Source organism: Elaeis guineensis, chromosome 3 (assembly GCF_000442705.2).
Source record: "Elaeis guineensis isolate ETL-2024a chromosome 3, EG11, whole genome shotgun sequence".
Classification (NCBI taxonomy): domain Eukaryota; kingdom Viridiplantae; phylum Streptophyta; class Magnoliopsida; order Arecales; family Arecaceae; genus Elaeis; species Elaeis guineensis.
This window is the reverse complement of record NC_025995.2, coordinates 104,224,614-104,294,989: the sequence shown is the minus strand read 5'-3', so window position 1 is coordinate 104,294,989 and position 70,376 is coordinate 104,224,614. Positions and strand designations below refer to the sequence as shown.

At 44.7% G+C, this 70,376-nt stretch overlaps 5 protein-coding genes across 12 annotated transcripts; 3 read left to right on the top strand and 2 right to left on the bottom strand.

The window, feature by feature from the left end:
- Positions 1 to 19,648: 19,648 nt before the first annotated feature.
- Positions 19,649 to 21,972, top strand: LOC105041268 (reticulon-like protein B1). The gene is made up of 5 exons (XM_010918156.4): positions 19,649 to 19,763; positions 20,605 to 20,785; positions 21,180 to 21,315; positions 21,418 to 21,487; positions 21,581 to 21,972. Exons 1-5 carry the CDS (start codon positions 19,670 to 19,672, stop codon positions 21,748 to 21,750), a joined length of 651 nt encoding a protein of 216 aa, XP_010916458.1. The 5' UTR covers positions 19,649 to 19,669; the 3' UTR covers positions 21,751 to 21,972.
- A 675-nt stretch (positions 21,973 to 22,647) lies between these two features.
- On the top strand, positions 22,648 to 25,235 carry LOC105041269 (uncharacterized). 8 transcript variants are annotated; one of them, XM_073254207.1, is made up of 8 exons: positions 22,652 to 23,279; positions 23,413 to 23,490; positions 23,594 to 23,659; positions 24,024 to 24,089; positions 24,186 to 24,620; positions 24,723 to 24,753; positions 24,846 to 24,943; positions 25,049 to 25,235. In XM_073254207.1, the coding sequence occupies exons 1-7, from the start codon at positions 22,980 to 22,982 to the stop codon at positions 24,866 to 24,868; spliced, it is 999 nt and encodes a 332-aa protein (XP_073110308.1). In that variant the 5' UTR covers positions 22,652 to 22,979; the 3' UTR covers positions 24,869 to 24,943; positions 25,049 to 25,235. The 8 variants fall into 8 exon arrangements, with proteins under 8 accessions (XP_073110312.1, XP_073110306.1, XP_073110305.1 ...); XM_073254206.1 differs by having other exon boundaries at positions 25,023 to 25,235; XM_073254210.1 differs by having other exon boundaries at positions 22,653 to 23,279; positions 24,720 to 24,753.
- Positions 25,236 to 32,477: 7,242 nt separating this feature from the next.
- On the top strand, positions 32,478 to 35,868 carry LOC105041270 (receptor protein kinase-like protein ZAR1). Its single transcript, XM_019848891.2, has 3 exons — positions 32,478 to 32,774; positions 32,948 to 34,383; positions 34,841 to 35,868. The coding sequence occupies exons 1-3, from the start codon at positions 32,644 to 32,646 to the stop codon at positions 35,476 to 35,478; spliced, it is 2,205 nt and encodes a 734-aa protein (XP_019704450.1). The 5' UTR covers positions 32,478 to 32,643; the 3' UTR covers positions 35,479 to 35,868.
- A 15,980-nt stretch (positions 35,869 to 51,848) lies between these two features.
- On the bottom strand, positions 51,849 to 58,776 carry LOC105049066 (uncharacterized). Its single transcript, XM_073254203.1, is given in 9 exon segments — positions 51,849 to 52,133; positions 52,281 to 52,422; positions 52,893 to 54,124; positions 54,127 to 54,162; positions 54,165 to 54,256; positions 54,258 to 54,429; positions 57,757 to 58,155; positions 58,241 to 58,450; positions 58,453 to 58,776. Coding segments are annotated over 7 exon segments (1,074 nt in total). The 5' UTR covers positions 58,484 to 58,776; the 3' UTR covers positions 51,849 to 52,133; positions 52,281 to 52,422; positions 52,893 to 53,990.
- Positions 58,777 to 59,971: 1,195 nt separating this feature from the next.
- LOC105041272 (uncharacterized) lies at positions 59,972 to 65,990 on the bottom strand. The gene is made up of 4 exons (XM_010918165.2): positions 65,077 to 65,990; positions 63,535 to 63,643; positions 61,857 to 61,992; positions 59,972 to 60,359 (listed from the first exon to the last, which is right to left on the bottom strand). The coding sequence occupies exons 1-4, from the start codon at positions 65,988 to 65,990 to the stop codon at positions 60,235 to 60,237; spliced, it is 1,284 nt and encodes a 427-aa protein (XP_010916467.2). The 3' UTR covers positions 59,972 to 60,234.
- Positions 65,991 to 70,376: the final 4,386 nt, after the last annotated feature.

Below are 70,376 nucleotides of genomic sequence, written 5' to 3'. Positions count from 1 at the left end.
TGGGTCTAGAGACTTAAGCCATCATCGAAATATAATGCGGTCATCCATCAGAGATCCTAAAGCTATAACCAACATGCCCCTTTGATAATCTTGGAGGGTGCTTGGTTGGGGAGAGTGGAGGTCTAGAATCAGAATGGGAATAGATGACTCCCATTCCAATCATTTGGTTGGAAGGAGTCTCATTCCGATTTCAATTTCAAGATGAAATAAGAATGATCCAATCTACATAGAATTCAATCCCTACTATCCTCTATAAATTTAAATTTTCATTCCGATTTTAATTCCTTCAACAAACCAAACATTTTGTTGAAGTCATCCCACACAAAGATGCAAGGTCACATCCACGCCACTTAGTATATGTGCTCTAGATATGAGATCTACCGTTATCCGGACAAAGAAAAATTCTTTGTAAATACACCGTCCCATTTGATTGGACTATATAGCCACCGCTTTTCAATATATATTTTTACTTTTTCGCTTGAAATTTTGAATAATAAAAATATCCCTCCTCTTCTGAAAAAATTATAATATCCTAGGGCCATATTATGATATTTTGCACTCAAATTATGACTTGCAGGATGAAATATTATAAAAAAAAAGGTGCATTTTTGTCATTTAAAAATTTTATAAATTTTCAGTGATGAAAATGTACTTCTCTCTTCATGACTTCTGAAATAAAAATTATAACATCCTATGCAGTAAATCATAATTTGAATATAGGATATCATAATATTGACATAGAATATCATAATTTTTTTAATAAAAGAGAAGTATTTTTGTCATTTAAAATTTTAAATAAAAAAATAGAACTGCAGGCATTAAATGTGTGTTAGAAAACGATGATTATATAGCTCAATTAGGTGAGACTATGTTTTTTATACATTGGATGCGGTGTATAAAGAATTTTTCTCCGGACAAGACCAATAGCCATACCAAGAACCAACTCTAGCTAAACTCATTACCCACTCATAATCTAGTTGGGATATTTACCCATATTCTATCCTGTCTACTTCATTCCATGAGTTCTATAGTTAACTTAGTTCCCATGGTCCTAAAAATTAGACAGATTTCTTTCATGGCAACACAGAGGATGTCAGCGAATCATCACTTTTAGCATCAGCACTGCACTCTCGCTTCTTCATTTTATCAAACAGCCACTTTATACGATCAGTAAACATTTGTAGAATTGCCTCATCCTTTCATTGTTTCAAAGAGAGGATAAAGCATGTGAATTCAAACTGTTGCGGCCAAATCCCTGGCGCGCCTAGCTCCGCTTGAAAGTAACTTACAAAATAATATCTACATTGATAGAAAATGTTTCTGACGAAAATCCTCCAATGCTAGAGTTGGTCGAACAGTAATAAATTCAAATTGATAGAGTTTCTATCTTTAGAATTGACTTACCATCTCCATTCATTTACCTTCCTTTTATAGGCAAGCGATCGGTAACCGTCTATGACGGTTATACACGTGAGATCCCGCTTATTCCGACATTGTGATATCGCGGAGTGGACAGTTAATGCCTACTTAGTAGAAGTAACAGTTATGCATTTATTATGCTGACGGTTTCTGATAAGCTGATTGAGGATCAGTAACACCAACTGGTAGTCGGTGTTACTCATTGTTGGGTATAAAATATCTCCCAGCCGAAGTTCGTGACAGGAGTGACCCTCCGGGGATCCAACCGACTTTCGACCTTCGACAACGTCTCTTCAAACCTCCCAAGCGGCCGAGCCTCCGCAACACTCCCAAGTTTTGCTGATGGATAAGCCCCCACCAGCGTCGACCGGATTCTTCGCGACGGACGGACTCCACTCGAATTTTCACGATGATCGACCATCTTCTAGACTTCGTCCGGACTCCTACGGGAGCCGGACTCCGCCCACGACTTCAATCACAGGTAGACTTCGTCCGGAATCCTACGGGAGCCGGACTTCGCCCCCAACTCCAATTGCAGGTAGGCCTCGTCCGGACTCCTACGGGAGCCGGACCGCGTCCCCAACTCCGGCTGCAAGAAGGCCTCGTCCGGACTCCTACGGGAGCCGGACCTCATCCCCAACTCCGGCTACAGGAAGGCCTTGTCCGGACTCCTACAAGAGCCGGACCTCGTCTCTGACTTCGGCTGCAGGTAGACTTCGTCCGGACTCCGCCCACGACTTCAGTCATAGGTAAGCTTCATCCGGACTCCTACGGGAGCCGGACTTCACCCTCCGACTTCAATTACAGGTAGACTTCGTCCGAACTCCTATGGGAGTAGGACTTCATCCCCGACTTCGACCGCAGGAAGACTTCGTTCGGACTCCTATGGGAGTCGGACTTCGAGCTCCTGCTGCAAGCGACCCACTCTGAGTTACCGCTGCAAACGAACTACTTCAAGTTCCTACCACGAGCGGCCTTGGCCGAGACTCCTCGACAAATGATCTCCGTCCGGACTTCTACGGAGACCGGACTCAAACCGAACTTCGGCCGACAGGCCTGGACCCCCTGGCAGGCCGCAGTAACGGCCACGACTCTGCTCCACTTCCTACGACGGATACCGCGAGGATCCTCCATCCTCTGGCAAGTCGCGACAACGGACGCCGCTCCACTCCCCGCAACAGACTCCACGTGACATGTCCCGATGATAGCCACTATTTCACTCCACTACTCTTCGCAACAAACTCCTCCTGACCCTGGGCAGCCCACTGCCAGACGGCTACAAACGTTGCTATCAGTCTGTTGCCCCCTCTGCCTATAAAAAGGAGACCCCAGATACGTTATTCTCTAAGCTCTCATTTCTTACCAAAAAACTCTGCTAAAATTTTCGTTCGAGCACTCCATTCTTGTTGAGACAGAGAACTAACTTGAGCGTCGGAGGGTCTTGCCGGAGCAACCCCACCTTCGGTTTAGACTTCTTTTGCAGGTCCCGACGGCGACCGTGACTCCCTCGACTCCAGCTTCTCCGACGCAGGTGAATTTTTACACCAACAGGATTGGCGCTAGAGGAAGGGGCCTGTGTCTTTGCAGTACCCTTGTTCTTAAAGGAGCGCTCAACGGGACCGTCTTCGGTCATCTTTTCCGACATCCACTCCTCCTTCCCCCACTAGGTCTTTACCCGATGCCTCCCCGCAAAGCATCCACGCGACGATCCACAGCCTCCACGGTCAGATCTCAGGCTCCGACCTCACCTCCAGTTTTCCAGCCTCCTCCGCCTCCTCCGGCAACGGCGGTTGGCGCGGAGCAATTCGACCTGCTGGTGCAGCAGGTCAGAGGCCTCACTGAAGCTATGCAGGCCATGCAACAGTAGCAGCAGCCACAGGCATCAGTACGACTGGAAGAGCATCATCGAAACCCCAAAATCCGATGGTGGGACGGGCAACTTGGGCCAGCCGCCCCGTCTTTCCCGGAAAGACGAATCCAAGGGTGGAGAGCCCTCAATCAGACCATGATTCCACCCCTGGAAGATCTCTACCTCCATTCTACCAGAAGACCCTCGAGACCTACAGTCGAGAGGATTTCCTGGACCGGAGGCTCCAGGAGATGAACAGACGGATCGAAGAGCTCCGCCATGCTCCCCCCACTTATGGTGAGGATATTTGTACTGACCCTCCTTTTTCTCAAATGATCATGCAGGAATCGATCCCGTCGAACTTCAAACTCCCTCAATTCGAAAGCTACGACGAGACTTCGGACCCGGTTGACCACCTGGAGGCCTTCCGGATAATGATGCTACTTCATGGCACGCCCGACGCCATTCTATGCTAAGCCTTCCCATCCACCTTGAAGGGAGTGGTGAGAAACTGATACTCGACGCTGAAGTCGGGTACCATCTTTTTCTTTGATCAGATGAGCCACCAATTTGTGGCCCATTTTGTTAGCAGCCGGCATCCCCGAAAGGGTTCGGAGTCCCTCATCAACATCAAGCAGAGGGAGGGGGAGTCCATTCGGGCCTACATCAACCGTTTCAATGTCGCCGCACTGGAGGTCCAAAATTTGGACCAATCGGTAGTGATGGCCGCCCTAAAAGGCGGCCTTCAGAAGAACGACCTTTTATTCTCTCTGAAAAAGAAGTACCCCAGAAATTTTGCTGACCTGTTGGCTCAGACCGAAGGGTACGCCCGAGTGGAAGAAGCCTTCAAAATGAAGGACGAGGAGACCGCGAGAGAGCGACAGGCGAGAGACCCGAATAAGCCCGCAGTCGAAAAAGGGCCGAGAGAAGCTCGGCCACGTTCTCGAACTCCTCCCGGGCACAAGCACGTCCAGACTCCTCCTCAAGCACGCAGGCAGGGAAGCCCGGATCGTCGGGCTCGGCGGGGTTCTCCCCCAAGAAGATTCCGCAACTATGCCCCCCTCAACGCATCGAAAATCCAGGTGCTGATGGAGGTCAGAGAGCAGCTCCCTAGGCCAGAGAGGATGCGCACGCACCCGGGGAAGTGCAATCCGAACAAGTTCTGTCTCTACCATCGTGACCACGGCCACGACACGGAGGAATGCATCCAGCTCCGAGATGAGATCGAGGAGCTCATCCGATGAGGTCGGCTCGATAGATTCATTCGACGCCGGCTTGAGGGTAGAGAAGATCAGCCAAGGGCACTGCCACAGCCTGAGCCGCCAAGGAGGAAAGAGCAACCCAGAGATCGGCCTCCAATCGGGATCATCAACACCGTCTTCGGAGGACCTCGACAGGAAGCAGACCTTCCACAGCGCTAGGATTTGAAAACTTGTAAATATACAACGAACGACTCTATTTCAATTCAAGATTCCTTTCAGATCTGTACATCTTTTCCTTTTGGTACGGACTTGTAACGACAGAGGACGACCCCTTCGGACAACAAAAATAAACCCTAATATGGGCAAAGTCGAAGGCCAGGTTCCCCTTAGACCGGATGGGGGGAGAGGCCAAACAACGCCCATATGTGCCCCCACAGCCATGTTAGGGACAGGAGGAGAACCTCGCCCTAACATGAGCAAAGTCGAAGGCCCGATTCCCCTTAGATCGGATGGGGGGAAAGGCCAAACAGCACCCATATGCGCCCCCACAGCCATGTTAGGGACATGAGGAGAACCTCGCCCTAACATGAGCAAAGCCGAAGGCCTGGTTACCCTTAGATCGGATGGAGGGAGAGGCCAAACAGCGCCCATATACACCCCCACAGCCGTGTCAGGGACAGGAGGAGAACCTCGCCCTAACATGAGCAAAGTCGAAGGCCCGGTTCCCCTTAGACCGGATGGGGGGAGAGGCCAAACAGATCCCATATGCGCCCCCACAGCCATGTTAAGGACAGGAGGAGAACCTCGCCCTAACATGAGCAAAGTCGAAGGCTCGGTTCCTCTTAGACCGGATGGGGGGAGAGGCCAAACAGCGCCCACATGCGCCCCCACAGCCATGTTAGGGACAGGAGGAGAACCTCGCCCTAACATGAGCAAAGTCGAAGGCCCGGTTCCTCTTAGACCGGATGGGGGGAGAGGCCAAACAGCGCCCATATGTGCCTCCACAGCCATGTTAGGGACAGGAGGAGAACCTCGCCCTAACATGAGCAAAGTCGAAGGCCCGGCTACACCCAGACTGGGTGGGAGGAGAGGCCATACAGCGCCCATATGTGCCCCAACAGCCCCGTTAGGAACAGAAGGAGAACCTCATCCTAACCTGAGCTGAAACCGATAACATCAGAAATAAGGGAAGAACCTCGTCGTGATGCCGACTAAGGTCCGACCGTTCGAGACCCGGCAAGAAAAAGAAAACTTTCATGACGACCCCTCTACGCCATCGTGACCCTCTACCCCAACAAAAAATGGAGGCCGAACTACATTAAAAGTACAAAGGACCTCATCTCTATGAAGAGGGAGGAAGAGAAAGTAAGATCTACGGTCGCAAACGAAAGGCAAACCGACACGGTGATAACCAGGAACCTCCAAGCGGCATCAACGTCGAACCAGAAACTCGGCAATGACGACCTAATGCACAAATGAACGAGGAATCCTCGAACAACATCGACATCACGCGGGACAAAAATGAAAGAAGTCCGGCACACGACAGTTCAACACGACATACGGGTAAGATAGTAAAGACCTTTTCATTTCATTAGCAAAACATGCGTTACAGAGCCTGAAAGTCTGAAGAAGAAAAAACAACAAAAACAACAATGACAGCGACAACGGCGATGACAAACAGACAAGCGACAAAAGAGGACACTTAGAGGAACAAAGGATAAAAAGAGCCTTAAGGGGGCCCGACTTCCTCCGACCTCGAACTTTCGGCTTCGACCCTCGTCAGGGAACGCCTTAAACTTTCGACTTCTGCTTTCAATTCCCTCTCTCTCATTAGTATCTCCATGTATCTTCGGTGAAATCGCGAGCTTTCGTTCTTCGTCTCTCGACGTCGTTTTCTCAGGACCTCGAATTCTGCCTCCGCGTCCTTGACAGCCTGCTGCTCGCATACCAGCTGGATCTTCAATTGCTGCAGCTCGGCCTTCCCCTCCCCAAGGGCGATAGATAGCTCTTCTACGGTTCTTCTTAGGGATTGGAGTTCGCTGGAATCCCGAGCGGAAGCAAGCTGAGCCCCTCCAGCTAGCTGCCTTTGAAGGCGGGCAACCTCGTCGGTCGCCATCCTGAGCCTCCCCTTGTATTCGTCCACCTGCTTGCGCCAGCCGGCCCGTTACGCATCATAGCTCGCCTCGGCATCCTGGAGCTGTTGCTGAAGGTCGGAGACCTTCTTCGACCATTCCCAATCGCTGTCGGCTCGAGTCAAAAGCCGGGATGAACTTCCTTCCAACTGGCTAATCCTCTCCTGTGCAGCTGACAGCTTCACTCTAAGAGAACTGATCTTGGCAGCTTGAGCCCAAGATCGATCGCTGGCGCGCTTCTTGTGTTCCTCGAGCTCCTTCTCGAAGTTTGCCTTCCTCCGGCTGTACTCCATGATCCTCTTCACGTGGAGGTTCCGAAAGTGGGTGGCCTCCGCGGTGGCTTCAGAGTGGCTCTCCCTCAACCTGCGAAGCTCGCCATCCATCTTCTTCGACCTTTTTGTCAAATAAAAAACTTTCTTCTTCAGATGCTGGATCGTGGACTTCAGCAGAATCCCCTATGGCAGGGGAAGCGTTTCGGCAGGACACTGCCATCGGGAGACAAAAGCATCAAGGCACGTCCCATTACAGAAAGAAAAACAAAAAAGGAGGAGGAAGGGAGAGTGGAGAAGCCCTCCATAGGGAGAAATTCAACTTTATTGATTAAATATTTCTTAAAGACAAAAGGAAAAAAAAAATTACAGTAAAAAAAAATACAAAGTCAGAGGTCTCAGACCTCCGAAGTAGGGGCTGGAGAGCTCGGTGTCCCCGGAAGAGGAGCTGCGGTGGCAGTAGCAGTGGGAGAGGGACCGACTTCGTCTTCAGATGCCTCGCCCAAGAAGCTGAGGTCGAGCTCGAGAAATCTCTGAACCACCTTCTCCTGGCAGAGCTCGAATCCTTTAATGAAGGCCTCTTGGCCGAACTTGACGTTCAGGTCCCTCATCTCCGCAGAGGCCTTGAACTCCTCCACCGTCAGAATCCTGGCCTCCGAGACCAGGACCGGGATCTACTCCGCCAAATTGGCGACCTCGGCCTCCGCCTTCCTCGTCGTCTCCTCCGAGGTCTGCTTCTCTTGCTCCAGGGCCTGTTTCTCTTTCTCCAGGACCTCTTGGAGGTTGGCTACCTCAGCAACCTTTTCTTAGAGGCGGGCGACTTCGGTCCGATGATGCTCCTCCACCTGGATGGTATCCCTTCTCATCCGGTTCGTCACCTCGATGTTGGCGAGGAGCTGGTGCCCGATCTGCAAGGGCGGCCAGGAGGTCAGAATAAGAGTTGGAGAATTAATTAAACAAAGGTGCGAAAGGAAGGAGGGAGGTGAATCTGTTTATCTTGAGAAAGGATCCAAGGGAGTCCCAAACCCGCTGTTCGGGATCGACGCGATCGATCCTCTCGACGACCTCGGACAGGATGCAGCCGTCAATCAACCGCTTTATCAAATCTCTGTCATTGAAGGGATTCTTTCCCGGCTCTTCTTCGGAACCGTGGGATTCTTCGATGGCGGTCCGGTGGCTACTCACCCTGCGGGCCACCAACTTTCTTCTCCTCCCCCTCTCGACCCCGGGCGCCTCCGCGGAACGGACCCCCAGAACGGGAACCTCAGTGGGGGGACTCCTGGAAGAAGCCCGAGGGGCCGGAGGTTCAGCGTCCGAAGGAACTTCGATTGCGAAGGCCACCTGGGCAGGTGTGGCCAAGCTCGTCTCCTCCGTTCTAGCCTTCTTTGCCGATCCAGAGGCCGCGGCGCCTTTTCTTTTGTGGGTCTTGAGACCCCTGGCGAGCATCCGTGCTGCTTCGGCGTCCATCCTTAAAAAAAAAACAGAAAAAAAAAGAGAGAAAAAAGAAGAAAAATTAGTGACGGGGTAAAAAAGGAAGAAGTGGCGCGCAAAAAAAAAAAAAAAAGAAGAAGAAAGAAAGAGGAAAGGAAAGATGGGATACTCGCAGGATCCAGGAGACTCAGGCCGATGTTGAACAAAAACTGCTCCTTCAGAAGGTTGGGATGGGAAGGAGCCGAATAACCAAGAAGCCTCAGGGCGGCCTGAAGGTCGTCCTCCCCCAGGCTAGGAGCCCGACGGACAGAGTCCCTTAGGGAGCCCCAAGGGGGCAATCCCAGCCTCAAGGTTGGGCAATGGACGAAGAGGTACTTCCCCTTCCAGTTATGGATTGAAGAGGGAGCACCTTTCAGCAACCCCTTCTTGCCAAACTGGGGAGAGAAATACCACCAGCCCTTTGCCGAGGGGTGACGCTTGAAGGTGTAAAAGTGTCTAAACAAAGAAAGAGATGGCTGAACTTTGACTACATGACAAAGGGAGAGGAACCCTATCAAAAACCTAAAGAAATTCGGCGCTACTGAAGCTAAAGAAATATCTAAGAAATGGAAGAAGGCGACAACGAAAGGCGGAAGCGAAAGCCGGAGTCCGGGACGGAAGGCCTCCTGATACAGGCAGAAGCGGCCAGACGGGGGGTGCTAGCCTGGTTGGCGAGACTGGAGAGCTCCAGATCGTACTCCGGAGGAACTCCATACTGAACCCTTATCAGTAGGAGTTCATCCGGAGACAGAGAACAGGGAATGGCACCCGACGTAAAAATTGGATGAGGCCCAGCCCCAGATGTGGGTTCGTCTACAGTGTGGGGGTCCTGGGAGGCTGACGAGGATGAACTCCTGGAACCACTAGAGGCAGAGGTGCCAGAAGACATTTCAAACGAAGACCCTAAAGATCCCGGAGAAATCAGGCGGGACAAGGGGCGAAGGGTTGCGGGAGGCCAAACCAGAGGAATGCGGCAGAAGAAAAATGGAGGAGAAAAGGCCCCTAAATGGCAAGAAGAAAAATGAAGGTTCCGGGACTAACCTAGATCGCTCTGAAGGATGCAGAGGGGTGAGGACAGGGACGACTCGAAGAACGCTTGGGGCCAAGGCGGACGCCAAAGGGGGTCAGAGCTTTCGGAGAGAAGGCAGACACCAACGATACTTTCAGGCGGAATGAGGCCTCTAAAGGCGAAAAGGTGGGTTTAAATAGACCCTAGGATCCGACGCTATAATGATTGCGGATCTCCCCAGGCCGACCCACGCTCGCCACGTGTCCCACTCGCCACGGCAAGCGGCTAAAAGTGGCTGACAGCTAACAGAGCTATTACTGCACCATACCTGGGCCAACGTACCAGCAAAAATTTCGAAAGAATCCTTCGAATCGCCCTGATTCGAAAAGACTCCAGCACGCGAGTATTTAATGCCAAAATATCTAGGGACGATCGTGCACAGGATAAAAAGGGGATAACTTCGGCTGTGAAAATTTCTCTGTACTTCTTTCATTCGAAATTCAAATTTGAAAGTAGGGGGACTGGTGTTGGGTATAAAATACCCTCCAGTCGAAGTTCGTGACAGGAGTGACCCTCCGGGGATCCAACCGACTTCCGACCTCCGACAACGTCTCTTCAAACCTTTCAGGCGGTCGAGCCTCCGCAACACTTTCAAGTTTTGCTGACGGATAAGCCCCCACCAGCATCGATCGGATTCTTCGTGACGGACGAACTCCACCCAAATTTTCACGATGATCGACCATCTTCTAGACTTCGTCTGGACTCCTACGGGAGCCGGACTCCACCCATGACTTCAATCACAGGTAGACTTCGTCCGGACTCCTACGGGAGCCGGACTTCGCCCCCAACTCCAATTGCAAGTAGGCCTCATCCGGACTCCTACGGGAGCCGGACCTCGTCCCCAACTCCGACTGCAGGAAGGCCTCGTCCGGACTCCTACGGGAGCTAGACCTCGTCCCTAACTCCGACTGCAGGAAGGCCTTGTCCGAACTCCTACGAGAGCCGGACCTCGTCTCTGACTCCGGCTGCAGGTAGACTTCGTTCGGACTCCTACGGGAGCCGGACTCCGCCCATGACTTCAGTCACAGGTAAGCTTCATCCGGACTCCTACGAGAGTCGGACTTCACCCCCCGACTTCAATTGCATGTAGACTTCGTCCGGACTCCTACGGGAGCCGGACTTCATCCCCGACTTCGACCGCAGGAAGACTTCGTCCAGACTCCTATGGGAGTCGGACTTCGAGCTCCTGTTGCAAGTGACCCACTCTGAGTTACCGCTGCAAACGAACTACTTCAAGTTCCTACCACGAGCGGCCTTGTCGAGACTCCTCGATAAATGATCCCCGTCCAGGTTTCTACGGAGACCGGACTCAAATCAAACTTCGATCGACAGGCCTGGATCCCCTGACAGGCTGCAGTAACGGCCACGACTCTGCTCCACTTCCTACGATGGATACAGCGTGGATCCTCCATCCTCTGGCAAGTCGCGACAACGGACGTCGCTCCACTCCCCGCAACAGACTCCACGTGACATGTCCCGGTGATACCCACGATTCCACTCCACTACTCTTCGTAACAAACTCCTCCTGACCCCGGGCAGCCCACTGTCAGACGGCTACAAACGTTGCTATCAGTCTGTTGCCCCCTTCGCCTATAAAAAGGAGATCCCAGATACGTTATTCTCTAAGCTCTCATTTCTTACCAAAAAATTCTGCTAAAATTTTTGTTCGAGCACTCCATTCTTGTTGAGGCAGAGAACTAACTTGAGCATCGGAGAGTCTTGCCGGAGCAACCCCACCTCCGATTTAGACTTCTTTTGCAGGTCCCGACGGCGACTGCGACTCCCTCGACTCTAGCTTCTCCGACGCAGGTGGATTTTTGCACCAACACTCATGTTATGTCGAAATCATTGAGTGTGTCTTTGATAACACAAAAGATACTGACTTGAGTATCAATCAGGCCTGCCAATGCTGACTTGATGTCAAGATACGTTGATGGCATCGTGAAAGGTCGATCGAAAGTTACCAATCGGCAATCGACCATTGAACCATCGGTAGTCAGTCATTAGGCAATTGATCTGATCATTGTCAGTTGGTATGAATGGTTAAAAATCGATAGATATTCAGTGTTGGTGTCGCTAAGTAATTGGTGTGTTGAATTGTTGACTTCCTTGACCATTCGATCAGACATCGATCGACGACACGTAGTCGGGTGCCACTATCGAGTCAGAGATATCATTGTCGAGTGTGAGTCGGGATAGCAAAATCAGTTGCCCCCCATTCTCAAGCTAAAGATGACTTGACACATTGGACGATGGAAATATCATTTATTATGATTTGACATCGGATTCTGTGGTCGCTTTGGCTGCTGGTATTTATAATTTCTTTCAAAATTGAACCATCAACCACTTTGTCATTTCAGAGGTCATATAATTATTATTGGAGCGTCACTTTGAGGAGATGGTTATTTAATGTTGCAGACGACTAGACAACGAAAAGATATGACTTGATTTGATTTTAATCGGTCAGATGTTGTTACGCACCGGACGATTGTTAGCTCCTGACGATTCACGCAAATTGTGCCTACTGCTAAGGAAGAGCTGGCTGTCGGGGTCCAAGAGACTAATGCAGTGGCAGCGACTAAAGAGACAGTCGATGGAGTCGACAAAACGAAGTCAGTGTAGCTTAGTCCAATTTTTGTATTTGGATCTTAGCTCGCTTTTTGTAATTCCTTTGACTTTTCACAATAATGAAAGTAAATTTTTCTAAGTGTTGAGTACTTATCTCTTCTTTCCTTACTCAAATAATTGATTAACTGATTAACTTTGACTGTTTGGAGTCAATGCTCAATCGATCGAAATCGGTATTATCAATCGGTGTTATCTGATTTGAGTCGATATTTACCAATCAGAGTCGGTATTTTACCAACCGGAGTCAGTCTTTGATCGATCGAAGAGTGATTTGCCAATCGGAGTCGATCAGAGTCAGGTCGGTAGATAAGTAGCTTGTAGATAGTCAAATATTCAACAAAAATATTGAAAGCTGAATATGTCATTTCAAATATTTGTTGAAGACATATCTATTGATAATACATATGTAGATTGTCAGCATTCCATATTTGGGGGATGGATGTCTTGTCAAGGATTTCGAGCTGATATGCTTTCGGACATAGAGTTTCGATCACTTTATAGAGGCCTTCCCAACTAGGTGAGAGTTTGCCTTAGTCCAGGGGCTTTGAGACTTTCGCTTTTCTGAGAACCAAGTCTTCAGGATGAAAGACTTTCAATCTGACCCTCATGTTATAGCATTAGGTGACTATTCTTCGACACTTGCCCTCCAGTCTCTTAGTCGGTTTGTGATCATGTCAATCACCTGTGCAATCGGTCGATTGGAAATTTCTACAGTCGGTGGTTGGGGTCACTCCACAACAATTTTAGGCCATCGACCTTGGACATATTTTCTGAGATACCCTCTGCAGATGAGGTCCTCAATTTCTTTCTTCAATTGGATGCAATCATCGATGTCATGTCCGTGGTCATGGTGGAACCGACAGTATCTATTCTGATTGCGAGAATGCAGTGGGGCTCGCATCGGTGGGGACCTCCTCATAATTCTTCCTTCTTGATCTCTATGAGGATTTGAGATCGAGGAGCCACGAGCAGAGTATAGCTATTGTACTTGTAGTTTGGGCTTCTCGATCTCGACATCGATTATCATGGAGAAGTGTCTACATCAGATCATCTTTGACCCGAACCTCCCTCAGTCTTGTTCTTTTTCAAAGCTCCTCTACCCTCATCATGATGTCGAGTAGCATAGCTTCTTCGACATGGATGTATTTCTATGCCCAGACAAGAAACTAAGAAAATGACTTGGGGGCTGTCTTATCTAGGGAGTAAGTGAAGCGTGAGCCATACAGTCCCTGAGCAGTGGCCACCATAGCCATATCCTGATTAAGATTGTAGACTTCCAACATGATGGCATTGAAACATGCCATGTAATCTCTCAATGATTCTCCTTTCCATTGCTTGATCGAGAAGAGGCTTGCGGAAGTGTGCGGCAACTTTTTGTTGGTGTGAAAATGCATCGCGAACTACTGACTGAGTTGATCGAAGGAGCTGATGCTCCTTGGACTAAGTCTCGAGTATCAAGCTTGGACTATCTTCCGAAGGGTTGTCGGGAATGGCACATAGAGGAGGGCGTCGGTCGCATCTTGGATCATCATGAGAGCCTTGTAGCTCTTCAGATGGTCGATGGGGTCAGTAGAGCCGTCATATGGCTCCTGTTGGAAATTATATCTCAAAACCAATCGTTAGTCTGTTGATGGTTGAACTTATTATTGTAATTGTATATGAATTATTGAATTAATAAATATTATTTGATTTTCTCATCACTGTGTAAATCTTATTTTAAACTCCTATTATGTGATGAAGTCCTTCAGACTATTTGATTCAATATAGAAGGATATATCATTTAATCCTTAAACCTTAAGTTCACGATCAAATAATGTACTATTATTAGGATGATAGCTATATCAAGTATAAGTCGTTATATGTCATTTATATTGGTTGTCCTCTTAATCAAGAAGTGTGGAGACACTAGCATGGCATACAAGTGAGATGTAGGAGTACATTTCACTGAACGTGACCAACTATTTAGCATTCTGCTATCAAGAGTAGCTCACAAAGGATATGGGTATAAGTATCCCTCTGACTTGAGATCACCACGGTGACTTGCAAGCAACTCACTATGTTTTGATATCGGATTATCTGAATTTTTAATTCAGTAATAAAATTTTTTTGGATATAATCAAGTACTTAAGAAGTCGGTGTATGAGTCAAAATAGAATTGACCCCTTCAAATAAGTAGGAGCTAATGTATCAGTGTGTTTCAATTTAGTAAAATTTCGATCGAGGTAATCCATATGATGAATTTTAAAAATTAAAATATAATATGGATGACCATATCAGGGTTGACAGTTAAATCTTAGGTCATCTTGAATATTTAGATCAAAGAAATGAATTATACGATAACCATATGCCAATAGATTCTTGAATAATGCTTTCCAATCTTTTGACCTATCCGAACGTCGGGTATCATTACTAGATGGTCACTTTGATTGGTGTAGAAAGATTATTCTTATACTATCGACTTAGGTTTGAACCTATGGGGTCATACTTAAAAAAAAATTTTGACTGATCATATGGCTAATCGACGATTAAGAATCATTCCAGTGTAAACCAGTCAATTCGATTGATGATTAACCTTATACAAAAATTATAATAAATTAATTCATTAATTATTGATGAATTGTAAGAAGATTAATTAGTAATTAGATTATTAATTAACTTAATTTGATTGAGCATTGAGGTTTGGATCAAATCTGATTGAATTGGATTCAATTTAGTTTGACCCGATTAGGTTATGAGATAACCTAATCGCTAAGAGTGTTCGATTCCTGATTTGATCAAAATTTAAGCTTGATTAATTTTTGATTTGATTAAAATTTAATTAAAACTATTTACTATCTAATTAGATTAGGTTTAGTGATCTAATTAGGTATAACCTAATTTGGTTGGGTTAAGAATCCAATTGGATGAGAAAATAATTCGAATTCAAATCCCTTGCGCCTCCTTTCTCTGCGTCCTCTTATTCTTCACGCAAAAAAAAAAAATTATATGAATTTTTCTCATATCCAGAAGCTTTTTCATATCTATATTTAAATTTTTTAAATTAAAAATTAGTTAGTTTAAATTTGAGTTCAAATAGATTTGAATTTGAATAAAAACCTAGAATCCAAATTGAGTTGGACTCTTCTCTTCACGCCATCACCTTTCTCCATGCATAAAGTATTCTTACATGAGATTTTTTACACCAATCTAATATTGATCAACCCCTCTCTAAGTTCATAAGATGAGGATAAAGTTTAATTTATAATTTAATTCAAATTTGATTTGAATTGGTGATAAAGATCAACCAACATTTGAAATTGAACTAAAACTACCTTTTTCTTATCATTATCTTTCATAGGATGCCACCCTTAAGAAGAGATCAGTTTTGTGCGAGATTAGAAGTGATTTTTGGCATGAGAAATCTAAAAGTTGGGGCATGAAAAGTTGAGAGTGGGTTAGGCTTCCATGCATGAGAAATAGAGGAAGTGTTTTTCCTCTCAGGCGTGAGGTGTAGAGTCTAGGGTTTCAACTCTAGATTTCGTGAGAAGAAAAATACAAGAGTGAGTCTTGTTCAATCTTCCACACCACCACCTCCTTGTAAAGCTTTATCTTCTGATCCAGAAGAGTCTGAAAGATCTAAAGAAAAAAGCTTGGATCAGCCATCTAGAGCTTTTGACGTGAGCTCGCACTCCTGCGAAGGAAGATCCGATCAGGACTTCAAGTGGATGATCTATAGAAATCAGACGATCTGTGTGGCTGCTTGACATCAGTGAGAGCTTCATACTATACCTACCAATAGCAAAAATCATCGATCCGCAAAAAAGTGATGAGTTCTGAATTCAACCGATGTGATCTAAAGGTTAGATTAGATTTAGGGCATCGATGTGATTGATATAGTTTTTTATTTTATATCAAATTTTATATATAAATTTTTTATATCATAAATCTTTAATTGATAGTTTAGATCTGATCCAAGGAATGTTTAGAAGATTAAAGTGTTTAGTCTTTTATTTTTTGCTATAAAATTTTAAAAATACATGCTTTAAACTATCCATTTTTCCTTCAGCTCCATCTGCGGCATCTTAAAGCGAGCCGAAATGGGCTCAACCAAGATGCACCGGGTGAAGGAAGGCATCGAGTGGATGCCAAGATCATTGGAGAACCCATGGCCATCCACTTGGATTTGTGCGAGTCGACGGTCGAACTCCCTAAGCTTGCACTCGTAGTCGTTGAATCGCTGTCGTTGGGATACTTCCGACGTCGAATCTTCCCAATAAGAACTTGAAGGGGAAGAACTTGGTGATGAGCGAGGGTGGTTCCCTTTTTTTGTACTACGATGGTGAAAGGGAGAAGGAGACCGTCGCTCTTTATGGCTGCACAATGGGAGTGTCAGGATGGTTGAGGCTCAATGCAAGACTGTTGAGCCTATCGTCGTTCAGGGAACGGAGAAGGTGATTGCTATGGAGTGCAGCAATTATGCCTTGATGGCACTTTGTGTGGTGCTGATTCCTTCGACGCCGGTCGCTGCTGTTGCTGTTGTTGTTGTTATTGCTATTGGAGGCTATGCACCACCTCCATCAGTGAAGTAACTTGCAGCACTAGGAGAGCAAATTGCTGGGCATCCACTGTGATGACCGGATGTGAGGTGCTGGGCTCTGTCGATGGTGGCAGACAGTCTTCCCAACGAAAAGATTGCCTGACAGAGCAAGTAGAGAGTTATGCTCTCGTTCTTATCATGATTGATGGCAAAATGATTGTTCGTGCCCCCTACCTAGCGCACTAATCTGTTGCGGCCAAATCTCTAGTACGCCGGGCTTCACTGAGAGTAACCTGCAAAATAACATCCATACTGAATAGAATTATTTTCGGTAGGAACTCTTCGATGCTTAAGTTAGAAGTGAAAAGTTGGTCGAATAGTAGTGAATTCAAATTGGCAAAGTTTTTGCCTTTAGAATTAGCTTACCGTTCCCGTTCATTTACCTCCCTTTTATAGGCAAGCGATCGATAACCATCTGTAGCGGTTATGCATGTGGGATCCCACTTACTCTAGCATTGTGATGTTATAGAGTGGATAGTTAATACCTACTTAGTGGAAGTAACCGCTATGCGCTTATTAAGCTGACGGTTTCTAATAAGCCGACTGAGGGTCGGTTGCCAATGTTATGTCAGAATCATCGAGCGTGTCTCCGATAATATAGTAGATATTCGACCAGATGTCAATCAGGCATGCCAATGCTGACTTGATGTCGGGATATGTTGATGGCATCGTGAAAAGTCGATCGGGAGTTACCAATCAGCAGTCGATCGTTGAACCATCGGTAGTTAATCATTAGGCAATCGGCCTGACCATTGTTAGTCGGTAGAATGGTTAAAAGCCGATAGATATTCGGTGTTGTTGTCGCTAAGTAATTGGTGTGTTGAGTCATTGACTTCCTTGACCATTCGGTTGGACATCGATCGGCGACACGTAGTCGGGTGCCATTGTTGAGTTGGAAATATCATTGCTGAGTATGAGTCGGGGTAGCAAAATCGGTTGCCCTAACACAAACTTGACATTAAATAAAGAGGGGAAGATACTAAAATTTCTATACTACAGATAAAAATTCTAGATGAAGCACAAAATCTTACTTCACGATTGACAGAATAAATATTAGGGACTTGAGTACATTTCTATTGAAAATATCAAGGAGATGTTTGGTTGGAGGAAGTCAGGATCTGAAATCGAAATGAGAATGGATGACTTCCATTCCAACTATTTGGTTGGGAGGAGTTCCATTCTGATTTCAATTCTGAAATGAAATGAAATGACCCAGTCTATTTAAAACTGAATTCCTACTATCCTCTAAAGGTTCAAATTTCTATTTCGATTCCGATTCTAATCACAAACCAAACGCTTCAAGAGATTTAGCCATTCTGATTTTGATTTTCATTTCAATTCTGATTCCGATTGAGAACCAAACATCTCCTAAGTTTCTATTCAAACTCCGATGCAAACAACAAATCCTACGGATAAATCCATTTCTCAAAGTGAATTCCAGCAAATAATCCCGTTATTTTTTTGTACCCCTCAACTAAACACAAGCGGTGCAATCAAAAATTACATCCAAAACTAAAATCCCCACATGCAGTACAAATAAGCGCACCAAACCTATGTACGCCTTGAAAGCAAAATAATCGCACACCTAATTCTCTAAATCCATCAAAAAATAACCTGCTGTACTGAGAAGAAATCTAAGCCAAAGCACCCAAAATGGTGAAAACAAATGTTATCCTTCATGCACCAAGCCCCAGAACCCAAATCACAAAATCCCACAAAACCCCACATCACCAACATCAAACAATCACCCAAAACAATTCAAACAGAAATAATAAACAGAAAACCAACATACGCTACCCATCATCTGTAGCAGCCCAGATCAAAGAACCAGAAATAGAAGAGATTCTATCCAAAAATACAGCTAATGATAGCAAGAAAACAGAGACCACAGAGAGGGTCTCTCTCTACTTCTCGCCTGCTGCCAACCCTCCGACCTACTTCTCGCTTAGTTGGGATATTGAAAGTAACTAACAGAAACGTACTCTAATCGATAAACAACTGACTATAATAATTCTAGTTCAACAAAAGGAAGATGACATCGTGTAAGTTGAGTGCCGTAGACTATGGATTTTAAGCATCAATTTGGACCATAATTAACTAGATCGATGTATGTCGAATACAACTCTTTTTAAGAAGTGTTTAATGGATGCATACGTTATGTACATACATACACACCCACATATACATAGATACATACATACATACATGCATATCAATATGCTTCTCATTTTAGAAGTAGATGTCGGATTTATTATATCTGGAAATAGATGTAGGATACTCGGGTAGGCGTTCTAGGTCACAATCTAATCAGGGAACTACGGCAAACAGTAAATCGGAACATCAATCGGCAAATGATATAAAAAATAATATTAAAAAACATTTGAACATTTTGATTAATTCATAAAGTATTCATGCTAACATTGCACTCGAGAACTGTATATCATTTTATCCATTAAAAAGCCTGACCAGGAGTTGCAGGAGATGTCCATATTTACATACAGGACCATGCAATTCATAATTTTCCATTTTTTATTGCAACGAAGACATCACCTTCGCCGTTACATGGTCCGTGAAAGAGCCATGTACTTGGGCATAATCCCATTTCTTGACGGATTAAAAGGGATAGAAGAAGTCTAATAGCAGACTCGGCCAAAGCAGAAAGTTTCTATACTGCTCGATCTTTTGACAAGTGTAAATCATTTACAACCTTGGTGCAGAAGATTCTACTGAAGGCAGTCGAAACTTGCACTTTTACCGATCGATGGAGCCACCACCATTTTATCAAAGCTTGTGCACAGGGGATTGACGGGGCCCTCGGGACAGCGTTATCCAAGAATCAGAGAAAAAGTTGGCATCAAACTCAAGTTTAGCCTTCCTATTAAACCTCCCATGAAGTAACACATCATACCTCGGATCACGTTTAGGGACTAACCAAATCCAAGCTATCCTTTCCTTCCATCTCTGTCTTCCTTGCGTGCCAAGCATAGGATCCAAGTCCTTATAAAAGCCCACTCTCCCTCCAAGGCTAGCATAAACAGTCCCAGATCTCACAAGCATGTCAAATTCTTCATCATCTGGCACTCATGTCCGATCATCGATCCCCGAAAAGCTCTACGAGCGTCTTCTTGATCTTCTAGGTGGAGAAAAAGGTATCATCTCTTCGCCTCTTCATTCAAGACTTAAAATAATATGCTTACAAGCATCAAATCATGGTTCTTCGTAGCACTGACATCCCTTGATAAGAGAGAATCCCTCCGTAATTAAACATTGTTTGCCATTATTATCGAGCCAGTGGATGCATGCTATTTGCCAAGTCAAGCGTTTGACTGAATTTTTGCAATAAAACAATGACAAAAAAAAAAAAAAAATCTAAGAATTGTGGTAACGTGGCATTTAGTTCATCATGTCTTGAGTACCAAAACGTAACATAATCGATAGCATTGCTATTTTACTGTTTCTCCATGAATTGAAGCTGTTATCATCGCATCCATGCTTTCGGTCTAGAAAATCTATTCTACTTCACAGAATAAAATACTATTTCTGAACTGATATGGACACTCGAGTTAAATAATACCAGTTTTTATCAGATAAATAATGAAAAGAGTAAATCGTGGATCGTATTATAATTTACATTAATTACAGTGATATTAGTCCTGGGTACGTGTGATGCGCATGCATGTCCAGGTAAAGCACTAATAAATGTAAACTTGTAATCTGCTATCTGATAAATGCTCCTCATTGATGGAAGCTCAAGGACTCCTAGGTGATGGTTCAGAATAATTAATTGGCACTATAATATTAGACAGAATAGTTCGTACTGACATTATTGTTATATAAGTATCCATCATGTATCTGTCCAGCATAACGAGATCTTCGAAACCATTAATTATAATGGTTGTTAGAAGGTTTAAACTTCTAACTGCAATTACTTTGAAACATGAAATAATAGCAATGACTTCTCAAATCCTTCTGCTTGGGATGGCTGCACAGGTGCTGACATTGTTCTATGGAGAAAGAAGCCATTATCAGCAGGGCTACTTGTTGGAGCTACCGTGATATGGCTACTCATCGAGGTGGTGGGATACCATTTTCTCACAATCCTTTGCCACATGGCTATTGTAGCTATGCTGGTGATCTTCGCGTGGTCTAATGGAGCTGCTCTGCTTCAAGCGTAATCTCCTTGGCCCCATTCTTCCTCCTTCTTCTTCCCCTATTTTTGATGGAATTTATTTCTGCATATCCACTGCATGCAAGGTAATGTAAGAGTTGTCTTTCTATCAAAGTTAAAATTTTCAGTTATTAATGTATTCTTAATTTACTGCATCTGAGTTTAAAACTACTCTCATTTGTCCAGCAATAGTTTTAATGCTTAATTTAAATAGCCGCGATGCACGGTGAGTTGAACTTCAAAAATCTTGAAGTAGACGTAGTACTTAGCAAACTCGTGCCAGCATGAGCATTTCCTCTGCTGATTTTGCCACTTGAAACTAGTATATATCTTAATAAGATACGCGGTTGCATAGGATCATTGGTACTAAATAACTGCTAGTTTTGATGTGTTCTAGGCCTCCTCCCAATATCCCTGGAGCGAACTTATCACCGGCCTTCAAAGTTGTGCAGACCTTCGAATCCAAGCTCAATCACTTTCTGTCCGTCCTCCGTGGCATTGCACTTGGAGAAGATCTCAAGTTGTTCCTCTTGGTAAATGATTCTATTCCTTCCTGGCGCCTCTTTCCTATGTAATTCTTATAGTGTCCTTTACAAATATGGTGACATTTAATCCTACTTCTAATTCTCCTACAGACAATTGGTTCTCTCTTGACAATATCAGTGATAGGAAGCTATTATAGCTTCCCTAGTCTCTTATATTTTGGTAAGCTGTGCAGAGTACCTCTATACCCAAAGCTTTGTACACACCAGCTAATTTCAGAATGGAGATCTAATTGAGGGCCTTGGCTTTTTGTAGTGTTTCTCTGCACTCTGACGCTGCCTGCTTTATACAAGAAATATAAGACCGAAGTGGACGTTCTAGCGGACAAAGGAAGCATTGAACTCAAAAAACTTGTGGAGAAATATCGTGAGAATTTTCTCACCATGACTCCAAGAAGCCCGGTGAAGGAAGAGAAAGGCCAGTGAACACCTCAGCTTTCCACTGGGCCGACAAGATTCGTCAACAAGTAGTAATAAATACATATTATTTTCTGTACAGAAGATCTCAGATGTGTCAATGTGCCTTATTGAAATTGTGAAGTGACTTCTCACAAAATGTTATATATTTGTAATAAAATGCATGGCAAAATTGATTGCCTTCTCCTTCTCCCAAACAAAGAGAGTAGACCTTCAATTGATGTTGGAAAACCTTCTGATTGGATCAACATGGAAGCGTGGAATCTATTAGTTTGATATGGACAATGTGAAACATCTTTTATCTTAAACTTCATCAACACATCTAGTAGAATTAAAGGGAACTAAAGGGGAATCACTAACTCTTGATCAAAGAAGGATTTGATAGGTGAAAAATGTAGAAGATCTAGCCAGAGTACCTGATTAAATAGCAAACAATAGTGCTCTGATGCAATGTGAGACCCAAGTTTATTGGAATCAGGTATGTCATACATGATAACGAGTGCCGGTGCGTGTGATGTAAAGAGATACATGGATGTGAAGCAATTCCCATGCGTTATTAATGCATCCTCACTTTCAGCAAGTGCACTAATTTTATTGCTCTGTTTCGAGCTGAAGCTGAATTACCCGCAGGAAAAGAGTGAGCTTACAAGTGTTACAATGGGAAAAAGAATGATGGGTTGGGTATAGTCACGCAGACAATAATAGGCTACGAGAGAGAACTTTTATGAGGTTCCTTTTAGGTTGATGATAAAAGAGAAGGATAAATGGAAACTCGGTTTCAGATACAGCGGCCAGATCAGAGCCATGTCATGAGCGGCCAAGTAAGACGGTGATATAAAACGGTGGAAGAGGTGCCGCCAAATAACCTGCTTCGTGTCCGCTCCACAAAATAAGAGAGAGCTGCCATTTCCCCATCCTAAGATCCAACAGTCGTCACCCGGTTGGCTGCCCGCGAGCCATGACATTTCGCCAACTCTCCTTCGCGCGACACATGAGCAAACCCCACCGCCGCCCTCGCCGAATTGCCCACCCTCCCACTGTTACGTTACCCCTCGCCGGCTCTTTAACTCCTCCTCCATTATACACGACTCTACGCGGGGCGTGCCGGAAATGGCGTAGCACCATAACCTTACATTACTACTCCGAGCACCACACGGGCTACCAGTACTTGCTGTAGCCGTCTGTTTCAACTCTCAAAAGTTTTAGCCTTGACTCTTGTTCTACTGTAGAGAAAGGAGATGATGAACCGGAGCTCGTCGCCGTGGGGCCTTTCGGAGGTCGGAGAGGACGATGATGACGCGGCTCCCCGCCAACCGTCGGCTGTGAACGTGTCCTCCGAGATGGACTACTTCGCGGAAATCCTGGGCCCCCTGTCTCCCGTCGGTGACGTTCACCTCTCTCTGCGCACCACCGCCACCTTAGGGGTGGTCGGCGTGGGGGAGGAGGTGGAGAGCTCGGGAGGGTTCGAGAAGGGGAGTTCGAGCAGGACCAAGAGCGACGCCATGGGCTTGGAGGACCCTCGCCGCTGCCCGAGTCAGGTAAAATAACAAACAGTTATTTATTTATTTATTTTTATTTCACAAAGAAACGTATTTCTTTCTTTTTTTGGTAACAAAGAAACATACTTCTCTGACGAAAAGTGGGAGCATATAAAATGTTTTCGAAATATAGGAGGTTGAAAGGAAGCGTGAGGTTTCGAGGAGAAGCAAACGGAATCGGACGTCGGAGATGCACAACCAAACAGAGAGGGTAACAAGCAGCGATTATGATTCTATTTTGCTTGTCTGTGGTGTTAGTATCGTTTTGTTTAGTTGAATGTTTGGGTGGCTCTATGCCTTTGTTCCTGGAGCAGAAGCGGAGGGATAAGATAAAAGCAAAATTGAAGGCATTGCAGGAGCTCATACCCAATTCCCACAAGGTAAGATGTTGTGGTTTTAGGTTTGCTTCTCTAGTTCGAAATAATTATAGTGCAGGCAAGTCTTCGTTCCTTTCTCTCAAAAAGGTTTAAGCCCCGTGGACATTGAATGAATCATATATATTAGAGCAAAAGGAGTTTAAGCTCCGAGCAAAATTTTCAGTTTTAGTAGGTTAACTATTTATATTCATGCTAAAAACTGAATTTTTTTTTTTATCTGCATGTTATCTTTGATATATTCTTTAATTTTGAGAGCTAAAGAACTGGAATATGTCATATGTGGCTAACATTTTGGTTCATGGTTTTTACCCTGCTTCCATGTGCAGTTCTTTTATTTCATGCAGCTAAAGTTGTTCCTAAATTGCAGTTGGACAGAGCATCTATGCTGGACGAGGCTATTGCATATATGAAATCCCTTCAGCAACAAATTCAAGCAAGAAGAACTTACTTTTATTTTTATTGTCATGGTATAATATATTGTCTAATTTCTCATCCCCACCATTGCTCTTATTGATGACTTTGGATCCAGATCATGTCACGAGGCGCCGTGTGTCATGCTCAATCGATGTCACCTGCTGCAGTACGGTGCTTGCGCACACCTCAATTCCCTCCGTTCTCACCTTCGGGACCATATAACGCCATGAGCCTGGGATTCGGAATGGCAATGACTAACATCGCTTGTTCAATTCGGCCCCCTCTTTTGTCTTCCCTTACCCCGTTGGAGGCAACAAGTTTGGTTCCGATGCCCACCTTAAACCCCATTCCACACTACCGTTCACCAAGGCGTGTGCATTACATCCCTTTCACTTCATCACCAGAATTCCCAGCATCTGTGGTCATGCAAGCCACTCGAAACCAAAGTTTACAGGCCGAGTCGTTCGGTTCAATGAATCAAGCAGAAACTGGTTGCCAAGGGATGCAGTCAGTCATTGCAGATAGCCTACAAATTTCAGCGATCACCCAGGTCTAAGTTCAGATGTTCTCTCTTCTCTTTCAAATTGCTTATTTTGACTCTAGCTTTTAGTATTTTCTCTGCTTTCTAAAGTAAATTGAGTTGGGACAGTAGCAAGAGGGCAATGAACCCGATGCTCTAGGAGGTAATTCTCTTCAGGATCGTCATGCAAATGGAGGCTTGCGGTATCTAGTTCAAGTCCATGTATATATCTAATCAGTCTGCACAATGTTTCAGAACTCAGAGCAGTCGAATCTTAACGGATCGCAATCAACAACCTGCTGACAAAATATCTGCTAGTAATTTCCTGTATTGAGATGCACTTGTTATCACTGGTAAGTAATATAATATTACAAATGGAGCTTCAATAAAGGTGGTGGCCGCCATTATAAGCTCATGTGTTTGCCATCTCAGCAACGAAGGGTGTTTGCTGGTGACAGGTTGGGTAGATGGGTTTTGGTTGAAGTCGAACTTATGTCCAGATGTTGCGGTCATAACCAGACATTTCATGTATGCTGCTGAGGTTTGCGGAATGTTAGGGTAACCTGAGATAAATTTGTCATGTGAAGACTCAGGTCTGTTAGCCCACTCTTTCAATGAAATGCTTTATATGGTACTTGTTCTTTATTTATCAAGCATGTCATTCACAATAAGTCAATGAACATACGTTGTATGAGCAACAGCTCGTTTCAGAGGGGCAGAAAGGGAGGTGCTTCATGGTTTACAACTTGAGTGATGTCAGCAAAGCAAAGCAAAGCAAAATTTTGACAATATAAGCCCCTTTTTTTTCTTTTTTTTGAGGGGGAAGGAGGCAATAGCTACCCAGCTTTTATTAGTGAAGGAAAACACTACTTACAACTAGGTGAGCAGCTTTTTTTAAGAGCTGTTCACCATCATAAGGGTCTCAGATTAAACACTGCATACATGACCAGAGAAAAGAACTTAAAACGGAGAAACCAGGTTGATGCTTAGCACAGTAGTGTAAGGCAGAAAACATACTGGATTGGTACAGCTCGAAAACGAGGGCCCAGAGGATCAGGTTCTTCGGACTGCGTGCACTAACTGACACGATTGACTGTGAACTTTGCTGATCAGGTAAGCACAGGTCCTTTCGCATTAACAGAAACTACAGTAGATAAGGCATTGGGCAATTCAGAAAAATCGGCTCCTTAGCCTTCACTTCAACAGATTGATTCGGCTATGGATGTGAAAAAGATAAGGTTGAGACTTAACTTTGCTCCAAATTTTTCTCAAATCAGACAGAAGGTTATGACAGCATAAAGGAAGACCAATCGTTGACAAGAGTAAGACCCTTGGCTACGGTAGAGGCAATAGAATTCTGTTTATTTAGGAAGAGCATCTTTCCTTCCAGCACAACTGTCATACCAGCAAAGAGTATCAGGATAGTTGATTGAGCTGTTTTAGAAAAGACATATCATCAAATGAAGATCGTGGATGTTGAACTCCTAGAGTAGGGAATACAGCCTTCCAAATTGATAAGAAGTAATGGCAATTGGAGAAAAGATGATTCACCGATCCTGACGGCGGATGACTGCAAATAACACACCTTCCCGAATGCCTACAAGTCATCTTCTAAATTGATTGATATAAGGAAAATTATTTAGTTATCTAAAATATTTACTGGAATTATGAAAAAAAATGAAGTTGTTAAACACTTCGGGTATTCACGGTCTTACTTATTCATGTTCTTATTTTATGAAATTATTGAGACCACATGTTCAATCTGTTATAATTGATTTCATATACTAGAGAATGATGCCAAACACAACCAACATTATTATAGCTATCAAAATTGTAGTTAACAATCTAATCTGCACATAGTTAGCTTCATTTTATTTAGCATTCCTAGATCTCATCTAAAAAGGCTATTCACAACATGTTATTTGAATTTCTTAGTCCTGAATGAGTATCCAAGAGTTTTCTAATATACAATTGGTATAGGACCAAATATATGCCTATAAGAATTCTCATATTTTAAAATTACAACAAATTATATTTAGCTCCACTAATTAATATGCCTCTCAAAAAAGGATATTGAAAGAGATGCTAGTTTGTTGCAGCAAGACACAAAACAAAAGAGAAAACAAAGATCAATACAAACATAGAATTTATAAGAAAAACCCTTTAAATCAAGAAAAAACCTACAGACCAGTGTTAATCTAAATATAAGGTATCTCTACATAGTCTATGTTTAAATATGAAAGGCTTTTTATATATTCAGATCACCATCATCAACAACAATAAAATAATAATAAAAATAAATAGAGTAACATTGTTGGATTGCAGTCTAATGCTTGCATCCACCCAACATTTAAAAAAGTGATCAAGTCAGAGAGCACAAATGTAATATTGATTAGCTCAAGTTCCTTGACCAGAGGTCCAGTCTCCTAATCAATCCTTGCGAAGTACAACAATTGCAATTGGGAGAGCTCCACGCACTATCTTTCTTCCTTTTTTGATTATTAAGAAAGCACTGGCTATTGAAGACCTTGTCTTCATTGATTCCATTTCCACTAAAAAAAAACTTTTTAATCAACTGAACTTTGCCATACACGTTGTATTTCAAGCAATTTTAAGGAAGGAATCAATAATTGCACTATGGTGATGCTCCATGTATGCATGCTGATGGACTAGCAGAATATGATTACCAATCAACCATACCTTTGAACTGTTGAATCTGAAAAATGTACCAGAACCTGTCTTATGTTGAAAGTATATAATCAGAATTACCATGATTTGGAACTTTAACCTACTCTGACCCACCTGTCACCTTTCCAAGGAGAAACCCCCCAGAATTGAAGGTTCCGTACTCCAATTAGTTCCTCTCCTATGTTAGATCAAAATGCTTCTATGCAATCATTCCTATATTCTATATCCAACCGCCAAACAGATGCCAAATTCTATAGAAGTATTCCAACTCGAGCAGAAAAGTCTTGCTGGATTCCCCAACAACAATCTCTATTGTCTTGGACAGTTCATGAATTGTCCTGCCACAATAAATTGATGGAGGTGGGGCGGTGGTCTTCAAAGCACTCGGTTATTCAAATCTAAGCCCAACAAGAAGTTTTAAGGATGGAAAGCCGGTCCACCAACATTGGACAATGGGAGGCGCACTTGATGTCTTAAAAATACCTTTGAAAGGTTGGAAAAAGGCTTTCCAACAATGACATCAATTAGTTCCATTGAACGCGAGGCCCATAGTGGTTACACTGGTGGGTAGTGCTGACAAAAAATTATTCTGATGAAATCTCTGCGTAAACACTTGCCAAATTTCAAACCTAGAACATCCTCCAAATGGAAGAGGGGTTCAACCATTAGAGTATATTGCAGTTTGCCACATCATAACCCTCACATTCATGTAATATTATCCTCTTCTGGTTTTGACTATAAGTCTGAATCAGTTTGTTTTGGCAGCCAAAGCCAAGAGGTTCTTACTCTGGGTTTGACAGAAGCGTTTAGAGGGGGGAAAAAAATCTTGTAAAGGAACTTCTTTATGTGGTCTAAAGAAACAATAGAAGGCAAAAGAAACAATATGTGACACCCGGCCCATTTGGGCCTTGGACCAAGCCCATATAAAAGCTCAAAGCCCATACAAAAAAAAAAAAAAAGAAAATAGGAAGAAGACTCTCGATGGGAGTCTTCTTCTCCGATGAATTCCGGATGGAAAAGAGTCCTAAGACTACTGGAGCTCTAGGACCCTCTATAAACAAGCCTCTCCCCTCCCTCAAGAGCCTGCACGGTGATCGTTGAGCTCAATTCCTCCTCTTTTCTCCGTGGAAGCCGCAGCATCCTCTTCTCGTGTTCGTCAGAAATCGGAGGTCGGAAAGGCCACCGGAGCTCAGGTAAGTTTTCAATTTTTCTTCTTCTCCCTCTTTTCCTTCTCCCGATGGCTTTAGACTCTCGTCGACCATCGGGATCGTCAGAAAACCCATGAAAAGAGTGAACCCCTGTTCTGTCAGGCCACCTTCCTCCTCTTTTCCGACCTCCAGTGCCATCATTTGCGGTGTCTTACCCCTAGGATAGGATCCTTATCTCTCTATCCCTCTTCTCCTAGAGGTTTTGGCCGCCGGCGACCGGCCAATGATCGAAAAACTAGAGAGAAAGGGGTGGTACTCTGTTTTTCGATTGTTTCTTGATTTCTCGCCGGTCGAACCTTGCCGCCAGCCTTCCTTACTCTGTTGCCGTCGATCAGACACCGCCGCCCCTCGTAAGAGCCGAGCCACCAAGCCTGTTTCCCTTATGGTCCTCCTCTGTTCAGTCAAAAAAGAGGAAAGAAAGAAGAAAACAGAAAATAGAAAAAAAATAAAAAAAAATAGAAAAAAAAAAAGAAGGAAAGAGAGAAATTTCTCTCTCTTTTCTTTCCTCTCTCTCTATCTTTCTCTCTCCAATTTCTCTCTCTAAATTTTCTCTCTACTTTCTCTCTAAATTTTCTCTCTTTAAGATCTTTTTCTCTCTCTGATTTCATCACGGACCCTAAGATAAACTTGAGATGAAAATAAGATGACTTAAAATTGCTTCAAAATTCATGCAGTAGATTGGATTTCAGCCTGATCCTTATTTGAAATTTATAATATCGATCATGGTTAATCCATATTGAGTCACCCTGATATGACCGCTGATGATCTCGATCATGATTGCTTTATCTGAAGGATACGAAGATTCTCTCTCCACTTTCTTTCTCTACTTTTTCTCTCTAGAATTTTCTCTCTCTTCATGGATTTTCTCTCTCTAAAAGTCTTGTGGACCAGTGGAGGATCCAGATACTTAGACAAATCTCAATTTTGGTTAATCCTAGGAGATGTCCTGGATTTATATTATTAGGATCGATTATCGATAATTTCTTTATATATTATTTTTATTTTTTATCAGGGTCATGAAGAGATACGATTGTCTGCATAAGATAATGAGTGGAATATCTTATTAAAAAAATTCATAAATCAAAGAAGAATATTGATTTCTGTATTTGGATCGGTCATCGATAAAGGTAAGAATCCCTGTACATGATCATCATTATATATGTTATTTTACCATTGGTCTTGCATCATTGATTTTGCATCGTTGGATTTGAAATCGATGAATTTGCTATATCTGAGATACTATTATTTGCTTATACGATGTTTGAGCATGAGTATATTATGTCAATATATATGTATCAATGATTGATGGTATTATTATATGGATATGACATATCTTATTTGATCACAATGTAAATCAGAATTGATTTGGTGAAATCAACATATAATGATTAAATAAAAAAGAGATATGGTTTGGATTAGCTTTGTCATGTGAAACAGCCCGTCAGAAGCTTATGCTTGGGACAGCCCGCCAGAAGCTTATGCCTTGGACAGTCTCCACTGGCTTATATGTGGATCAGCCGGTCAGGAGCTCATACCTGGGACAGCCCACCAGGAGCTTATGCTTAGGACAGCCTCTCACGGACTTTCGTACGTAGGACAGCCGGTCAGGAGCTCATCTTGGGACAGTCTTGAAAGGCTTTTAAGTAAAAATTGATTCGGATGATGACTGAGGTACAGACTTGGTTAGTCCAGAACCAGAAAGAAAAGGTTAAAAATCATGTAATTATGAAAAGAAAAATGAAAGATAAGACATAAAATAATTATCGAACAAAAGTATTTCACTCATTAACATATGATGATGCATCTCTTTTGACAAGACAGATAATTTATAGATGTTTGCATTATTCCGGATATTGAACATGGGATTTTATGTTTTATTACTTATTCTTATTTTCAGATTATATTATTATATCAGTATGATATGAAAATTCTTACTGGACTGTAAAGGTCACACCCCTTTATCTTTCTTTTTCTTCTCAGAGATACAGGACGCTCATGATTGACTATGGTTTGGATTGCGGGTGAGCAGATAAATAGATAGAATGTCATGATATCTGATTAGAGGATTAAAAGAATTTCAATTGTAATTATGCAAGTTTTACAAGTTATTATTGAAATTAGATATTATGGATGTTGAGGTTGTAAGGAATTATTTTTGGCCTTACATATTCTTTAGGGCTTACTTTAAAGAGTGTGCGGCCATCACGTATCCGAATCGAATGTTGGGTTCGGGATGTGACACAGTAACCGTGAAACAAGTGAATTGATCTTGCTTAGTTGGACATTAATTGCTCCAATTGCAACAAATAAAGCAGATAGCCTAGTAGTTTAAAATTTGAGACTTTATTTTCGGATAGGTGAAGCTTTATAATCAGACATGCGTGTTGCAATTTGAACAAAGCATGGATCCTCTTTGGAAAAATCTCGGCGGGCTTTCCTATGCCAATAGCTGGTAGCGCAGCTAGTTCATCCATTTCTCCAAAGGAATAGTTAGGTTCAAACTCGAGTGATGACCACATTCAAAAACAAAAAAAAAAAAAAAAGAAGGGGAAAAAACAAAGACTAACAAGAACTCTTGTTACCTAAAGGCTCTATCTGTCTATCATATAGCAACTTAATTATCAGAGTCCAACTACTTGAAGATGCACCGACTCAATACATTCTACAATGACCTGTAGCATCATACGTACCCCTTAAACTGTGTTTCCCTGCCACAACATGCAGGAGCAATTCTAACAGGGGGCCATCATTGCATTTTTCTTCTGGTTCCAAATATCTCATGATACATATTTTATAGATCAAGTAGATCTTTAGTGAAGTGCCTTTGTAGAAAGCTAGGGAGTGTTCGACTTTCCAATACTTACAACCGATGTCAGCAAGGTATAGAGTGGAAAGCCTGGTTGCTTAGTCTTGAAACTAGATACAGTACTTCTTCCAGGGCATCATAGTGGACGTGTTCCACGCTGTCCTGCTCCAAAGAGAATAAAGGTGGGCATATTCTGTGCCATTGTCAATTGCATTAGAGAGCAAAGTTCCACATAAACTTGATTTCTTTATGCAATTATTCTCGAGATTTCCACCAATTTGTACTTAAAAAATATGGACCTCTCATCTGTTCTGCCATAACACTGTTGTATGAACTATTAAGAACTCTCATGCACCAAACCGGCAACCGAAGCAATGTCTGCTGCCCCTCCGCCCCCACACTCAGCCCAACCCATTGAGGATAATGAACTGAAAGAAGAGAAGTTAGGGGGGAAAAATTCTGTTCACCAAGTCGCGCAAAGTTACTAATGGCTCAAATCGTCGATTCAGTTCAGCTTTGGGATAATAAATCGGCCCCAGCAGTCCCACAAGCTTTGATAGTTATTGCTAGGGATGGTCTCCCGCAGGAAAGTATCAGTCTGTGGTGACTGGAAGTCGAAGAGTATTAAAGGGTGGAATGGAAGTCATATTTGTTTACTTGCGTCCACCTGACCAATTTGAACACTGGAGATATGCAATGCTGCCATTCGGACTCTCTTTCAAACTTGGGCCAATTCAGCCCGCCTAGTTGCTCCATCCCTCCACAATTTGATAATGCCAATGATTGCACCGACAACGCCGACCTTCCAAGCCTAACAAAGAAAGGCATTCACAGTTCTTGATATATCCAAGAGCAAAATTTTAGCGCACAAGATTTGGAGCCCTTATCCAATAGAGGCTTTAGATTTGCTATGAGGGAGCTCATCAACCATCTATCAAGGTACAATGAAAAGATAACTCAGTTCTGTAACTTTTTTTTTTTTTTTACTGAGAGGTAATTACCTTACTTTTCCCGTCGGAGCCCTTGGTGTTCTCAAAACGTTACTCAAAAGGCATGTGGACCAGGACCACCGTGTACGGATGAAACTTGCAAAAGGAAAAGGAAAAGGAGGAGAGTCTTCAAGAAAGAAAGAATTATTTGCAGAGAAAGGGGAAAGATTTCCTTGGATGCGTGCCATGGGAGCCTGTCACTTCCAACGGTCCGGGTTACAGGATTTGGCCCACAGCCCCAATACCCTCCGGTTCGGACGGACCAACCCCCGACCCACCATCACATGCAAACATTGCGCTCAATTTGTCCCAAATATTCCCCCCAACCCCTTGCCACGTTGGAAAATCTCGAGCCATGACTGATGAGACGCAGACGCCTTAAGTGCTTACTGGTATGGTGGGAGGCCGCCCACCCTCCCTTGCTCTTACATCTTCACCCTTTTTCTTATCAAACCTTCTTTCCTCTTCCCTCAGGGCTCTCAGCACAGCAGAGGTAAGCTCAAGAACTAGCTGAAATTTTTTTTATTTTCCCCTTCTTTGTATCCATTTCTAGGCTTTGTAGAGATTAGAGAAGTGTTTTGTTTTCCAACTTTCCCAACGTCTCTCGCCATTCATGGGGTTTCCATCCATACTGACTCCCTTCTGGGTGCTCTCTTTGCTCTCCAGTACCTATATTTTCCCTGTGGGTGCCTTAAATGAAGAGGGTGTTGCCCTTCTCTCATTCAAGGCATCCATAAGCGAGGACCCAGAAGGATCCCTGGCCAACTGGAACTCTTCTAGTCTGGACCCCTGCTCTTGGAATGGGATAACTTGTAAGGAAGGAGCGGTGGTCTCCGTAGCTCTCCCAAAGAACAAACTTTTGGGTTCCCTTCCCTCTTCTCTTGGCTCCCTCCCTTCCCTCAGGCACATCAACCTCAGGAGCAACAGGCTCCAGGGGAGGCTGCCCCCCGGTCTCTTTGCTGCCCGAGGGCTCCAAAGCTTGGTGCTTTCTGGGAATTCCTTGTCTGGGCCTCTCCCTCCCGAGATTGGCAAGCTTTTTTACCTCCAAAACTTGGACCTTTCCGACAACTCGCTCAACGGTTCCATACCAGTTGCTCTCTTCCAGTGCAAGGGGCTGAAGAGCCTTGATATAAGCCACAATAACTTCACAAATTCTCTCCCAATCGGTCTTGGAAGCAACTTGGCTGGGTTGGAAAAGCTTAATCTTTCGTATAATAGATTGAATGGTTCAATTCCTAGTGATATTGGCAACCTCTCAAGCCTTCAGGGCACAGTAGACCTTTCGCACAATGTCTTCTCTGGTGCTATTCCGACGAGCCTCGGGAGTTTGCCGGAGAAGGTCTATATTGATCTCACATACAACAATCTCAGTGGTCCAATACCTCAGAATGGGGCCTTGGTGAACAGAGGACCGACAGCATTTATTGGAAACCCCGGCCTGTGTGGCACACCATTGAAGAATCCTTGTTCTTCCGGCACACCTGGGAGCTCTCCCTCAACCTTACCATCTTTGCCAAAAAATTACCCACCTCCAGCATCAGAAGCGAACAATAGCCAGAAAAGCAACCACAGAGGCTTGAGTAAAAGTGCTGTGATTGCGATTGTCGTGAGTGATGTTGTTGCAATTGGTCTTATGGCGGTGGTGTTCTTTTACTGCTACCAGATGGCAGTTTCTTCTAATGGTGAGGAAGAAGGTGGGAAGTCCAATACGGGTTCGAAGGGAGGCAAGAAATGTGTGTGTTTTAGGAAAGATGAATCAGAGCAGCAGTCAGATAATGTTGAGCAAATTGATCTCATACCATTAGATCATCGGGTGCAGTTTGACCTGGATGAGCTTCTAAAGGCTTCTGCTTTTGTTTTGGGAAAGAGCGGGATTGGCATCGTGTACAAGGTTGTGCTGGAGGAGGGACTTACCTTGGCCGTGAGAAGGTTGGGTGAAGGAGGATCTCAACGGTTCAAAGAATTCCAAACAGAGGTAGAAGCTATAGCGAAGGTCAGGCATCCCAATATTGTTGCTCTAAGAGCATACTATTGGTCGATCGAAGAGAAACTTCTTATATATGATTACATACCGAATGGCACCCTATCTGCTGCAATTCATGGTGAGCACACAGACTATATTGACATCTAATTTGCTTTAAATTCTTATGCTTTGCTTAGTGTAGGAAGTCTACGATTTAATTACTTGCAGATTTATCGTAGTTTTTCTTATTTTATAGCCTTAGTGTATGAGTAAATTGCAAAAATTATACATGATTAATGTTAGAAAAGATTTACTGTAGTAAACTCAATTGTGTTTGAGTTCTTGATTGTCCAACATAGATAGGTAAATAAATAAATTATTTTTGGAAGCTAAGGCTGTAGACATGTTTTACTATGAGAAATTGAAATTTGTTCTTGGGTTACGTGGGTTAAATAGAACTATAATTGATCTTATTTCAGTCATCTGGTTAGTGCACCACCACCACAAACACTAGCACTGTTATGTCTTCTTTATGTACCATGGATGCATATTGAGTGATTATACTGATTATTGTGCTCTTATGCATCTGATTTCAGGAACGGGTGGAAATGTTAATTTTTCACCATTGTCATGGGATGCCAGGCTTAAAATCATGAAGGGGATAGCCAAGGGCTTAGCCTTTTTGCATGAATTCAGCCCAAAGAAGTATGTCCATGGAGATCTCAAACCCAATAATATACTCCTAGATATGAAAATGGAAGCATACATATCTGATTTTGGACTCGGGCACCTTGCAAACATAGCAGGAGAATCCCCCATGATGCAGTCAACAGAAAAGCCACAGAATCAAATCTCTGATGTTGCAGTTAGTCCCATCATGAGTGGTGCACTAAGCTATCAAGCTCCTGAAGCCTTTACTACTCTAAAACCATCACAAAAATGGGATGTTTACTCATATGGAGTGATTTTGCTGGAATTGATATCTGGGAGGTCTCCTGTGGTTTTAATGGATAATTCAGAAATGGATTTGGTTCGATGGGTCCAGTTCTGTATTGATGAGAGGAAACCCCTTCTCGATGTATTAGACCCCTTCTTAGCCAAGGAACCAGAGAAAGAAGATCAGATTATTGCAGTGCTTAAGATAGCTCTGGCTTGTGTTCAATTCAACCCTGAAAAGAGACCAGCAGTGAGGCATGTCAGTGATACTCTGGAAAGGTTATCTACCAGAAGCTGAGAAAATCTGGGAAACAGGTGGATGTATGAGCATCATTCTCTTCAGCTTACATGGAAATTGGTTCTTGTAGAGGTTCAAATACCAAGCTGATAGTTCTTAGTCTGGACTTGCTCCATCATGCAAATATTCCACAAAAATCGAACAGAATGCCAGCTCAGTTTCAGCTTACATGAAAATTTTCATTCGGCTTGCCACTGAAGGTTCTCTCCTAATCTTTGTCAGTATGTTATAGTTACTGCAGTTTGTGTAGAATCTGGGTCCTCTGCAAAAACTTGTGGTACACCTAATGTGCCTGTATGATTGATCCTTGCAAATATGTTGTTGCATAATGTAAAAGCATCAATCTTCAAAATGTATTCCAGTTTCTGTTTTAGCATCTTTGGACCTCAAGTCCTTGTTGATTGTTTTTATGCTCTGGTGGTAAAATTCTGAGGCCTGGAGACTACTTTCTAGTCTTCAGAGATCAGGCGGCTGGTTGACAATGGTTTTGTCTTCGTTAAACTAGGGGCTAGTGTGAACATACTTTTGTGTTTTGTGAGCTGGAGTATAGGAAGCAAGACCGAATAATTAGGTATGTGAGAGAATCTTTGTGTTTAACTAAGGTCATGTCTGCCTTTCTAAAACAGACTTTTGAAATTGTTCTTTTTCTCCTAGGTAATGAGTAACAGGTATAGACTTCTGATGTAGCTTGGTGGTTGGTAACATGGTGTGCTTCGTCTTATTGGAAAATTATGCATTGTTTTTTTTTTTTGGATGTTCCTCTTCAATTCAGAACAAGCAATTTATGTGTAGTTGCTGTTGGATATAAAAATGGACGCACAATAATTCAAAAACTAGAATGTTGAAATGTTTAAGAGAATCTTTGGTCAATGTAATTATCAGTTTTTTACCATATTAATGTAATATGCGGAGAATTCACTAACGGTCCGAAAAGGAGGAGTTTAAATAATTTCTAATAAAAATTAAGAAATATAAATTGGTAAACTTATTAATATATTTATCATTTATTCCGGCAAAAGAAAGCATGAGATGGGAGGCAGCATTGCAGCGTCCCCATAACCACCAGTAGCTAACAGCATAATTAGATTTGCCATCCATGAATACTTCTGGAAGAAAATAGCAAAATTCACAAATCACTAAATCCATCTGTCATTGAATGATTCTCGTATCAGAGAAACTTCTAAGAATCATTTAGCTAATGAAAAAAAAAAAAAGTGAAAAATCAAGATATTTTGTTCATTTGAATAAAATTTTTACTATTAGGAGAATAACCCAATGATGATTGGGATGCATCTCTACCATCCGTGAAACCTTTAATCCCGGCGTTCAATACGTGAGAGTGAAAAAAGTACCAAGGCCAAGAATTTCAGGAATGAGCTGATGAGACGACCTCAGCTCACAATGGAGGTCTCCAGACGGATGGACTTTATTCCGCTCCAGTGGTGCTTCCGTAGGGTTGGTGGGTGGTGGGTCCTCGCAGCATCTTGTCTCGTTTTGCTGCTAGTGCCGCTGCCACCGTGGAGCACCGGAGACCCAGCCCTCGAAAAGTTGACACATTTTGCTTGCTTCCGTGGTAGGAAGATGGAATCCAATGTTTCCTTATACCCTTATCAGAATGGGCAAGGTTAAATGGATACTTAAGTAGAGGAAACTTAGAAAAGATAGTTATTTCTTCCTGCTTAAATTCCTCCAGATTTAAAAGCAGGGATGAATTGGCTACCACTGTGGCCATGCATGCAGTGTAGCAAACCAATGCACCGGCCTGTCTCCTGGAGCATTTTTTTTTTTTTTTCTACGTCCTTTGCGCCCAAAAGGAATGGTCCTTGCTGCTGGGACCGTGCAACATATCAAATGGGGGCAATGAACTAGCCTGCCTCTTTGAGCTTTTCTCTGTTTCAGCAACGTACCAACCACTTCAATCATGCTTGCTTCATTGTAGTAGTTGGCCTGTCATGACCAAGCTCGCCTGGCCAACTGACGTGGCTGGACAAGTTGTTTGCTTCTCGTCACTCCGCAATCTCCGCCACAGCAAATAAGTCAGCTTTTTTGAAACGACTTGGTCTCAGCTCAATGCTTCACTCAAAAGTTTCCGATTAGAAAATGAGCCGAGCACAAAGCAACATCTTATAGCCTCCCTTCTCTAATGGACGAGCCAGTTTCAAACAGTAGTCAGCCTGCCAACAAAAAAAAATACAAATTCCGGCTTGGCACGAGAGCTAGCTCACGTAGCTCAAAAGCCAAGGGAGAAACTGTAATTCTGAACTGGATTGAGTAGAGCTTGAGCAACCCATCAACGTGACACAACCATGACGGCACAAAAAACATGACAGAGCCTAACCCATCAACATGACAGCTCCAACAGTCCAAAGCTCGGCCTTGGCATACAGGCCTCTTGCACATTCCAGTGCCCCCACCATCCATATCCACTCAACCGTGGACATAATTCATATGTCACAGCATGCAGCCATGCATATCTAAAGCTTTTTTTTCCTTCTTTCCCCATGTTTGCTTCAAACAATTTAGTACGCTGCTGCACCTTAACATTTGGGATGCAATGTATAGACTGGAGAATTTTGATTGGATTGCAGTTGCATGTATCTGCAACACTAATATGCTCATAAGATAAGCAGTTCAAGAGCCCAGGCATCTAAACAGCCTATAAATTAACCTTCAATTATTCACTCGCCTGTCAATTCTTCTCTTTGGGAAACTCACTACTTTAACACTCTTTGCTAGGAGTGGTCGACGTATCAGCCACAAAAATCCACCTGAACATTCTGTGTGGCTCACACACCAGAGTTACATGTTGCTTAGAATTGGGCAGAGTCGAGGCTTACCAGTTTCCACCAGTTTGTCATCGTACTTGAGAAACAAATAAGCATTCTATTTAGCTCTGTTCCCCCGATCTCGGAAAGGAGGGACTAAAACTTGTCAGGTTAAGGAATAAAAGAGATTTCCTATAATTCTTGATAGATAAGTAAAATAGATTCTGTTGGTACAAAAATCTACCTGCATCGGAGAAGCTGGAGTCGAGGAAGTCGCGGTCGCCGTCGGGACCTGCAAAAGAAGTCTAAACCGGAGGTGGAGTTGCCCCGGCAAGACCCTCCGACGCTCAAGTCAGTTCTCTACCTCAACAAGAATGGAGTGCTCGAACGAAAATTTTAGCAGAATTTCTAGATAAAAATAAGAGCTTGGAGAATAACGTATCTGGGGTCTCCCTTTTATAGGCGGGGGGGAGCAAAGGATTGATAGCGACTGTTTATGATCGCCTCATCGTGGGCCGTATGGAGCTAGGAGGAAATTTATCATGAAGAGTAATGGGGTGGAGTCGTGGCTGTCACCATGGCTCGCCACGTTTAATCAGTTGCAGGGAGTGGAGTGGCGTCCGTTGTCGCGACTCGCCAGGGAGTGGTGGAACTGCACAGGATCCGTTGCAGGAAGTGAAGCAGAATCGTGGTCGTTGCTGCGGCCTGCCAGAGAGTGATGGAGCTGCGTAGGATCCGCCGCGGGGAGTGGAGTAGAGTTGTGGCCGTTACTACGGCCTGCCAGGGAGTGATGGAGCCGCGTAGGATCCACCGCGGGGAGTGGAGCAGAGTTGTGGCCGAAGTTCAGTTGGAGTCTGATTTTCGCAAAAGCCCGGATGGAGATCATTTGTCGAGGAATCTCGACCGAGACCTTCAGCAGGAGTTCAGGGCAAAAGTCTGGCTCCCGTGGGAGCCCGGACAAAGACTACCTGTAGCTGGAGTCGGAGACGAAGTCCGACTCCCGTAAAAGTCCGAACGAAGTCTTCCTGCAGTCGAAATTGGAGATGAAGTCCGGCTCCCGTAAGAGTTTGGACGAAGTCTTCCCGCTGTCGAGGTTGGAGATGGAGTCCGGCTCCCGTAGGAGTCCGGAGGAAGTCTTCCTGTAGTCGAAGTTGGAGATAAAGTCCGGCTCCCGTAGGAGTCCGGACGAAGTCTTCCTGTAGTCAAAGTTGGAAATGAAGTCCGGCTCCCGTAAGAGTCCGGACGAAGTCTTCCTGCTGCTGAAGTCGGGGGTGGAGTCCGGCTCCCGTAGGAGTCCGAACGAAGTCTTCCTGTAGTCAGAGTTGGAGATGGAGTCCAGCTCCGGTAGGAGTCCGGGCGAAGTCTTCCTGCTGCTGAAGTCGGGGACGGAGTCCGGCTCCCGTAGGAGTCCGGACGAAGTCTTCCTGTAGTCGAAGTTGGAGATGAAGTCCAGCTCCCGTAGGAGTCCAGACGAAGTCTTCTCGCTGTCGAGGTTGGAGATGGAGTCCGGCTCTCGTAGGAGTCCGGACGAAGTCTTCCTGTAGTCGAAGTTGGAGATGAAGTCCGCTCTCGTAGGAGTCCGGATGAAGTCTTCCTGCTGCTGAAGTCGGGGACGGAGTCCGGCTCCCATAGGAGTCCGGACGAAGTCTTCCTGTAGTCGAAGTTGGAGATGGAGTCCGGCTCCCGTAGGAGTCCGGATGAAGTCTTCCTGCTGCTGAAGTCGGGGACGGAATCCGGCTCCCGTAGGAGTCTGGACGAAGTCTTCCTGTAGTCGAAGTTGGAGATGAAGTCCGGCTCCCGTAGGAGTCCGGACGAAGTCTTCCCACTGTCGAGGTTGGAGATGGAGTCCGGCTCCCGTAGGAGGCCAGACGAAGTCTTCCTGTAGTCGAAGTTGAAGATGAAGTCCGGCTCCCGTAGGAGTCCGGACGAAGTCTTCCTGTAGTCGAAGTTGGAGATGAAGTCCGGCTCCCGTAGGAGTCCGGACGAAGTCTTCCCGCTTCGAGGTTGGAGATGGAGTCCGGCTCCCGTAGGAGTCCGGACGAAGTATTCCTATAGTCGAAGTTGGAGATGAAGTCCGGCTCCCGTAGGAGTCCGGACGAAGTCTTCCCGCTGTCGAGGTTGGAGATGGAGTCCGGCTCCCGTAGGAGTCCGGACGAAGTCTTCCTGCTGCTGAAGTTGGAGATGGAGTCCGGCTCCCGTAGGAGTCCGAACGAAGTCTTCCTGCTGCTAAAGGTCGGACGCCGGTAGAATCTCCGAGGGGTCACTCCTGACACGAACTTCGGCTGGGGAGAGTTTTACACCCAATACCAGTCCCCCTACTTTCGAGTTCGAGTTTCGATCGAAGGAAGTACAGAAAATTTTCACAGCCGAAGTCGCTTCCTTGAATTCTGCACACGACCGCCCTCGAAAATCTTGGTATTTAATGCGCGCGTGCTGGAGCATTTTTTTGATTAGGACGATCCGAAGAGTCCTTTCGGAACTCCCACCAGGGCATAATCCTAAGCGTCACGCCATAATGGTCCGCGAACGGTCAGCCCTATGCCGCGATGAGTGGGACACGTGGCGGGCACTGGTTGACTGGGGATATCTGCCACCATAACTGCACCAGGCCCCGTTGCTTATTTAAGCCCCCGCCTTTCCTTCAGAGGCTTCACTTCGCTTGAGGGTTGACACCTTTCTTCCGCCTGAGAGCTTAGCCACTCAGCCACTCCATCGGTGCCCTTTTCGACTCCGAGCATCTTTCGCACCAGTCTTTGCCATCTCCGTCGGCTCTCCGCCGTCTTCAGTCCCCCGAGTCTCTCCGAGGGGTTCTCCCGTCGGGGCCTCCGCCCCGAAGGCCAACCTCAAGAGGATGCCACAGACCAGGAAGAGTGTGAGGAGGAGAACAGCAGCCTGCAAGTTCTCCGGTTGTCAAACTGTCGCTGAGGGTTCCCGTCGCCTTAAAGGGGGCTCGAGGGAGAATTTCTTCAACAACAGAGGTTTAACAACGAGGACAACCGGTGAGGGCGTTCCGCCTGAGAATTTCGGAGTAGCTGAACGGGACGACACCGGTCAAGGGGGCAGAGCTGTCGTCACAAGCTGTGACGGGATTCTTGACGTCGTCGGGATCGAGGGACCAGAAGCGGTCGGCACCGACGGTGGGGCAGTAGAACTTGTTGCGGGGACGGTGGAAGTAGCGCATGCCGACCTTGTCGGAGTACCTAGGACGGTGGTTGTCGTGGAGCACACGGTGGTGGCGCATGCCTCCGACGCCATCGCGGCCTCCGGGGTACTTTCGGTTCTTCTTGAAGCAGGTCATCGTCGTCGCTGTCATTGCCTTCGCTGCCCCCTGAATTCTATCCCATCCTTTTTCCCCTAGGGTTGGGGTTTCGACGATGGAGCGGAACGAGGCGGGGGACGAGAGGTTTATCACACGCACTGAAAAATACTGCTGAGAAGGACAGAACTGGGAAGAGAAGTCGACAGCTTGAAGTGGTCTCCGGTGTATCCCTTTCGAGTCTTGTAGTAATGTTTTCTTTTTCTGGCCCTCCGGGTCTTGTAACGTTCATCTTGTTAATCAAAAAATGAGAAGGAAATTTTGTTACTTCGTCCGCACCTTGCATCGAATTGCTGCCTGCCGAATTTTTTTTCTTTACCATTGTTATTATTGTATTCCCTTCTCTCTCTTTCTCTCTTTTTTTTTTTTCGGTGTCGTCCGGAGGTTACTGGTTGTTGCCACGTCGGCTCGCCTTTCCAGTTATCCTTCTTCTTCAGCCTTGATGGCTCTATAATGCATATTCAATAAATAATATGAGAAGAAAATTTTCTACTACCTCTTTTACTCATGTGTTAAATTGTCGCTTGTCGAGCTTCTTTCGGCCTTCACGTCGTTCGGGGGTATCCGATTGCCATCGCATCGACCCGTCCTTTCATCCATGGCCGCAGATTTGCCTGGGGCCGCTCGGGTTTGGCGCCCCCCATCAGGGCTCGAGCTCGGAGGTCTGAGCTTCTCGTCACCCTGAGGAAGTCGTCTTATCTCGGACTTGCATTGAGAGAAAGCTGGGGTTCTTGATAAGAACTCCAATCCCTACTGAGACGAGGTTCTCTGCATCTTCGATGCTGTTTATTTTCCATTCGTCACTGACGTAGTCCATCGCTTTCCTTTCTAACTCCTCTCCCCTTTCCTCTTTTTCTTTTTCGAGTGGGATTTTTTCCTCTGCTCTTGGTGGGGTTGCGGGAGCCCGGCTCCCGTAGGAGTTCGGGCAGAGTCTTCCTGCAACCAGAGTTGGGGACGAAGTCCGGCTCCCGTAGGGGTCCGGGCGAGGTCCACCTGCAATTAAAGTCAGAGGCGAAGTCTGGCTCCCGTAGGAGTCCGGATGAAGTTTACCAGTAGTCGAAGTCGGGGATGAAGCCCGGCTTCCGTAGGAGTCCGGACGGAGTCCACCTGCAATTAGCATCGGGGGCGAAGTCTGGCTCCCGTAGGAGTCCGAATGAAGTCTTCTTGCGAAGGGGTCGCTGGGAAGGTCCCCTTTTTTCCATCTGATCTTGAATGACTAGGCCTTAATTGGTGTCGGGGGGAGGTTTTTTCCCTATTTATGCCGTAACAGGTTTTAGTTCTGGTTAGGACGAGGTTCTCCTCCTGTCCCTAACGTGGCTATAGGGGCACATATGGGCACTGCCGGGCCTTTCCCCCCATCCGGTCTAGGTATAACCGGGCCTTCGATTTTGCTCATGTTAGGACAAGGTTCTCCTCCTGTTCCTAACATGGCTGTGGGGGCACATATGGACGTTGCAGGGCCTCTCCCCCCATCCGGTCTAAAGAGAATCGGGCCTTCGACTTTGCTCAAGTTAGGGCGAGGTTCTCCTCCTGTCCCTAACAGGGCTGTGGGGCACATATGGGCGTTGCAGGGCCTCTCCCCCCATCCGGTCTAAAGAGAACCGGACCTTCGACTTTGCTCAAGTTAGGGTGAGATTCTCCTCCTGTCCCTAACAAGGCTGTGGGGGCACATATGGGCGTTGCAGGGCCTCTCCCCCTATCCGGTCTAAAGAGAACCGGACCTTCGACTTTGCTAAAGTTAGGGCGAGGTTCTCCTCCTGTCCCTAACAGGGCTGTGGGGGCACATATGGGCATTGCTTGGTCTCTCCCCCCATCTGGTCTAAAGAGAACCGGGCCTTCGACTTTGCTCAAGTTAGGACGAGGTTCTCCTCCTGTCCCTAACAAGGCTGTGGGGGCACATATGGGCGTTGCTTGGCCTCTCCCCCCGTCCGGTCCAAAGAGAATCGAGCCTTCGACTTTGTTGAGATGAAGTTCTCCTCCTGCTTCCGACACGATTTGTTTTAACTGTCCTATCGATATAGGCTTGTGCCAAGGGATGAGACATATAGATATGCAACTTTTATTTAAAATAAAGTTATCGGTAATACATTCGTAGGTTTTTCGCGCTCCATTGTCGCGGGAGGTCTGCTCCTCCGAGCTCCTTGAGGTAATAAGTTTCGGACCGGACCACTTCTTTGACCTCATACGGGCCTTCCCAGTTTGGGGCGAGCTTCCCTCGATCCTGAGGTTACGAGACAGCAGCTCGTCGAAGCACTAGATCTCCTGCTCTAAAGGCTTTATTCTTGACCCGAAAATTATAATAGCGGGTGACTTTCTGTCTGTAGGCTGCCATCCGAACTTGAGCTACCTACCACTTTTCTTCCAGTAAGTCGAGGTTGGCTTTAAGACCTTGCGAATTGTGATGTTCGTTGAATGCCACGACCCGCGCCGACGGGAGTTTAAGCTCAATTGGGATAACAGCCTCCATTCCGAAGGCTAAAGCAAAGGGGGTCTCCCCCGTGGGCAGTCTTTGGGTAGTTCGATACGCCCACAGCACATGATAAAGTTCGTCTGCCCAAATTCCCTTCGCCTTTTCAAGCCTTGTCTTGATCCCTTGCAGTAGGGTTCTGTTGGTCACTTCAGCTTCGCCGTTCGCCTGAGGATGGGCTACTAATGTGAAGTTATGGGAGATATTTAGATCTTCACAGAATTCGGCGAATCTTGCTCCCGCGAACTGCCGTCTGTTATCAGTGATTAGGGTTCTTGGCAGACCGAACCTGCAAACGATTGACTTTCAGACGAAATCTTGCACTTTAGCTTCTGTGATTTTTGCCAGTGGTTTGGCTTCGACCCACTTGGTGAAGTAGTCAATCTCTACCAGGAGGAACTTCCTCTGCCCCGACACCACGGAAAAGGGTCCAAGGATGTCCATCCCCCATTGCGCAAAAGGCCATGGGACACTCAAGGGTGTAAGCTCGGTGGCGAGTTGTCTCTGGATGTTGGCATATCTCTGGCATCGGTCACACTTTCTGACGTATTCAATCGAGTCATGATGCATCGTCGGCCAGTAATATCCTTGGCGGAGCAACTTGTGGGATAAAGATCTAGCCCCCAGATGGCTTCCGCAGATTCCTTCATGCACCTCCCACAAGGCGTAGTCAGCTTCCGAAGGCCGGAGATATTTTAAAAGGGGCAAAGAGTATGATCTCTTATACAACTTGCCCTCATAAAGGATGTACCGGGAGGCTTGATTTCGGAGCTTCCGAGCTTCTTTCGCATCTTGGGGGAGAACCCCGTCTCCGAGATATGTTATCAGTGGGTCGATCCAGCTGGGCTCGTGGTCAATTTCCAACACGGGCCGCGATTCTTCCGTACTCGGGTACTTGAGCACTTCAAAGAGAACACCCTTGGGTAATTCGGTTGGAGCCAGCATTGCCAGCTTGGAGAGAAGGTCGGCCCTGGTATTTTCCAACCTCGGAATCTGCCTGATGTTGAAGCTGCTGAAGGCGGGGACGAGCTCCTTTACCTTTTCAAGATATTTAGCCATGCTGTCCTCTCGCGCTTCGTAGTTTTCGTTGACTTGTCCCACTACTAGTTGGGAGTCGCTGTGGACCTGGAGCCGATCTATTCCCAACTCTTTGGCGATCCTCAGTCCTGCGATCAGAGCTTCATATTCTGCTCCATTATTTGTTGCGGGAAACTCGAAGCGCAGAGCGTACTCCGCGACGACTCCCTCTGGACTGATCAAGATCAGGCCCGCGCCTGCGCCTGACATGTTGGAAGACCCATCCACGTAGAGGGCCCAAAAGCAACCAGAGGGATCTGCTTCTTCTTTGGGGGAGTTCGGTCGGGACTTCAGGCCGTAAATTTTACCTTGTTCAGGTTCGACCTCCTCTGGGATAGTACACTCCACTATGAAATCTGCCAATATCTGGACCTTCACTGCTGGCCTGGATCGATAGTTGATGTCGAATTCTGTGAGCTCGATCGTCCATTTTGCCATCCTCCCGGAGGCATCCGTCCGGTGCAGAATCGCCTTGATCAGTTGGTCGGTGAGCAGCGTTACGGTGTGCCCTTGAAAGTAGGATCGGAGCCTCCGGACTGCAATCAACAGGACGTAAGTCAGTTTTTCTAATTTGGTATACCTGGTCTCGACGTCTCTCAATGCGCGACTGACGTAGTAGATCGGCCATTGGACTTTTGCTTCTTCTTTGACAAGGACTGCCGCGAGAGCCATGGGAGAGACCGCCAGGTATAAAAACAGTTCCTTTCCAGGCTCTGGCTTCGCCAACAGCGGAGGTGAGCAGAGGTAGCTCCTTAGTTCTTCGAACGTCTGTTGGCACTCAGGGGTCCAACAAAAGTTCTTTGGCTGCTTGAGGGTTTGGAAGAAGGGTAAGCACCGTTCGGCCGACCTCGCGACGAAGCAATTCAGGGTTGCTACCCTCCCTGTAAGGCGCTAAACCTCTTTTATCGACTTTGGGGCGGCCATCTCCTGGATGGCGCGAATTTTCTCCGGATTGGCTTCAATTCCGCGCTCCGATACCATGAAGCCCAGGAACTTTCCTGAGGTCACTCCGAAAGCATATTTAGTCGGGTTCAGCTTCATTTTATATTTTCAGAGGGCGTCGAAGGTCTCCTCGAGGTCGGTGACGTGGTTCATGGAAGATTTGCTTTTTACGAGCACGTCGTCCACGTAGACCTCCATGTTGCGGCCGATCTGCTCCCTGAAGATTTTGTTCACCAACACTGGTAGGTTGCGCCTGCATTTTTTAGGCCGAAAGACATGATCCTGTAACAGTAAAGGCCACGGTTAGTAATGAAAGCAATCTTTTCTTCGTCTTCCGGTACCATCCTGATTTGATTATAGCCGGAGAATGTATCCATAAAGGTGAGGAGCTCATGGCCCGAGGTCGCGTCCACCAGTTGATCAATTCTGGACAGAGGGTAGCTGTCCTTTGGACAGACTTTGTTCGGCTTTTTGAAGTCTATGCACATCCTCCATTTGCCGTTTGCCTTTTTGTCTAGGACAACATTGGAAATCCAATCAGGGTAATTGACTTCTCTAATGAATCCGGCTTTCAGGAGTTTGTCCACTTCCTCGGCTATCGCCTTCTGCCTCTCTGGTGCATTACCTCGAATTTTTTCTTTCATCGGTTGATGCTTTGGATCGACGGTCAGATGGTGCTCTATGACTTCCGTGTCAATCCCCAGCATGTCCGCTGGAACCCAAGCGAAAACGTCCGCATTCTTTCGTAGAAAATCGATGAGACGCGTCCGCACCTCTTCCCCCAGGTTGGAGCCGATCATCGCCACATGCTCCGCATTCCCGTCGTTCAAAGGGATCGGTACCAGATCTTCGATTAGGCCGCCCCTCTCTTCAGTGAGGTCGTCGCAGGCATCCAGCCCATCAACTGGACAGGGGTCGGATTGGTCGCTTCTTTGCAAGGCTATATTGTAGCAGTGTCTAGCCAGGGCTTGGTCTCCTCTGACCTCTCCGATCCCCTGGTTGGTAGAGAATTTCAACTTCAAATGGTAGGTTGACACGATGGCTCGGAGAGCATTGAGGCCAGGTCGGCCGAGGATTGCGTTGTAGGCTGACGGCACCTTCACCACTAGAAAATTCACCAGAGCCCTGGATTGTCTTGGATATCGACCCGCAGCTACAGTCAAAGTCACCACTCCCTCCACCGGGACAGCATCGTCGATAAACCCTACTAGAAGGGAGGTAATCGGCCTCAAATGGCCGTCAAGGATGGACATTTTTGAAAAGGCATCGTAGAATAAAATATCGGCCGAACTTTCATTGTCGACAAGAATGCGGCGGATGTCGTAATTTACTATATTCAAGGAAACTACAACCGCGTCGTTATGAGGAAATTGGACTCCCTGAGCATCTTCTTCAGTAAAGGTTATGGGCTCCTCAATCTTTTGTCGCTTGGGGGGTACGGCCAGTACGTTGGTTGCTTTCTGTCGGAATCCTCCCGAGATGATGTTGGCAAAATCCGTCGGAGGCCGATTGTCTGACCGCTCCATGCCGGCGATCGTTGCCGAAGGATGTGGGGCCTGGAAAACTGGAGGCGAGGCCGAAGCTTGAGATCTGGCCGCGAAGGCCGTGGGTCGCCGTGTGGATGCTTCGCGAGAAGGCATCGGGCGAGGATCTAGTGGGGGAAGGAGTGGATGTCGGAGAGGATGACCAGAGGCGGTCCCGTTGAGCGGTCCTTTAAGAACAAGGGTACTGCAAAGACACGCCCCCTTCCTCTAGCGCCAATCCTGTTAGTGCAAAAATCCGCCTGCGTCGGAGAAACTGGAGTCGAGGGAGTCGCGGTCACCGTCGGGACCTGCAAAAGAAGTCTAAACCGGAGGTGGGGTTGCTCCGACAAGACCCTCCGACGCTCAAGTCAGTTCTCTACCTCAACAAGAATGGAGTGCTCGAACGAAAATTTTAACAGAGTTTCTAGGTAAAAATAAGAGCTTGGAGAATAATGTATCTGGGGTCCCCCTTTTATAGGCGGGGGGAGCAAAGGATTGATAGCGACTGTTTATCATCACCTCGTCGTGGGCCGTACGGAGCTAGGAGGAATTTATCATGAAGAGTAATGGGGTGGAGTTGTGGCTGTCACCATGGCTCGCCACGTGTAATCAGTTGCAGGGAGTGGAGCGACGTCCATTGTCGCAACTCGCCAGGGAGTGGTGGAACTGCACAGGATCCGTTGCAGAAAGTGGAGCAGAATCGTGGCCGTTGCTGCGGCCTGCCAGGGAGTGATGGAGCCACGTAGGATCCACCGCGGGGAGTGGAGTAAAGTTGTGGCCGTTACTATGGCCTGTCAGGGAGTGATGGAGCCGCGTAGGATCCGCCGCGAGGAGTGGGGTAGAGTTGTGGCCGAAGTTCGGTTGGAGTCTGATTTCCGCAGAAGTCCGGATGGGGATCATTTGTCGAGGAATCTCGATCGAGACCTTCAGCAGGAGTTCAGGACAAAAGTCCGGCTCCCGTGGGAGCCCGGACAAAGCCTACCTGTAGCTGGAGTCGGAGATGAAGTCCGACTCCCGTAAGAGTCCGGATGAAGTCTTCCTGCAGTCGAAGTTGGAGATGAAGTCCGGCTCCCGTAGGAGTCCGGACGAAGTCTTCCCACTGTCGAGGTTGGAGATGGAGTCCGGCTCCCGTAGGAGTCTGGACGAAGTCTTCCTGTAGTCAAAGTTGGAGATGAAGTCCGGCTCCCGTAGGAGTCCGGACGAAGTCTTCCTGTAGTTGAAGTTGGAGATGAAGTCCGGCTCCCGTAGGAGTCCGGACGAAGTCTTCCTACTGCTGAAGTCGGGGACGGAGTCCGGCTCCCGTAAGAGTCCGGACGAAGTCTTCTTGTAGTCAAAGTTGGAGATGGAGTCCGGCTCCCGTAGGAGTCCGGACGAAGTCTTCCTGCTGCTGAAGTCGGGGGCGGAGTCCGACTTCCGTAGGAGTCCGGACGAAGTCTTCCTGTAGTCGAAGTTGGAGATGAAGTCCGGCTCCCGTAGGAGTCCGGACGAAGTCTTCCCGCTGTCGAGGTTGGAGATGGAGTCCGGCTCCCGTAGGAGTCCGGACGAAATCTTTCTATAGTCGAAGTTGGAGATGAAGTCCGGCTCTCGTAGGAGTCCGGACGAAGTCTTCCTGCTGCTGAAGTCAGGGACGGAGTCCGGCTCCCGTAGGAGTCCAGACGAAGTCTTCCTGTAGTCAAAGTTGGAGATGGAGTCCGGCTCCCATAGGAGTCCGGACGAAGTCTTCCTGCTGCTGAAGTCGGGGACGGAGTCCGGCTCCCGTAGGAGTCCGGACGAAGTCTTCCTGTAGGCGAAGTTGGAGATGAAGTCTGGCTCCCGTAGGAGTCCGGACGAAGTCTTCCCGCTATCGAGGTTGGAGATGGAGTCCGGCTCCCGTAGGAGTCCGGACGAAGTCTTCCTGTAGTCGAAGTTGGAGATGAAGTCTAACTCCCGTAGGAGTCCGGACGAAGTCTTCCTGTAGTCGAAGTTGGAGATGAAGTCCGGCTCCCGTAGGAATCCGGACAAAGTCTTCCCGCTGTCGAGGTTGGAGATGGAGTCCGGCTCCCGTAGGAGTCCGGACGAAGTCTTCCTGTAGTCGAAGTTGGAGATGAAGTCCGGCTCCCGTAGGAGTCCGGACGAAGTCTTCCCGCTGTCGAGGTTGGAGATGGAGTCCGGCTCCCGTAGGAGTCCGGACGAAGTCTTCCTGCTGCTGAAATTGGAGATGGAGTCCGACTCCCGTAGGAGTCCGACTCCCGTAGGAGTCCGAACGAAGTCTTCCTACTGCTGAAGGTCGAACGCCGGTAGAATTTCTGAGGGATCACTCCTGACACGAACTTCGATTGGAGAGATTTTACACCCAACAGATTCCATGATGGACCCACCTGGCCATTATTGTTTACTAGCAATTTTCAACCGCCTGCGCTCCACAAGTTCCCTTGTTGAAAAAAATCGACCAACAAGCTCGATATGGAATAATGCCTTCAGACAGGATAATCTGGCAATCAATAAAATATTGTCACAAAAATCAATTAATATGTCCCACTATCTGGAAATAAGAGGGGGAATCAAAGAGTTCTATTCTAGATTATCATGAAAACAACTTGATCACTACCATCTGATCAAAGAATTTTTGAAAGTTAACAATTAATGGAAGACAAGACCAAGGGTGTCGTTCCTCGAGAAACTAAAGCAAGTATGTGTTGAACTCTTTGTTATAAGCAACTAGATGTCACTACAAGCTTCAAAAGTCCCTAGCAAATGACGGACCATAGTTCAAAATTTGGAACAGTAAAAGGTCCAAAGTCATCGATCACCAACCTTTGGAAGAAACTTGGCAAATTCTGGATATTGAAAAGCTAGAAGAAGATAGTCCATGCTTATGGTTTGAAACATCCAGACAGCTAGGGATCATTATTGCTTGCAAGAAATTTTTCAAAGCTTGAAAAATGAGTATGTTTCATCAAGCAAGGACAGGAAGAAAAAGGCTTTTGATGAAAAAAATGAGAATAACTGGAACTATTTGAAATAACTTAACAGAAAAACTTGCAACTTTTATAATTTGACTAAACGAAGCACAACCCCTAGTGCGATTGAGAAGACATGGCATTTCACATGTATTTGAACCACTACCTACTTGGCAGAGGAAATTAAGTACAGACAACAGTTACTGGTTCTACAACCAAATAAACAAAGCATAAAGAACTGAGTGTGGGCCTTTTTGAGAGAACAGACTGTCTGTAATATTGCAATCCTGAGACAGAAGAATCAAGCAGAGGTCATAATCATTGAAGGAAAAATACTTGGCTTCAAATTTATGATCCAGTTAACGATGTTTGTGGCTCCCTTTTATATATGTAGATATTTAACATAATAGCATTCAAATGACCTGACTTAGAGAAACTGCAGGCATGAAACATACGTTGAGTTGTGATTCATGGATTCCAAAAGAGATGCTTAACATGTCAATCAGTTCAATAGATCACCTTAATGTCCATTTCACTAGCAGCCAAATTAAACTACATATGTTTCTGAAGGCTTACTAGATGTTGGCAAATAAACACTAGCAGTTTAAATATGCATACTTAAACAAGTTTATATGTGGTATGCACATGTAGAATGTTAATTTCTATGAAGAATCTACAAGGATCCACCTAATTTGTTGTTGACCCAGAACTCTAGCAGGCCAAAAAAAAAATCTATGAAGAATCTACAAGGTAATGCCTAATTTGTTCTATTAATTGACCCAGAACTCTAGCAGATAAAAAATTAAAAAAATAAAAATAAAACAATTAAAGATGCCTTGCCATTTTCCAACATTTCCTGCAAGCATCAGCATCAGAGAAGGAGGATGCCATCAAGATTTGATGATATCGAGTATCAAAAGTGAAAACATCTAATATCCCACATGAAACTGTCGTTTGTCCAATTAGACAAGCCATGCCCCGTCCGGAGCAAGACTATATCTGACATTGAGAGGTCACAACCAAATTGGTAATTGGAGCCCAGAGGAGTAACTGTCATATCTGCATCAAATTCCACTAAAACAATGTGGTTTTGTGCCAAAATTATTTCTGCCTAATATGCAAATAACATGAGTAAGTTCTTCGAAAGCTGGACTCTGTTCTAGAGCCTGACTATGGATATTTTCATCAAAACAAGGAAGAAGTCTGGATATGGAAAACTAATGCCTAGCCTACCATTTTCTTCTTTTATTTGATCAATATAATAACAATTAGAAATGTCACCGATATATTCATAGTGTTTTCAACAAGATGAACCAGCTTTTGTCAGTCAGCATGCCAGGATATTCAACTCCAAGGTCATAATTAACCTTGTCACCCATTCAAATTTTATATTATGCCTTGCAATAAGATTCGGATTTTGCTCAACTTTTAGTAATAAACGGTTGACACAACCTAAAAGCAAACAACCATTAGTACAGGATCATAGCATTGCTGAGGGAAAAAATACTACTGAAATTTACTTTTGTATAACATCACCAGCAATCCATTTCTTGCATCTGTCTTAATGAAGTAAAGAGCATGCAGAAATAGCTTTCCATAACCTCAGTCCAGATGCACGACAATTACCTGTAAAGCAACATTTTTCTACTGTTTGTGATTATTAAAAAAAGAACAAAATATCTGTCACAAATAAGCATTATCTTGTTATAACAAATAATTATAAAGATGCTGCTTGTAATGCAAAATTCAGTAATGACCAGCTTAGAACCTCACTGCAGCTAGTGGGCATACCAAAACTGACTTCCACTTGGAGTGTAAGGCTTGAATATCTGAGATGATTAAATGTGCATAAACTTTGAAAGTGGCAACACCCTCCATGTTGAATGTCCAGATGATTACCTCAGTTTGCTTTCCACTGCAATTTTTTTATTACCATCCTTCAGTGAATTGATAAACAGATATTAGATGGACATTTCAGGTTTAACTTCATCAAGGCTCACACATCATGATGTCATTAGGCAGGGAATTTTGCCTACAATCAAAACAGAACAGCAGAATCCTCAAAAACTGATTAGTGCATTTGGTAGATGAACCTAAGGTCACAGAACTGTAACACAAAATGCAGATTACTAACTTCAACCACTCAATACTTGCATAATTGGTTGCAAATAAACATTGATGCTAAACAAGGAGAACATTCAAGGAATTTCCAAGGCACAGATCCTATTTAGCTTCTCCTTAGCCTGCTTATGAGGTCTAACAAATTCAGCACATCGCTTCAATCGAACAGAACTTAAATATGCAATGTAAGCAGACGAGGTAAGTGGAAAGAATATGAATTATATGAAGAGATTTGGAAGAGAAAAACATCCAACACTAGTTTACCTTGACTTGCTTTCTTTCTTCAGCTGCCATGAACATGCAAGGAAAAAAATTATCAGAAGACATCCAACTCAAGTCTAAAGGGTGTGGCATGCACCTGATCAAATAAGAAAACAATCTACTCCTATATTAGAATCAGTGGTAAAGAATTCAAGCCTCTTATTGACAAAGCTGCTTTATCCGTAAAGAAATAAATGGCAAAGTGCAAGAACTGCAAATTTACCCTGACTGGAAAGCTCATGCTATGGAAGGATGACCTAAGATTACAAAAGTGCAACATGCATGGATTCTGCTATATTGAGCAATATTAACTTAAAATTGTATGTGTTTCTTGGAGCAATGCACAATATACAGAGACAAGTTATGCAGCAGCATCACCCATAGACATTGTCTGAATGATAAGCACAAAATTATCATCTGGGATACATCTCCAGAAGAAAACTTATAGAGAAACTGAATGAGATCCCTGCATCTTTGCTGCCTTGGCCTTTAGTCTCTCCATAAACACTGGATTAGCTTTGAGTCAATCTTTGACATAAGCATTCCAAGCCTCCTCCACCAGCTTGTCAGCTTTCATTGCCTCTTCTATCAAGGCACATAAAGTCCTCAGACAATCTTTTCTGTTCTCCTCCCAATGCTCAAACTTAACAGCAAGGACAAAGTGGATTTGGTTCCTTAGTCTTTCTGTCTCTACAGCAGAACTTCCAAATATACAAAAACTTTATGTTTAAGCAAATCACTTAATCACCTCTGGCTGCTTACAGCTTACAGAATAAACAGAGAAATATTAAAAACTTTCTCACTACAGATTTTCCTCTCTTTATGACTGAAAGACCATTTCCTTCTAAAGGTAAACAAAGAAACAAGAAATCAGGCTAAGGAGAAAAAACCCAAGCACCATAGCAAACAACATAGGGCTATCTGCATCATTTCTGCATGTTTTGTGCACCGTGAGCAGCAAATTGGGACAACTTTATGATGTTTCAATTTTCAATTTCTGAGATTCATCATATTTCATCCAGCAAATTAGTAATAGCAAGTGCTGCAATCATCTAAAATGTCAAAAGCAAGCCAGAAAATAAACAAGCTGAATTATGACAACTAGCAGCATGACACTAGCACAAATGCATCAAGCATGAAGTTATACACACACCTCTCAATGGTGATTGTGAGCTCATCTCCACCAGAATAGTAACTCTGTCCAACTAATTCCCTCAGTCGACACAAAGCATGTCATCTTTCACGGTCACTGAAAGTTTTACTTTTCTATTTTCGGATGCCATGCATCACCACCAGGAGCAAATACAACACGTGATTTCCAATGGAGAATGGGTCCCTCACCAGGTGGATCATCTAATTCTACGTTCAACTTCATCTTCTTCAGGAGGTTGCTCTGCTTCCATTATCTTTGCACATTCTAAAATTATCCTATCCTCAAACTCCTTGAACAATTCATAAGCTTGTTCAGGTTCTAGCTCTCCCCTTTCACACATGTCTCCCAACTCATTGAACTTGGCTTCCACCTTTTGCTTTATCTCATCTGAAAGCACAAATATAAAGTGAATCACTTGGCCAAGAGGAAAATCCATTCACAGGATAATAGAAAACCATCAGAAACACAAAGTAACCTGCTGATCGTGAAATTGAAGTTTCATGGAGTTTCATGAACATGCTTCTGATCCAGGAGTAAGATCATTTTAATCAGGGAAACAGTTATGATGCTTCATTTGGTGGACTCAAACTAATTCAGTTCTGTAGGGGTATACTATATGTTGGGTATAAAATACCCACAGCCGGAACCCACGGCGGAACCACCATCAGCAAGCGCAGCTCCGCCCGGACTCCTACGGGAGCCGGGCTCCACCGCCATCAGCAAGCGCGACTCCGCCCGGACCCCTACGGGAGCCGGGCTCCACCGCCATCAGCAAGTGCAGCTCCGCCCGGACTCCTACGGGAGCTGGGCTCCACCACCATCAGCAAGCGCTGCTTCGCCCGGACTCCTACGGGAGCCGGGCTCCGCCGCCAACATCAAAACAGCTCCGCCCGGACTCCTACGGGAGCCGGGCTCCGCTCTCAATATCAATTGCTGGTAAGCTCAATCCGGACTCCTACGGGAGCCGGGCTCCACCGACGACATCAGCGCAGCTCAATCCGGACTCCTACGGGAGTCGGGCTCCACCGACGACATCAGCGCAGCTCCGCCCGGACTCCTACGGGAGCCGGGCTCCACCGACGACATCAGCACAGCTCCGCCCGGACTCCTACGGGAGCCGGGCTCCACCGCCATCAGCAAGCGCGACTCCGCCCGGACCCCTACGGGAGCCGGGCTCCACCGCTATCAGCAAGTGCAGCTCCGCCCGGACTCCTACGGGAGCCGGGCTCCACCACCATCAGCAAGCGCTGCTTCGCCCGGACTCCTACGGGAGCCGGGCTCCGCCGCCAACATCAAAACAGCTCCGCCCGGACTCCTACGGGAGCCGGGCTCTGCTCTCAATATCAATTGCTGGTAAGCTCAATCCGGACTCCTATTAGAGCCGGACTTCACCCTTGACTTTGTTTGTAGCGCAGCTCCGCCCGGACTCCTACGGGAGCCGGGCTCCACCGACGACATCAGCACAGCTCCGCCCGGACTCCTACGGGAGCCGGGCTCCACCACCATCAGCAAGCGCTGCTTCGCCCGGACTCCTATGGGAGCCGGGCTCCGCCGCCAACATCAAAACAGCTCCGCCCGGACTCCTACGGGAGCCGGGCTCCGCTCTCAATATCAATTGCTGGTAAGCTCAATCCGGACTCCTACGGGAGCCGGGCTCCACCGACGACATCAGCGCAGCTCAATCCAGACTCCTACGGGAGCCGGGCTCCACCGACGACATCAGCGCAGCTCCGCCCGGACTCCTACGGGAGCCGGGCTCCACCGACGACATCAGCACAGCTCCGCCCGGACTCCTACGGGAGCCGGGCTCCACCGCCATCAGCAAGCGCGACTCCGCCCGGACCCCTACGGGAGCCGGGCTCCACCGCCATCAGCAAGTGCAGCTCCGCCCAGACTCCTACGGGAGCCGGGCTCCACCACCATCAGCAAGCGCTGCTTCGCCCGGACTCCTACGGGAGCCGGGCTCCGCTGCCAACATCAAAACAGCTCCGCCCGGACTCCTACGGGAGCCGGGCTCCGCTCTCAATATCAATTGCTGGTAAGCTCAATCCGGACTCCTATCAGAGCCGGACTTCACCCTTGACTTTGTTTGTAGCGCAGCTCCGCCCGGACTCCTACGGGAGCCGGGCTCCACCGACGACATCAGCACAGCTCCGCCCGGACTCCTACGGGAGCCGGACTCCGCCGCCGACATCAGAACAGCTCCGCCCGGACTCCTACGGGAGCCGGGCTCCGCTCACGACGGCTCCGACCATTGCCGAGCTTCAATCGACAGATCCACGCCCTCTGACAGGCCCTCAAAACGGCCGCGACCCTGCTCCACCTCCTGTGGCGGACTCCACGCAGTATCATCATTCCCTGACAAGCCGCAGCAGCCATAGCCGCCCTGCTCCACTTCCTGTGGCGGACTCCGCATAGCTCCATTATCCCCCTGGCAGGCCACAGTAACGGCCACGAACCTGCTCCACCTCCTGCGACGGATACCACGCGATTCTCCTGACGACGGACGCTGCTCCACCCCTCATAACGAATTCCACGTGGCAAGTCGAGGTGATACCCACGTGTCTGCTCCATTATCTTTCGCAATCAATTCCCCTGACCATGGGCGGCCCACTACCAGGCGGTTACACACGTCGCCATCAGTCCGTTGCCTCCCCCGCCTATAAAAGGGGGAACTCAGATACGTTATTTTTTAAGCTCTTTTGCCTTATCTCAAAACTCTGCTAAATTCTCCGTTCGAGCACTCCATTCTTGTTGAGGCAGAGAACTGACTTGAGCGTCGGAGGATCTTGCCGGAGCAACCCCACCTCCGGTTTAGACTTCCCTTGCAGGTCCCGGCGGCGACCGCGGCTTCCTCAACTCCAGCTTCTCCGGCGCAGGCGAATTTTTGCACCAACACTATATAACAAAGTAAAGAAAAGATAAAGAGAAGAAAATCAGAAAAAAAATTAACTTTTTCCTGTGTGTGGTTGGGCATTGTTTGTTCTCTCCATGTGGGTCAAGCTACTCCCTGCAACAAAGGACGGAAGTGCTTGAACTTCTAGTTGTTAGATATGACATGAAGGACGAAGGGATGCCTCTTAGCATCTCTGCAATTTCATCATCAGACACTAGTTATATAATGCAGCATTCTAAAATACTAAGTATGCACATTTTGTTAATTTCTGCTTAGACAAACACAGGAAATAAAGAATATTTGATGATACATCATTCCAGATCCTATTCATTTTGCATAGTAGAAATACAATGCATCAGCTATTGCAATGAAGTAAACTCATGTCCCACACTCCCGGGGTCCATAAAAAATAGATCATAACAAGCATCCCTTCTCATCCGTAACAGGCTGCCAACAAGAAACAGACATTCCTGACTCCCTATATTTACATGATATCGTTGAATTTGTATGTTTCCAACTTCTCTGTTTCACTAGTCACACATGCAACTCAAGTCTAAACCATGATTCACATAGTCTACCATAACAAGAAGAAACCAGGCATGATTTTTCATCATCAATTGACTACCAAAAAGTGGAAGTTAACGATATATGGTGCCCATTTTCCTTTATCATTCAATCGAGAGCCATGAGATTCAAAGCTAAAGCCAGGCAAGCAATTAAAAATTGAAACAAACAGCATATAAACTATTAAGAGAGATGGGCGGAGAGGAGGAGTTGTAAAACATGGAACTACATGCATGTTTTAGTCAAATTTTCACCTGGTAGGAGCTTCTCCCGGCTGAGCATATCCTCAAGGATTTCCTCGCACTTCTTTGTATTTTTGAGGTAGCCCTTCTCAGTGGCCTGACGGATCATCTCGTCCCACTCGTGGTCATCCATGTTGAAGTACTCATCACTCATCAGCTTCTTCTCCACACACTGTCTCGCATTATAGAGGTCCTGGATCTCCTCATCGGTGTCATGCATCTCCTCGAAGTCCGACTCGAACACCCGGTCCTTCACATCCGTGAGCAGCTTCATCCGCAGCTCCTCCATCAGCTCGTCGTAGGTCTCCTCGCCCTTCCCCGACAGCTGCCGCTTCAGGATCGCCTCCATGATCTGCAGCAGCAACTCCTCGTCGTCCACCTCGTAGTACTTCTCGATCAGCTGCTTCAGCTCTGTCTCCCCATCACACCGTAAAAGATTCGGTTTTGAGACCAAAACAGCATTTTAGAGGTCAAGAGAAGAAGAGTTCGCTCCTACCTTCATTGCTGACGGCCTCGACGAGGGGTCAGGCATTCCTGGCGTCCGCCAGGGTGGCGGTGGGGGATCCACAGGCGTCGGAGATGGAGGGAGGGGGAGGAAGTTTGGCATCGGAGGAGGAGGTATGGCGGAGAAAGGAGGAAAGGAAGGGGAGAGGGGAGGGAAAGGAGGAGGAGGAGAGGGGATAAGAAGGGCAGAGGTGGCTAGACAGAGATGGGCGCGGCGGAGAAGAAGGTGGCTCATGGCGATGGCTACGGCCGGTGGCGGGATGTAGAAGGGTTTCGACCGCCGGTTGCAGCCCCCGCCGAGATTTTTCCTGTAGGGTTCGGGTTGTATCTTTGGCGCCAAAGAATGATTGATCTAGTTTTTGGCGACAATAACCGTTGGATCATGTGTTGCACATCTCTCAAGGCACCAAACTTGCTCCTCATCTGTCTGCACAGATCGCGTAGCGGCCTTTGCGCGATCCAACGGTGCATATCGCGCAAAAATGTGATTCATTCTTTCTCTCGAAAGATACAACCCGAACCCTTCGCTGAAATGGAGGAGAATAAAGGATTAAAAAAATAACGGCCGAAACAACAGTTTCAGATGACTACCGTTATGTATCTGAAAGATAATATTATGGTATAGAGGTAACATAAGGTTAATTATTATGTGTTATCCCAAATTATGGTTAATAGATCTCACTGATCCTCGTCAAAACCTGGCCAGGTCGAACTACATGGAAAAGACTGTCTGGAATGAACAGTGATCACAATGTAGAGCTTTCACATGAAAAAAGAAAGATAGCTATTATGCTAATTTTCTTGTCAGCTCATGGGCAACCTAAATTTGATAGAAAGGTGAATGGACCAGATAAATATGATCCATGGACAATTTCATCTAATTTATGTTCATATTCTGCCACAACATCGGGATCCTTTGGAAATCCTTAGTGCTGGTAGCTAAGTGGTTTTTTTTTCCCAACACCCACATCGAAAAACAATTTTATGCACACTCCAAAAAAAAAAAAAATGCTAATCATCAAAATACTGAAAAAATTAATTATTCCCATGCACGCGTTATGTTCCAAATTTTGAAGTTTTGGAATTGGATATATTGTTCCTCAAACGCCTAATTTGTGTCCATGGTTTTATATTGAGAAGAAAAAGAATGTTTAGGCTTCAGATTGCCATTTAGTTTAGTTATTTTCCCTTTTATGCCGACAGTATGAACTTTAGTATGATTAATGCTTGAATGTTTGTTGTGATTAGATAATAGTATCTCAATATAGACCTAATGATTCTAGTACACTTTCATGTTTGTTCATATGCTCAAGTCAAAACCTATCGTCACATTCTCAAATTTGCAATTGAATTACCTGAGTTAATTTCTTTAGTATAACCAGTCATCCTACACTTGAGGAAACATGCACTTTTGTGCCCATATGGACACACATTAAGTAGGATAATACTTTTGAGCACTTCTCATCTAATAATTTACCCAATGATACAGGTGATGCTTGAGAAAATAAAATAAAATAATTGTCTTGTAATTTTGATTGAAGTATCTAACCTCTACATGTATTAGGTAGATGCCCAGTCTGGAATTTTAATTTATACATATAATTTTTTTGCAGCCTAGACTGCGATAACATTTTAGTGGATAAGCTCTGCCAAGCTAATAAAGCAAATCAGATGCTAATTGCGTTCCATCTTTTTAATCATCTAGAACCACTATAAGCTGAAACTTTGGCAAACGATATCATCATATGCTGAGATTCGTTCCATTATCTTTCTTCCTTTGCTGTTCTCAAGAAGTCCCAATATCATCATGGAGGGGCTCCAAAATAATTATATTACTCTTAAAGCTCAATTGTAAAACCTTACTACACGGCAAAACTCATCTCAATACAGTTATTTCCCCTACATTAATAAACAAAGGAAAATAATGAATAAAAGAGCAAAAATCATTTAAGTCCTTTGAAAATATGGAAACTATTCTGATGTAGTTTATTCAAGATCTGCAGAGGATTGCTCAACAAGGGAAAGAATACATTTGGCAATATATGAAGAAGCATTGGGCCTTGCAGCTCTCCTTGCCTTCTCAGACATCTCTGCCATCAAGCTCTCATCCCCTGTAATAGTCAGAGCAATTGTATTTCAGTTCACTGACTTATAACAAGTGATAAGATCTATAAATGTATGTTCAAAAAAGAAGATGCAGAAGAAAATGGTACAAACAGTCAAAGATGAAAAATACCTAATGTTCTGTATAGAGAATCAAAGAGCACGGTGGAGTTTTTCTTGCAAAGTTTCAGAACCATGTGACTGGGTATGTGAAACTAGTCAGGAAAAAGTGCAAAAAGATAAATCCGGCACAAAAAATGTGTAATATTGAACCCGTAATTTAGACTTGCAGATGGATCGATGTATTATATAAATCCATACAAAAATTTAAAATTTCCCATTCCACCTGAGAATATTTCAACAAGATTGCTTAGGTGATTACACTCTTCTATAATCACCATTTGGTTGCTTGTCTTACCCTTAGTGATAAGAATGCTGATGCAAGTGCTTGTTCCATGACAAGGTTTGCTTTGTTCAATATGACATATTTGAGAAAGAATTAACACAATAGTGGAAATCAAAGATGAAAAGATGCATCATCTTTATAATCCCAATTTTAATAAATACTCATGAAATTCATCAATATTCTGATGGAACCTCATATATAAGTGCATTTAACCTACTAACAGCACCAAAGTGTCTTTTGTTCAATCTCTGAGAGAGATTTCTCTTGAAGCCTTTCTTGTAAAATTCTCACCATAGCATTGCCATAACATCTTCAAAGGCATCCAGTGATACTCACTATTAAGGTTGCAAAGGGTGCCGTACAATAGCCATGTCAAACAGGGTCTGAGATAGTACTCCTGTCGTGCCATATGGTGCTGGCAGTTGGCATGCACTGTCACGAAACTATACAAGTGGGGAAAAAAAAGAGTTTCTGTTTTCTGTTTGGCAAGCTTGGATGCATATTATTTTTCCATTTCTTCAAGAAAAATAGACAATTTTAATTTCTTAGTGATAGCATGATTCCATGTTTCGGATAACTAAACATATTTTAACTAATTCATAGAAATTTAGGATCATAAATCATTTATGTGCATGTGCTATTGGAGTTAATTATGTGCATTGCAGTTTTCAGGTATTTTCATACAGACTGAAGTTAGTCAACTAATTTACATGTGAAGAACTCAAGATATCAAATTATATTTACCCTTTAACAACATTTAACTGCTATACAAATATTGTTGGAATTTTGCAAAAAATCATATACTCAAAATTTTATTATGGTGAGCTTGTAACTACAGAATACCATGATTGCTGATATTGGATCTAAATTCAACAAAAATAAATAAATAAACAAACTTGGGTCCAATATAGAATGATGTATTCCTATAATCATTCTGTCCCATTTGTAGATTGAGATTTCAGAATTTTTACAATCATTCTGTCCCAGCTACTTCTTAACAGAGGAAATTTTCTGAAAAAATCATTAAAAATTAGAAAAGAACCTCATGTTTGCAACCATAACATACTAAAAGGTTCCATTAAGACAAGAACTCACATACCTAAGACTTCATTAATTGTGTCTTCAAGCAAATTGGAATCAAGCTCTTCTTCTGTTAGGACCTTTGATCCTGCTAGATCTGCCATAATATAAGCATTCTTTGTTTGATGATCATCTGCAGCAGTTGGTGATGGTATCTGTATAAGAAATAAAAATATTAGATACCAAAAGAGAAACAATGACTGACAATACAGCATACTTTTGACATTTAATTACCTAGATCATTCTATTAATAGCACTTCAAATCAGAACCTAAAGAGTTACTTCTCAAGCATGGTCGAATTAGCTAGGTCTCCATGGGCGTCAGTCCGTCATAAGATGTTAGTGGACAAACAAGACAGAGTAACTACCTAAGTGTTTAATTGCGCATGTATAAAAAATTAACTTTTCAACAAAACTTAATTTTTGCAAATAGTACTTTGACCGCTTGACACTTGGAGACAGTATGTCAGGGTGTTTGGCATGGAAGAGTGGCCATGACACAAAATGAGCTCAAAATCAGACCGTTTGATTATGTGTCATACCGTGATAACCAGCATAAAAGCACCATAAAATCATGCAGATTACCATGAAAAAAATTATTTGAAAATTTTTAACTAAACCATCTTGTGTTTTAGATTGCAAGATTATAAATCAATAAGCTGAGACTTGGCAGCAGCTGAACTCATAATGAATCCAAATCAACCCACCCCTCTATGTGTGCAGAGGTGGAGAGGGGGAGATGAGGGAACAATAAGAATGATTTGATGTTTTTATGGTGCTTCCATGGATAAGGTGGGCTAACTCTTAGTCCTTTTATAGATATAGAGAATGTGGAGTCCTCAAGTGAAGAAAACAGAACGACTTTTAAATTCTATTGTATTTTGAGACAGAGATATCTTAAATGTTAATCTGGGCATCCTGTAGGGTTAACAAAGTGGACGTTTATATTTTTCAGAATACTATGGTGCAGATACTATTGAATACCTGGACATGACACACAATATAGCATAACACTCCATGCCCACGGCACTCCAATAATAGTGTGTAATGCTCAGATCAGCTAAAAGATTTGGCTTCAGTATTGAGGTCAAAATGATAAATAGCTCAACAAGAATCATTTCATCTTCTGGGTATAAGCATGAGAGATACTTCTAATCTTTGTTACAGTGATAACCTAATTGCTATTCAAACTGTTATAAAAACTGGCATAATCATGGTCTGCTAGAGTGTTGCATATGCCAAGCTTTTTTAACCTCTCCTGCTTAACTTGATACATATGTCAATCTAGAAGAGTAACTAAACAGTAATCTTGTCTCCTTCAAGGCATTTCATGCGGACAGAGCAAAAATTTTCAAGATTTTGCCTATTCATCTCTAACTAAATTATCCATCTTTAATCATCAAAGAGCATGCTCGACATCATTGATTATCTAATTTGTATTAATTAATTTCCGGTATTTTCTTCCAAATATACCAAGAATTTGTATTCAGATGAAAGATAGCACTTGTAGATGAAATGAATGTATCATATAAATAGGGCTTTAAAAATACAAGAAACTTGCTGTCAAGGAATAACACAGACAATTAAATGCCTCTGTGTACAAGCAGTATCCTGTGTATTACATATGTTATTTAGGTTTATATGTATAATTAGAAGATTTTTACAGTTTGAGATCTGAAAGAGGAATCAACATATACCAAAACAGAGGGTTTCCCAGTTGTCAAGATCTCAGTGCAGGTCATTGCTCCAGCTCGAGAAACAACAACATCAGCAGCTGCATAAGCCAAATCCATTGCATCCAAAAACCTTCAACATATGAAATTAATATAAGACATTATTCAATGCAAAAGAAATGATAAAGCCATGTTTTTGACCTTAAATTCTAGACTACTGGTACCAAGGAACAAAATCCATTGAAACATAAAGCCCACGGAAACAATTCACCAAGGTGCTCATTTTATAAATTTAGCTCTACATTTTTGTCAGACTTTGTCTCTCTTTTCATCATACAAGTTCTCCTCTAGTCCATTTATGATGTTATTCTAGTGGTTCGTATAACCATAAGAAGTCTTGAACGGAACATACAAATCTGCTAAGCCCATTAAGTAGTCTTGTTGTCAGCCTCCGGAAAAAACTAAAATGGAAAACAGTTTGGGGTTGTGCTTGATCCATTTCCACCTCAAGCAACCTATGGTTTTCCAACTAGAAATTGAAGCAACACGTAAGCTAAAAGAGATTGTCCATAAACATTTGAAAATAAGTATTCTCCATAAACCAAAACAGAATTGAACTTGAAAGAACCAATTGGTAGTTATAGATATTCTACAGCAATTTCGAGCTAGCATGAATTCAAAATTCCAACACAAATAAGGAAATTAAGACCAGATGTTATTATTACCAAACATGAAAAAAGAAAGCAAGAGCAATACATGAAAGATTTAATGGAAAAAATTGAATGTAAGGCAAGTTGAGACAGAAGCTTGAGGAAAGGGCAGATGAGAGGGTGAAAGGGGGTGTAATGCAACTTAAGAGTTATCATGCAAATAAGTTGCACTTTTTGAGTGGACATGAATCCTTTGGCGTGTCTGTCTTTTTACATCCTATGTGAATGGCTTTTCAAGGTCCAGACCATAATATAAAGGGGCAGGACCCGGGTATGTTTATTTAAGGATTTTATACGTGGGTGAATTCCTTCATAAGCTCCATAAAAACATTGTGGGCATTGCCTCTTTTCATTAATATTAAAAACATTATATATATGAGTTTATGGCTGAGATCTTGTCTCTGCTAGTGGACCACAAAAGTAGTCTAAAGATCATTTTACATAAGGGAGTGAATCTCAAAAGTTGGAAATGATTCCCCCATGCCTTTTTTCCTTTCTCCTCGTAAACTCATACATTGTTTAAAATTCTTTATCTCCAGTGCCGCCATGAAAAAATATTGTAACCATTGAGGAATGAATTATGACTTGACACGAACATCTTTTGCTATTGTTAGATTATATCAAAGCAGAGAGACATGTAATATTAGCATCAGAGACCCTGATTTATATAGAAGGCAAGCAATATCAGTAAATGAGACCTAATTTGTATAGAATATTTATGAAAATTACATTTTGATGGCATGTTCACGTAGATCACATATATATGAACTCAGAACCAGCCAAAAAATACAATAACTGAGAATTAAATTGAATGCCAAAGAAGCAAGCGGAGAATTAAAAGCGGCATAATACTCACGGTGCTAGCAGCAATCTACTGTGACTCTTGACGAGGCTCTTGGTCTCGTTGTACCACTCGGCCCCCGTCTGCCAAATAATATACCTGTCCTCATGATCCACCAGCATCTTGTGATACGTCTCCAAGAACACGACATTTAGGGCATTGGCCCCCGTCGATCCCCCAAGAACGAGCACCGCCTGGGCTCTACCCTCCCCCGACTCTGGAAAAAAACGTGATCTTGCCTTAGCCTTGGACACCCCATGGCCGATCGAAAGCCTAATTGGATTCCCAGCAACAATACACTTCTCCGTAGGGAAGTATTTGAGGCAAGAATTGAAAGCGATAAAGATCTTCTCGGCGTACGGCCCGAGGATCCTATTGGTGATCCCGGGGTAGCAATTCTGCTCCTGGATGACGAGCTTTAGCCCCGCGAGAACGGCGGCGAAGCACACCGGGGCGGAGACGTAGGCACCGGTTCCGACGACGAGGTGGGGGCGGAGGGAGCGGAGGAGATTCCAGCTGGCAAAGATGGAGCGGAGGAGGGCGAGGGGTAGGAGGAGGTTCTGTGGGGAGAGGAAGGGACGGACCAGGCGGGACTTGGGGACCGGGAGGAACTCGTAGCCGGCGGCGGGGACGAGGTCGCGCTCCATGCCAGTGCCGGTACCGAGGAAGACAATGCGGGTTCCCGGGCAGGCGGCTCGGATCCCATCGGCGATTGCGAGGGCGGGATATATGTGGCCCCCCGAGCCCCCGCCGGCGAAGACCACCCGGAGGTCAGGGGCGTCGCCGCCGCGGGACACCGCCGCGACGGTTCGACGGGATCTCTTTGGTGGAGGAAGGGAGGCGTATTTTGGCAATTTGGAAAAGGGGAGGGGAGGGGAAGCGGCGGTGGCGGCCATCGGAGGGGCTTCGGGGAGTTGGAGGGGAGCCATGAGATGATCCCCATGATTTAGAACGTAGCGTGGAGGACTGGAGGGAAGGGGCAAGTTTGATTTATGGGGTTTAAAACGTGGGATCGTACAGTTTAGAGTTAAATGACTAAAATGCCCCAAATGTTGAATGACAGGGACCCTTATATGGAAGGGCAATATCGTCAATTAAGTGCTAATCATTGTCCCTCTTGGTTCAGGACGGGCGGCTGTCAATGACGTGGGCTAAGAAATAATGGGCCAAAATTGGTGGCCGTAAGGGGCCTGGGTGTGTGATTGGACGATTTTGAATGTAGTGATGCTATTAGAGCCCGTGCACACAAAGAGTTTTCCTTCGCCTCACGGCACGAGGAAATAGCTCTTAGGTACTATTTGATATACCATCGATAATATAATCATTAGAGTGGTATAATTATTGAAATAATATAAATATTGAAATGATATATAAATATTAAGATAATATATAATCATCGTACTTGATATATCACTAAAAATAAAAATTCATTATATTTAATATATCACCAAATAATGATAATAATAATATATAAAATATCATAAATAATCTTATGTATTGTTACATAATAATTATTCTATAATTTGATTAAATATTTTTAATTTATAACTCCTCAAAAAAATATGTAGCAGTAGTAATAATATTATTATTTATTTATTATTATAGATATTTATTTTGATAAACCTATTAAAATGATATTACGATAATATTATATATGATTATGCTTGACTAGGCTCATCCAATTTTGACCATCAATATCAGAACTGCCCATTAGAATTGATTTAGCTTATCAAAATAAATTGAGAAAAAGAAAAACATGAAAGAATTAGCATGATTCTATCCATGCCAACTAACTATATCTATCTATAGAAATAAAATAGGTACCTCATAAATAAATAAAAGATATCCACATTATTTAACTAAACTTGTCAATAAAAATAAAACAATATATTTAGTAGATAGGTATCTATAGAAAAAGATGAGGATGATTTTTATTTTTTCTCAATTTACTGACTAGAAATATTTTTATCCCAAAATAATTTCAGCACATCACCAGTATCCGTTGATGTGCTATCATCTGGGATATGTGTAGTGATGCTATCACCGAATTTATTACTGGATCTTTCGTCACAGGATAGGATTTTACAATACCAAATAAGATAATTACATCATCTAAATCATATCATTGAGATGATGTGAAATATCATCTCTTACTAAACAGCATCTTATATATTCTTTATGAGAATTGTTTCGATACATTAGGAGAGGGGTTGAGTGATGTGTTGCCAGGCCAGCATTTAGTAGACCCAGTAAATTAGCCAGAGTTCCACAGCATTTCCTTGCAAATATTATCGCATCTAGCATGAAACGTTTTGCGCGTGATGTACACCGAGTGGATAATTTAAAGTGGTGGTCAAAAAAAAATAGAGCATGAGAGGTTTCTGTCACAAAGAGCCCTATATTTGCGGGTGTCATTCATTGGTCAGCCCTGAAATTCAAATAGGCACCGCGATCTACGCAGGCTCGTGATAGAGGCTGATACTGGCCAACATTGGACAATATGGTGCATAGCCCCATGGCTACCAAGTTGGATGCATTATGATGAAAGATCATTTTGATTGAATTTGGAAGGTAGGGATATTTATTAAAAAAAAATATTTTCAGATAGCAAGCAACACCCCCATGATGCTAGCTAGCTTCGTATATTTCATTGAACAACATGTGTCCCTTGTATTATAAACTAGTAATTAATTGCAGTTAGTATTATGAATTCTAGTAGACATGTATCACTAATTTGATTCGGCACATCAATAGTTGGTGGCACTTGCAAAGGATTGATGACATCTGACTTTACTGCCTATGTCGCATGTAACATATTCATCTGGTAGGATGCTGCTACTTAATAAATTGGATCTCTTATTGCATTCAGTGCCTTTGTCTGCTTGGAGGCAGATGGAGCAAAACCATGTAGGATAATTCATCCAGATATTGGTTAGTTTCACTGGATTGCTTTAGTTACTGCCAATTGTCACTCCCTTGCCTCCTTAGTTATTTGTATATATCTGGCAGGTATCTGGGCTTTGGTGCGATATAAAAGAAATTGTGCATGCCATGTAGGGTTGGCCATTCGCAAGACGCTGTTTCAAGCTCCTCAATCACCATAAGAGATGGTGACTCGAAGCATTTCTTTATGACAATTTTAATCTCTTCAAGCCATTAATTGATATCTTTTTTCTTGGGCTAGGTCCTTGGGGCTCTAAACATAGTTTATTGTCGCAATATCTACTTTAGGAGTGGTTTTTTAGTCACCGTGGTCATGCTTCCTTTTCTATTCCGTGTTCCAATCCATTATAGCCGTGTTTAGATGCCTCAGTGAGATATTCACCAAATATACTATACGTGGTAGAGGCAGAGAAAAGGTTGCCTCAGTGAGATTGTTAATCACACACTCTTTTATCTCCAGAAACCAAGGGCTAAGCTTCTCTCAAGTTACTACATTTTTTCTTTGGTCTTCTGGCATCTGCTCACCAGCATGCAAGGTTATCTAAGGATGGTCAAGCATTTGCCCTTTATACCCTACATTGCATGCATCATCAACTCGGTGATACACCACACCTATTAAATCCACTTCTCTTCTTTCTGTAGGTCAATCATCGAGATGAGCGTGTGCTGAATGTGATCCACATAGAGAAGACAAACTAATTAACATGGTGCACGTAGTATGGGATATAATTTCTCCTTGGTACTTGTATAGCACGTGAATCTACGTAAAGCCAATTGCTTGTGCTGGTGCGGGAAACACAAAAATAATCACAATAAATTTATATTTCACACACAGCTTCTCTAATTTTTAGTGGCAGCTTCATATCCTTTATAATTGTTTAACCACCAATTTTTATTTTACTTCTTACAACATTTTTAAAAAAAAAGGGTACTTGTATCTCCCTTCATTCATAAACTCAGGAGTTTTTATATATATTAAAATTTTCAACTAATTTTAAGTAAAATTAATATAGTCTAAATAATTTATTATAATAATAATGTTTTATGAATCTAATTAGCTAACAATTCTGCCATATAGGGAAAAATTTATAATTGCTTTTTCTTTTTCTGAAAATGCATGTGCAAATTGCTTGCGCTTTCTTTCTTTTTTCTTTTTCTTTTTTTTTTTTTTTGGTGAACGCTTATTTTTCTTTGATGTGCCAGCCACGCAACGAAGTTCAAAATGAAACCCCACACTTGACTTATTGTATGCGGACGTGCCATAGGCCTGCATGTTGTATCCGTCGTTGCTTGCATTTGGCTCCGTTAACTGGGTTGCGAGATAGCCTCGTGATGGCAGCACGAACAACCGATCATGGTACCTGTTGCGGCCAATCGCCTCGTCGCCCGATCGACGGGAAGCGTGCACCTGCAAAAGGAAGTCCGCACTGACTGGAGGTGGCTCCGGCGGGGACCCTCCGACGGTCAAGTCAGAGAGGTGACTGGGCAACAGTGAAATGCAGACAGAGAGCTCTGAGAAAGAGAGAGGGAGAGAGAGAGAGAGGAGCGAGCCTGCGTATGTGGGAGAGACGGGCGGATCGACCCTTTGCACTGTTGCCTTCCCCGGTATATATAGTGGAGCACGGTATGACGCCGTCATTAATGGCGCGGACAAGTGAGGAACTGTCAACTCACTGTAGACTGTCAGAGCCGCCGTGAAAATGTCATGTCGCCGTGTAGCCGTCTAATCACCAGGGTTGACCCGGCTCTCGACGGGACAATGCCCCTAGGTAACTGTGCCGCATGTCCGTGTCAGAGCTGACAACGTCTGGCGGCCGTACGGTGGTTGGTGGAGTCGGCCGACCCAAGGTCGGTGGCCAGCAAAGTGGCGTCGGACTCCTCCATCGGTCGGCGGGCTTCGTGTGGGTCGGCTACCGGACCTCTGGGTTTAGTCGGTCGGGAATGGACCGTGGAATGGCCGCAGTTAGCCGCTGATGGCGTCCGTCGGCCTGTCGCCCGATCGTAGTTAGCCGCTGATGGCGTCCGTCGGCCTGTCGCCCGACCTACGATCGGCCAGTCAGAGTCGTCCGTCGGGCCGTTGGTTAGTCGGTCGGGCTGCCAGCCGGTCGGGTCCTCCGGTAGTCGGTCGGTCGGTCGGTCGGGCCGCCAGCCGGTCGGGCCCTCCGATAGTCGGTCGGTCGGTCGGTGGGTATCCCCCAACAGTTGCCCCCCTCCACTCCTAAGTCGGGTGGAGAGCTGGCCGATGCCTTCATTCGGGTAGCAAGACCGGACGACTGGGAGTGGATTTGTCGCATATGCAGATCCGACCGTACCGCCGGCTGATCCGTTGTCAGACACCTCACGAATCCCAAGGGATCCGAACGTCTAGTCGA

Excerpts from the sequence above, each read along its gene's own strand:
- LOC105041269 (XM_073254205.1), top strand. The coding sequence starts at position 22,980 with ATGATGAACCGGAGCTCGTCGCCGTGGGGCCTTTCGGAGGTCGGAGAG. Across the intron at positions 24,090-24,185 it reads CCCTTCAGCAACAAATTCAA|ATCATGTCACGAGGCGCCGT; the intron begins GCAAGAAGAACT and ends CTTTGGATCCAG. Across the intron at positions 24,621-24,722 it reads AAATTTCAGCGATCACCCAG|CAAGAGGGCAATGAACCCGA; the intron begins GTCTAAGTTCAG and ends TTGGGACAGTAG.
- LOC105041270 (XM_019848891.2), top strand. The coding sequence starts at position 32,644 with ATGAGACGCAGACGCCTTAAGTGCTTACTGGTATGGTGGGAGGCCGCC. Across the intron at positions 32,775-32,947 it reads GGGCTCTCAGCACAGCAGAG|TACCTATATTTTCCCTGTGG; the intron begins GTAAGCTCAAGA and ends TTTGCTCTCCAG. Across the intron at positions 34,384-34,840 it reads CCTATCTGCTGCAATTCATG|GAACGGGTGGAAATGTTAAT; the intron begins GTGAGCACACAG and ends ATCTGATTTCAG.
- LOC105041268 (XM_010918156.4), top strand. The coding sequence starts at position 19,670 with ATGTCAAATTCTTCATCATCTGGCACTCATGTCCGATCATCGATCCCC. Across the intron at positions 20,786-21,179 it reads GGAGCTGCTCTGCTTCAAGC|GCCTCCTCCCAATATCCCTG; the intron begins GTAATCTCCTTG and ends GATGTGTTCTAG. Across the intron at positions 21,488-21,580 it reads CCCTAGTCTCTTATATTTTG|TGTTTCTCTGCACTCTGACG; the intron begins GTAAGCTGTGCA and ends GGCTTTTTGTAG.
- LOC105041272 (XM_010918165.2), bottom strand. The coding sequence starts at position 65,990 with ATGGCTCCCCTCCAACTCCCCGAAGCCCCTCCGATGGCCGCCACCGCC. Across the intron at positions 63,644-65,076 it reads AGTAGATTGCTGCTAGCACC|GTTTTTGGATGCAATGGATT; the intron begins GTGAGTATTATG and ends CATATGTTGAAG. Across the intron at positions 61,993-63,534 it reads CTGGGAAACCCTCTGTTTTG|ATACCATCACCAACTGCTGC; the intron begins GTATATGTTGAT and ends TTTCTTATACAG.